Source organism: Nelumbo lutea, chromosome 6, assembly GCF_056320005.1.
Source record: "Nelumbo lutea isolate HS-2025 chromosome 6, American lotus-T2T, whole genome shotgun sequence".
Taxonomy (NCBI): Eukaryota; Viridiplantae; Streptophyta; class Magnoliopsida; order Proteales; family Nelumbonaceae; genus Nelumbo; species Nelumbo lutea.
The window spans coordinates 36,785,242-36,857,330 of NC_142689.1; the positions used below are offsets into that span (position 1 = coordinate 36,785,242).

General features: G+C 39.3%; 2 protein-coding genes across 10 annotated transcripts; one reads left to right on the forward strand and one right to left on the reverse strand.

Moving 5' to 3' along the window:
* The first annotated feature begins 8,412 nt into the window (after positions 1-8,412).
* LOC148848568 (Stress responsive alpha-beta barrel domain protein) lies at positions 8,413-19,122 on the forward strand. Of its 6 annotated transcripts, none has more exons than XR_016101171.1 (11): positions 8,513-8,796; positions 8,883-9,009; positions 9,964-10,091; positions 12,604-12,743; positions 12,879-12,947; positions 13,254-13,392; positions 13,644-13,706; positions 13,818-13,861; positions 14,424-14,531; positions 15,313-15,427; positions 18,676-19,122. XR_016101171.1 is itself a non-coding variant. In XM_088951685.1 (10 exons), exons 1-9 carry the CDS (start codon positions 8,643-8,645, stop codon positions 14,508-14,510), a joined length of 951 nt encoding a protein of 316 aa, XP_088807811.1. In that variant the 5' UTR covers positions 8,482-8,642; the 3' UTR covers positions 14,511-14,531; positions 15,313-15,678. The 6 variants fall into 6 exon arrangements, 4 of the variants coding, with proteins under 4 accessions (XP_088807810.1, XP_088807811.1, XP_088807812.1 ...); XR_016101170.1 differs by having other exon boundaries at positions 8,515-8,796; positions 8,883-9,093; XM_088951685.1 differs by lacking the exon at positions 18,676-19,122 and having other exon boundaries at positions 8,482-8,796; positions 15,313-15,678.
* Positions 19,123-31,374: 12,252 nt separating this feature from the next.
* LOC148848569 (membrane steroid-binding protein 1-like) lies at positions 31,375-35,712 on the reverse strand. Of its 4 annotated transcripts, none has more exons than XM_088951688.1 (4): positions 35,552-35,712; positions 35,353-35,402; positions 34,936-35,222; positions 31,375-32,042 (listed from the first exon to the last, which is right to left on the reverse strand). In XM_088951688.1, exons 1-4 carry the CDS (start codon positions 35,568-35,570, stop codon positions 31,667-31,669), a joined length of 732 nt encoding a protein of 243 aa, XP_088807814.1. In that variant the 5' UTR covers positions 35,571-35,712; the 3' UTR covers positions 31,375-31,666. The 4 variants fall into 4 exon arrangements, with proteins under 4 accessions (XP_088807814.1, XP_088807816.1, XP_088807815.1 ...); XM_088951690.1 differs by having other exon boundaries at positions 34,936-35,235; positions 35,552-35,700; XM_088951689.1 differs by having other exon boundaries at positions 34,936-35,235; positions 35,522-35,568.
* Positions 35,713-72,089: the final 36,377 nt, after the last annotated feature.

The following is a 72,089-nucleotide window of genomic DNA, read 5'->3' on the forward strand; positions in this document are numbered from 1 at the left end:
AGTGAAACTCTTTGGAAAATCCAAGGGAAGAAGCCTAGCAAGAAGGAAATTTCGGCCCAGCCCATTTTTAGCCCAAATAACAGCCTAGAGTGTAGCCCACATGAGCTCAAAAGCAAGCTAAGTTGTAGCCCAAATAGCAGCCCAAAGGGAGCTAGGGGCGGCAACTGTAGGAGTTTCTTGAAGAGAATGAGGGAGCACTCTAGAAGATTCATGAGGGGTGTAATACACCCCATTCTAGAGGCTTCAAGAAGGGGCAAGAGCCCCTTTGAAAAACTATATAAGGAGGCCTCTAGGAGGGGAGAAAGTGTTCAATTGCTTGAGAGGAAGGCTCTCCCACTCTTAGAGGTTCGGCCACCTTGAGAGAAGAGAAGAGAAGAAGGCTAGGCACAAGGAAGAAGAAGAAGAAGGGCTGGAGGAAGTTCAAGACAAGCAAGCTAGAAGAGAAGGTGAGTTCAAATTGAGGGTTTGTGATTCAAAGATCTTTTGTAATAAATCATTTATAGTTTCATTCTCTTTTGATTTGAATTCAATTTCTTTGTATATTTTTTTTCTTCTTTCTCCTTGTTTCCATTCTTCCTTGATGTATTTCAGCTTGTAAAATTTCAGTTCAGCAATCTAATTCTTTTTGATTCATTCAAATGGTCATGTATTGTACTTGAAGTTTCTTGAATAAGGGTGTGATTGTAGATTAATTCGGCCAACTAACCTTCAAAACTCAGATCTAAATTCTCAGATATGAGATTGCAAGATCTGAATTGCTTGAAAGAGAATTCAGATCTGCAATTTTCAGATTGGGCGAATTAATCTACAGCTTGGAATTCCTAGAGTGCTTGAGAGAGACTCTAGGAATTCAGATCTACTATTCAAGAACTGAATTGAATGCAAGGTTAGAGATAACTTGCACAATTCAGTTGGTGATCAATTCAGATTTGAATTGATGCCTTAGAAGTGTTTGAAGAAATGCATGCATGGGGATTAGATTCTTGCTAGAGATAGAAAAACCGTCACTCATGCATAAGATGAACATGCGCTTGAGAGAGGCTGTTCATGACCTTGGGGTTTCACCAAACCAAGGCTCAATCATGATTCATTCGAATGATCCAAATTGATAGATTGCTGAATTCTGAGATTGACATTTACTGCTTACTCTTCTAACCTGAATTGAAGGCAATTGGGCCAATGATTTAGATAGATTTTAATTTAGGATTTCTTAGCTTTCATTAGAGTTTTGATTTATTTGTTGATCAGATAAGAAGTGATCAATTTAGTATTGGTAATTGTTTCCTAAATCCTTGTGGGAACGATACTTCACTCTCTACTTTATTACTTGAACGGCTAGTGCACTTGCTAGTGTCACAATGAGCAACACATCAATATACCATTCAATGTTGTAGCATATTAATCTTCAACAACACCAAAACCTTTAAATTCATGGGTATTGTGCTTGATTTCTTGGATCTTCCTTTGTTGGATAAAGGTTGATGATGGCGTAGAAACACATTGAAACAAAAACAACTACTCAACGTAGCTTCTACTTGATAACATGTAGTATTCTAACTTTTTATACCATTTAAGCACAAAGAAACTTACTAAAGATGTTGTACACTTAAATACACCATTAGTACTCTCAATGTGTTTGTTATCATCAAAACATATAAGATCAACAATCTTCCCCTTTTTTATGTTGAAAAACCATTAATAAAAATAAAAATAAAATAATAAAGTTTGATATGAGAGTACTATTCTCCTATGCCATGTTACATGAGACAATTGAGCACAATGATGCACATAACAAATTTAGCTTAGTTAACAAGACAAATGAATATGGCTTTCAATTAAGAACATATATGCAAATAATTATCCATACTCCACAAGCAATGCCTATTCAACTAGATAAATACTAATGAGCACAAGAATATATGATATTTTTCTATATAACTCCTCTTAAGTTGTAGCATATACATATCTTTGGAGGTAGAGCTAAAATATCTCATTTTTTCATTCATTTGGGAGATCAGATGACAGTCTCCTTTTTACATTAAGAAGATGCACTTTTGTTACTAGCATCTTTTCACATAATGAGAGTTAACACACTCAAATCTAGGGATGGCAATTTTTCCCATTTCCCCGATCCCAATAGGGACCTACCTCAAATGGGGCGGGGATGGGGATGATTTTCCCCCTGTAGTGATGGGATATGATATCCATCACATGGATGCCCAAAGATTGAGGAATAAGGGGGCGAATTTAAAAAATTTTTCTCTCCTTTCAACTAAGAATCGAATTCCCCATTTAGAAAATCATATTTTCAATGATCATTCTTGAACCAGAAACTAAACCAGATCTGAACCAAAAGGAGTAGGGAGGGATAATACCTGATACAGAGAAGCAGTATCTCCCAATGGAGGTGTTCACGCCCAAGGAAAGATCCAAAATCTGCTCCCACTGAAGATGGTGCAGTGCAGGGTGGAGCAGAATCAACAGTGTTCTTCCAAAAGAACTTGACCCTTCGCAAGAATCAACTAGACGACTTGTGAATACAACTCCCACTAATATTTTCTCCAAAATATTGGTATCAAGATCAAATCTTAATTTCTCCCAATAACTAGAGATTGAACTGCTGTAGACGGCGGTTGTAGGAAGGAGGCGGCAAGAGAGTATTTGCAGGGTGCAGAATTCTCTCTTCTAATAATCTCAGCTCTGAAGACAAGGATCTCTGGATTGCATTGCATGTCTAAAGGCTGCCACCCCCTCTTCCTTTTATAGACTTAAAGGGATCAACTCCTAATCCCATTAGGAGTTGCTAACCCAAATCATATTTGGATTAGAAGTCCCTTTAAGTGATAAGGGATAACCCTTATCTTATATGCAGATTAGATCAGCCATCTCCTAATCTAATTAGGAGGTTTCCAGATCTAAATCTTGGACTCTCTAAGTGGATAGGGTTTGGGTCCAATCCTATCAGCTGATCCATCTCAGAATTCATCCCTTAAGTGACTAATCAAATTAGCCCAGTTCGAAATGGGCTTAAGGCCCATTTAAGGTTATATATTCATTTAGCCTTCTAAACTGCTGCCCAGTTGGGCTTCCTTGAATGGCGTGGGACCCAAACATTGATCTACACATCAGCCACATGGGTTCAGCCCAGCCTTTGTTACAAGGCCTAGCCGAATACACTGTTATGGACAGTGCACCCCTTGAAAACCCATCAGATGGACTCTATGGGCCCAACACTTACCCTAAGTGGTCCCTGGGCCAAGCCACCTTGTAACACCCAAGGATTGTGGGCAGATGCAAGATTAGCCCATCAGGTATCATCCTCAATGGTCTTACACTCAACCTCTCAACCCATAATGATCATACACTGACCGACAAGAGATGACCTCTCCCTCGGCTGCAAGTAACAGTGTTGCACTCTCTCTTCTATGGATCCCGGGAATTAAAACCTTTTGCAAATCATTTAGAAACCATAATATATATACTTTTATATCTCATATAAAATATATTTTGCAAAAACAAATCTCAACGATTGAAATCGGCTACCGGCAGTCTTGGTTTCCATCAGTGAGAGTGCATCCCCGATCATTACCTTTGTCCGACAAAGGGGCTGATCCTGTCACTATGATCACCCACTGAGATGAATTCTCAGACTGTCCCAACATACCCAAGTTTTGACCCCCGCTAAGGATCTCACTAATTGGTACATCAAAGACAACCCAATCCAACACCTAGTGCAGTATCATAATCGAGTTTCGGGGTCGGGTGTAACTTTCCAGTTTTGCTCATCAATCTCCAAGGTCCAGGGCAATACTGGAAATCTGGTCCAGTTCAAAAATTCAATTAATCCTACACTATATGTGCCTGGGGTCTCACCCCAGCAGCTGAGACAAGCCACTCCAACCGACTTGGTGGCACCACAGTGTCAGCCTTGTCAGGATAGGTCTCCCCAGACCGACCCACTAGTTGTGAACATTCTAAACTAACACGAGTCTCATTAAGTGTCCAGTTTAAGGGTATTACACAGAAACATACCAAGGGAACATGAATCAAATATGCACTTTTATTCATTTACAATAAACTCATAAAGTACATCATCTTAATTGAAGCTAAGGGCATACAAAACTGTCTAACATGTAGGGATGAAAAGAGCATTCCTTACTTCGCAATGACCCCTATCCCCATGGGTATATATGTATATATGTATGTATGTATGTTAATATTTTTAAAAATATTTGAATCTTTTTTAATAGGATTGTAAATTTTAACATTTTTTATTTTTAATTTTTTAAAAAAAATAGAAAACAAAAACTCACTTCTTCTTGGTGCATAGTATAAACAGTTCGTAGCCTTTGAATTTAGTGAGATTCTCCTTTTTTTTCTTCCTCAAAAGGTTCTAAGTAATATTCTTTTTCTATATCCTTTTATTTACTTGAGGATTCATGTAGCCTATGTACAACTATTTCCCAATGATCATAGTCTTGGGATATGAGATATATTCTCATTTAGACTTTTAGTAATTGTAGTCTTTTCCATTAAATGATGGAAGTCTGGAGAAAGATTAACCTTTATGGTGATAATGAATTGGGTGGCCATTGTTCACAAAGTTGTTAAGCATGTGGGTAGGTGAACCTGCTCTGATACCACTTGTTGGGACCGATGGCCTTATCCAAGAGGAGGTGAATTAGGTAAAGCTCTAAAACTATGATTATGCTTGAATTCAATTCAAGCTCATAGATTATTAAACAATCAAGGTCAACACCCTTCCACTTAAATTAAATCTAAGCCTTTTTCATAAATAATATTCAACTAAAGTTTAAAGAATTAGTTGGTTAGGTTCTGTAATTAATCAAGATGGTAAACTTGAATCAACCAAACTTTCAAACTAGTGAAGAACCTATGTCTACAAAATTGATAAACAATACAGTAGCAGTAGCAGGAGATGTAGGGGTTAGCAGTCAACAAGAAAGCACAATAGTAAATATGAAGACTGCTAATAAGAATATAGCATCTGATAAAGAATTAAATAGTTAAAGAACTATAACCTGCTATTAAGTTAGTTCTTCTACATTTAATACATAATAAGGTCAGTAAATGTAAATAATTATATAAATGTAAAGGAATAGCTGAAATGTAAAGTTGCTCAAATGTAAAGGGTAGTTGTACCTAGTGGTGTGTGCTTTGTAGCTAAAGAGAGAGGACTAACCACAAACAAGTAGTAGCGAAGTGGACCTGCTATAAGATAGATGAGATATGGACCAGCTATCACAACACTCAAAACTGACTATAGAAATGTAAATAGACGATAAATTTAAATAGCAATAACAATAAATGTAAAGGCAATGAATAATGTTTGTAATGCTAGTGCAATTGATAGAGTTAGTAAAGTTAGAGCTCAAACTACACTAGCCTTCATTATATCTTGCAAACATAAAAATAAGACAAAGAAAATAAAGTGCAAGTCTACAAGGTCTCAAGGTTTTAAGTATTAAAGTTGAGACAAATTAGCATAAGAGGAATAAACTACACAAATTTTAAAAGTAAAGAAACAAAAACATGAAGGCACAGATATTTTTATAGATATTCGACCAACCCTACCTACATCCTACCTTAGAACACAACTGAGGATTTTCCATTAACCGATTGGACTTCCCAGAAATCAAACAAGCCTTTACAACCAATAGGACTTTACGGGTGCATACAATACCTTTCCAGTTGGACTTATACTAGGTGCCAACAAGATCTAAACCAGTAGAGCTTTCGGGTGCATGCAAGACCTTATAGTTGGGCTTAATAGAGTTGCCAACAAGACCTTAATGGTGTTCAACAAGTTGAACACCTATCTACTCAAAGACCTTCCATTATAACATAGGAGTAGGTTAATAAAGCAAGAGCAATCGCTTAATAGGTAGATATAAATAACTACAACACAAAACAATTCAGTTGCTAGAGTATTTACAGATGCTCAACTTAGGGAGGAGAATCCCAATAAGATGAGTGAGAAAGAACTCAAGGTTTTGACAAAGTTCACTCCTAAACCAGATGAAAATCAAGTATCTTCTCCAGAAAGACTCTAGCTCTAGCTTGCTCTCTTTAAAAAACAATTATATACAATATGTACATTTGAAAGCACAAGTTTTTTGCTAGGTCGTTTCAAAACTTGGCTTTTGCTTTCTTGTGTTTGAATTAATGTTTAGAACCTCTATTTATAGAGGATTAATAACAAGAAACCATTTTTTATCCATTGGAGGGATTTTACCTCTTTAGTAAATGATTCAAATTTCCTCCAACTCATTAGAAGGCTTTATAGATTTAGTAGTATCCTTTCAAGTCTTCAAATGGTTAAACTTCTTGGTGGTAGGTGATTGCACTATTTTAATAGTTGACTACAACACAAAGGGAGAAATCTTTTTTCTCTTTTTTGTTGACTGGTTCAATTGACTAGTGAGCCTAAGTTGGCACATCTTCTCAATCTGGGCACTTACATGGCTCAGTTGTCACAATTAGTTGATATATCTTTCTGGGTAGTCAGCGCATTCTCAAAATCCTAGCAATGCAACCCTCAAATGTTATAATTAGTCAATACATATTTTTGGGCAATTAACACATCTTCATAGTCAAGGAAAATTTGCATAACAGATAACCCTTAATACTTAGAAACCTTGGTACATTTTGCCTAAAGGTTTGGAAACTTTTCCTTTGGATTTTAAAGATGTTTCTCTAACTTTTAACATGATTAAGCTTAGGAAAGACAATGTTGTTGAGCATCCATGAAGTGCACAATACAATTGATTTACATCAAGATTATAGAAAAGATAAAAGCCAATAAATACAACTTGATGTATAATTTGACTCCTTTATGGGTTTTGCAGAAAATCGATCTTTAGCAGCTCCAAATCCTTTAAGTTCATGGAGCTTCCTTTGTTGGAGAAAGATTGATGCTGGTGTAGAAACACATTGAAGCACAAGTAGCTAATAAACACAACTTCCACTTGATCGCATGTGGCATTGCAGTTTTTTACATCATTTAAACATAGAGAAACTTACTAAAGATGTTGCACACTTAAATACACTATTAATACTCTTAGTGTGTTTGTTATCGTCAAAACACATAGGGTCAACAGATTCTCCATTTATTGGGACTGTTTAGTCTTATACATAGAAATTTCCAAAGTAGTGTTGTGAGATGCATTGCAAGGGGTACAAGGAAAAAATGTCTTCATCATTTTTTATTCATTAAAATGAAAGATGGCCTTGTTTGAATCACCAACCATGCACTAAAAATCCCTCTTCATATCAACGTCCATTGGTTTAGAGACTTAACAATCATGATTTGGTGCAGCTAAACATATGGTAGCATAGTTCTTAGGTAGTCAGAAATAGAATAAGTTCATAAAACCCATAAATATCGAGTGCATCATTTATTCCCATGTAATAGATTTAATTAACTAATGGGCTCAAATGATTTATTTTCACAACTTTCAGTTTAGGTCGATCCACATTGCATTAATTTCTAGTGTGGCTTACTCAAAGCCATTCAAAGTTCAACCACATTTGACTTCATTAAAAGGATGGTTTTTCCTTTAGTTCTTAGTTTAATGACACAATAATGGTGAGTTCCTCATGAATTATGAGTAAGTACTTCTTAGGTCACTGAATTGGAATTCATCATGCAACTTTCCTTAATTTATTAGAAAAGGGTCCCATAGTAAAAGATAAAAGCAAATGGACTTGGTAGCTAGCCAAAGAAAGCACGTATAGTTTCTTCTTTGTTGGCAATTGTAGAAAATCATTGCTAGAGAAGGGCATATAATAGAGCCTATTGGAAGAGTTAAAAATCATATTAGACATGGATGAATCAAATTTAGTGGTTGATTGAATTTAAAAAATTTTTCTAACCCAACCCGAGAACCGATTTTCCAAAGATTTTGAAATATGAAATTTCAAGATCAGTCTTGAATTGACCCAGACCAAATTTGAAGCACATTTAAAACTGATTATACCTAAACAGCCAAGGCAATGCATTTGATAGCCTTCAGATTGGAATTTTGGAACAGGTGATGGGACTCTCTAGCTATTAAAAATTTCAAATAGAATGGGGACTTATTGCTCGTTTGCTTCTATACTCCTATGCTTTGAGATTGAGATATTACATCAATCACTACTAGAACTAAGTAGGCTTGCGCATGCAAGATGTGTCCAAAGGCTAACTATTTGTTTCAAGAAACCATTTCCCTAACTTTTTCACATTTTCTGGGTTTTTAAGTATTTTTTGAATTTTCATTTAGTTTGGACCGGGTTGGACTCAGTCCAATCTATTTGCATTTCAAATAGACTGGATCCAATCCAGTTTGTATAGATTTGGATTGAATTTGGTCCAGTCCATTTATAAATGGACCAACGTTGGGTCGGATTGGACTGGACCAAATCCAGTCCGATTGACACCAGTCTTGAGTCTTGAGTAGGAGGATGATGTTGTAATTTACGATATCTGAGATTGAGGCCAATTCGTCCTCGTTACATGTTGGTTATTTCTTGGTCCACCCATTCTCAGCTTCTCTTTGCCACACAACACATCTCCCGCTTCAAGCATTTCTGAAGCGACGCCCGTTCAGGGGCTTCTGAAGATTGTTTTCTGCTAGACGATGCCCGTTCAGGCGCACATTGTCGGCCCCTGGGGCATTCCTTCCATTACTCGTTTCCACGAAACCCTAATCTCCGTTCACTTCTTTCCTTCTATTCCTTTCGAATTTTCTTCTTCACCGTTTCTTCACTGCTCTGCAAAGAGATCCTTCAATGGTGAGCTTGCTTGAGCACGAAAATTTATTATTTCATTGATAAAATTAAAAATTCTGCATTTGTTTTTTATTTGGTCAAATTTCTAGTTTTGAAGTCAAAAGGAATTCCGAGAAATTGTTCCCGTTGGGAGAATCGTTTGAGAGTTGATTTTTCTGCTTCTGAAGAACCGTTTTCCGGCACTGGTTCAGAGAACTCCGCTTCCACGAGGAAAAGGTGCTATCTTTGGTTTATTTGTTTTTCACCCTCGCAACATGGAACTCTGTATTTGAAATTGCATTCCGCTTCCACGAGGAAAAGGTGCTATCTTTGGTTTATTTGTTTTTCACCCTCGCAACATGGAACTCTGTATTTGAAATTGCATCCCCACATTGTAAGAACAGATTTCTAGATAAATTGGTGGATTCCTCTGAACTTAAAAACGGATGCTTTCTTTCTTTCTTCAACAAGACATTGAATACTCACTTGAATCCAGAGCAGATTTCACATTACAAGTAAACTATGTAATTGTAGTTGATGATAGCACTTACATGGAATAACAGAGAACATGGAAATGCCATAACGTCCCATGTTGTGTATAGTGAATCCGAATTGAATGCCACTTCTTGATTTTTTTTCTCTTTATTTCCATTTTGCTTTCTGTTAATTTTCAATGCACCACAAAGAAAAAAACAAAAAAAGAAGAAAAAAGAAAAAAGGATTTACCTAGTATGGCTCCACTATTGATCGCCGCCTTTACTCTGCTTTAACTCATTGATGGGTATCTGTTCTTTTCCTTTTCTTTGTCCATTTTTTCTTCTTTCCTTTCATTACATGAGCCATTGACGTGGGCATAATTCACCGGTTTGTGTAAGTTTGATTCTTGCGGGTATTGCTTTGTCTACTATGTATTGGAAACTTCAATTCCAAGTTTAAATGTATTAACATCTAATCCATTCATAAGTAGAACAACAGGAAATATATTAGATTGTTGGCATATATTTACATATCAAGTTACAATTTCCTGTTTACCAAAAAAAAAAAGTTACAATTACAATTTCCTGAATTAGAACATCCATTTAGTTTTCTAATAAGGTTTTAAGCAATGACTATTCATATTTTTTTCTTACTCAATATAAATACTAGATTTGCAAGTGAAAGATGGGTGTCTTATCATTCTATTTATTGCAGAAAAGTTGTAGAACACGTTTCTCTGCTGAAAGCAAAAGGGGACTTATCTAATGAAGAAGAAAAAGATATGCTAGACTATCTTTATACATCTCAGTATCAAATGAGAGGAATTGTGGCAATATCTCTAGGTGAGTCTTGTTTATGGGGCTTGTTATTTGGATTTACAAAAGCTATAAACCATTCTTTTTATCCTTTGCTATTTATTTATTCATTATATATTTGTTTAAGAGCCATTCTAGGAAGCTAGGAATTAGAAGCTCAGTTTTATTGCCTCATGATAGTCTTGAATTTCATCAATGGTGTTAAGTGTTATGGGCCCGCGAATAGGATCTCGTCACGGGTCGGTCCACGGGGAAAACCTCCTGTTTTCCCTTGTTCATCCCTGTTCTTGATGAACCTATATTGGCCGCCCTAATGGTGATTTGTCCAAGAGATCACCAACTCTCCTTACTCTCTTCTTGACTGAATATTCGATGCCTTTATTCACTAATAGTGGCTCCTTAAATAGGAGATTACAAGAGTCCTGTTCTTAGGGAGACTCCTTGCTGAATAGGGAGACCTCCAGCTTTATCTTGATAAGATAAGACTGATAAGATAAGATAAGTCTCTTCTCTTAATCCTAATCTAATAAGATAAGTCTCTCTTAATCCTAATCTGATAAGATAAGTCTCTCTTAATCCTAATCTGATAAGATAAGGCAACCTAATAAGATAAGATAATCTAATCTACTAACTTAATAAGATATGATAAGAATAACAAGATAGTCTAATCTAATCTGCCGAATGATTAAGACTGTTGCTGCCGAATTGGACAGGATGACAACACCGGATCATTGCTGCTGCTGCTCCCAATGCGTGTCCACATCATTAAGTGACTAGCATGTTTAGCTAATTAGCTTACAGATTCCATGCCCTTTTATCTGTATTTTAATGTTAGTTGCTTATGTTGGCTGAAACATGAAACGCAGTCAACAGTCAACACTATTACCTAATGATAATGAGAGCTACATAATATTTTAATTAGCAGAGATCTATTACATATTTGGTATAAAGGTCATGCATATATTACATACATGTAATCTATGTTAGTAATAAACATATAACCTATTTGAGTATGTGACAATATTTTGGAATATCTAATAGTATTATTGTTTACAATATATTAGTTTTTCTTCTTAGGAAATAAACAAGGCCAGTTGTTCAGAATTCTGGCATGAGATGATATTACCTTTGAAAAGGTATTATGGTAACAAAGGATTGATTGTATTAAATCCCTTTGTTAGTTGGATATAGGGTTGCAAATGGATCAGCCAATCAGGTATGGTACAAGTTGTTATAATCCCACACCTGACCTTAATGAACTTTTCCCCAATAAAACCCAGTATGCCCTGTTAAAGAGGTGAGGTGAGACAAGGTGAGATAGAAAGCTGGGCAGAGGGAGGAGGCAGGGTTATGAGTAGGTCAGTAGGTGAGAAAAAAGAAAAGAGGGAAAAAAAAAGAATGATGGTGCAGCTTCTATCTTTCCTCTCACATACACACACACAGAGCTGATCTGCTAAAAGAATGCAGTAAATTCCCGTACCACTGAAATTGTGAAATAATTGCAGAACAAAAGAAAGGTTTGCAAGAATGTAAATCATTAACTCCATCTAGAAAACACTTTAGAGACTGATCAGGTCTCGAGCCAAGTTCTTGACCTGCAATGTGAATCTTAGACTATAGACCCCCTGGCTTTGAATATCTGCAGAACTGCAGAACAAAAGAAAGATTTGCAAGAATGAAAATCATTAACCCCATCTAGAAAACACTTTAGAGACTGATCAATTCTTGATCCAGGGTCTTGACCTGCAATGTGAATCTTAGATTATTGACCCCCTGGCTTTAAAAATCTGCATAACTGCAGCTCTCTGAGGTAAGGTCAGTGAACCTCATGTGTACCCTACTCTGTCCCCACCCTGAGTCAGAAAAAAAAAAGAAAGAAAAGAAAAGTAAAATGACGAAAAAAACCTGGCTTTAAGGGGTCAAGAAATAAGAAATGTATTTGTGCTGTCTGAACATCTTGCTGAATCAGTTCGCCATCTCTTAATATATTGCAGCTTCTTAGTTTAGGTATGGATTCATCTCATAGAGCTACTTGGCAACAATTACTATTGGGTGAAATAGCCTGTTCAGTTTATTTTTGGCTTGTGAGGGGTTTGCAAAACAAGGTGATATCATATTAAACCTGATATGTGCAGTATGTTAAGTATATGGAGAGAAAAAACTTATAAAAAATGTATATATAGAGAAAGAAATTTTGGAATTTTTGAAGAAAAGCAATGTGAGAAGTTTTTAAGTCATCAGAAAAGTGGAATGTACAATCTTTTCTTAGGCATACAAGCTAGTAGATTTTGGTTATTTGAATATACCTTCTAGTTCTTAGTTAGGGGAGTTGATTATAGCTATACATCAGCTCAAAGTCAATATTTGTATCTACTTGTATGGGCCCCCCTCAACATTTTACCATTGATGCAATTTTACTTTAATTATATCTCCCTAAAAAGGAGCTTTAAAGTAGAAATCCTTGGTATTCGTTACAATTTTTAGGTATTACAGTTTCTACATACACTTAAATTTTTTAAATCCTTGTTTGTTTGTGTAGGCCGTACCTCTGATCAGAACCCTGATGGTTACACCCATGCTGTATACATGCGCTTCCAAAGAAGGGAAGACCTTGCAAAGTTCTATAATCATTCTTTCTACTTGGGAGTTTTAAAGGACCATGTGGTTCCTTACTGTCATGTATGCCACATGTAAACACCAACAAGCCAGTTCCTTATATGTCATTTCTTTTTAGTTTTATCACAGAAGCACCTTTATCATACCACATTAATTGGAGACAACTGATTGTACTTATAGTTGGTGGATGTTTTTTAGGGGTTGATTTCTGTGGATTATGAATCTGAAGTAGAAGATGATATCTTGCCTATATTTCGCAAGGGAGAGGTTAGGTTCATTAAACCCACAGAGTTCATCTGAGTTATCGATTCAATATTAATTCAGTAGGAAATTGAAATGATCCAGTGGATTCTTCTGTTGGTTTCACAATTGAAATTATCTTGTCGACTTGTTGCTGGTTTCACAATTTAAGGTAATTTTGTTCTTTGAACGTTTTAGTCAGCTCTGGATCAATAAGAGCATTCATTGGTCATCCCACCTAATGAAAATTTACTTATTATGACTTAATTTTCTTTTTTCTAGTATTAAGTTCTGATGATTCTTAAACTGATGTGAGTTAACTTTGGGGTACAGGAGTTCAATTACGGGGTGGAGTTTGTGCTTCTGCTTTCAGTTATTGAGAGTGCAAATGGTGGAAGTATAGAGGATGCATTGGCTACTTTTGCAAAGTTGACCATGGACTTCCCCTCATTGATTGTACAGTCCACTCAAGGTGTGCTTGAAATAAAAAGATAAATAAATAAAAAGAAACGTTTTTGGTCTTGAGCATGATTGCTTGCTTATTCACAAACATAGTCCAACTGTAAAGAAAATGTTTCTTAATTGTATTGCCTTGATATCAAGAGTCTGAGATTAAGACAACCCTTTAATATGTGATTCTTTTCTCTTCAAGTTATGTGTCAATTGGTCACATGTGACATGTCATATTTTGTATTTAGTTTCACATTCATGTTCAATTTTCAGGGACAAATTTCAATTCTACTGATAACGAATATACACATTGCATAGTAATTCGCTTTCGGTCAAGTAAGTTTTCCTTTATGACTAGTAGCAACTGCTTCTCCCCTCACACAAACAGAAGAAAAAAACAAAGAAATAAAACTGATAAAACAACTAACTTTTGGTCTGTTCTTGCAGTTGAAGCCTTCCAGATATTTGTAGGTGGCTCAGAGTACAAAGATGTAAGGAACTAAGGACCTAATCCTTTGAACGAGCATAGCTTTGTACTTAAAGATTTTGTTATTATTCATAAGAAAAATTAATATTCTATTATTATTGATTATTTGAGCCACAAAAATACTGCATGAACTGTGTTATATACATGCATGGTTACATTCTTTTGTGTATGCCCTAACATATTCAGGCAGCCATTAGATTATGAACTGGGGATTAGAAACATGGTTTTCTGTTGCCATTTTTAGTACCAATGCTAGTTGCTTCTTTATAGTTTCTAGTAATCTTTGGAAAATGAACTTGTGCATTCTTTCATCCATGTAGCTACTCTTTCAGATGTGGAGTGGCTTTATTCACCATAATGGATTAATGTTCAGCTTGATAGTGACATTCAGGCTTCAGTTCATTCTTGTATTAGGGGTGATACTTGTAGCCTAGAGGCAGGATAGTAGTTTGGTGGATTTTAGGGTTTTTTTTAAGTAGTTTTCTTTTTTTTTTTTTGTGTGTGTGTGTGTGTGTGTGTGTGTTTATAGACTCTTGTTGCTTGTTGTTTGATTGATCCATATGCAGATTTGGAGATCAAAGTTCCAGCCGATAACCCAGAAAAGTCTGTCAGTTCATTTTACGGTGGATCCTGTTGGCACCGAAATTATGTAGTACAGCTCCTTTGGGTTGATGGTTTGTTCCCTCACTCGTTTATGTAAATTATATATGAAGTGAAAGAAATAGATAGGAATTGCTGGAGCAAGCAGTATTATGAGTGGCATTGTGCTGAACTGCTTGGGTTTGATACAATCACTGTATCTTTCTATATCTATATGTATTTAGCATCCATTCATCCTAGACTGATGTTTATTTCCTGTTATGTCATAATCTCTCTCTCTCTCTCTACCATGTGCCTTATGTGCGTATGCACATGTTCAAATCTGTGTCTGTCTCGGGGAATGTGGAAGAGACCATTTGTATACAGCGAAATGAGATAAATAAGGCTATTTATAAATAAAAGAGTACAAAACGGTCTTCCTGCGTACACGATACTTTCTGATTAGAGAACATGTCAAAAAAATTTGAGTTCCTATTTACATAAGTACTTCACATCTTCAAATTTACTCTTGACCTCCAGAGTTCATAAAAAAGAAACATATCCTTCCAACTGTGCTCCTTCATCTTGCCTGAAAGCTTCCAAACAAGTTGCTGTGTGTCTGCAAAAACTAGGACTTTCTTAAAGCCTCTATTTATAGTTTCCTTTAAGCCTTCCTTTACTGTTTCATAACTGTTGTAAACCTGACATGGTGAAGCTGCAGCATAAGTAAATCTGTCAATTTCTTCGATCTATCAACAAGAAGAGATTCTAATTTGTTTGATTGTACATATTTTAAGACTTCCATGAACAAGAACCAGCATAAACTCACGTGTGTACATGTGGTTATTGGTATTGGGGCCACTCATGATACGGCAGATCAGCCTCATATGTGGGGACCCACAACTACAGACCTTACGCGGTGTATCATGAATGGTGCGGTCTTATAAAGACAACTGCAGACTACCGGAATTCTAAGACGGGAAGAAAGAAGGTACGGCAGATTCTCAGGAAAAAAAAAAAATCTGTGTGTTAGGTAGTTACTTTCTATTCGTTTTTCTCATTGGTTTCATTTTGAATTAGTTAGGGATCTCTTGCTACTGTTCTTTTATTTTATTTTATTGTTTGTTTCATGGGGCTATGCAACCATAGTTTCAAGATCGATACATCCTGAATTCCTGATGCGCAAGAACAGGCGTATCGGTGTGTTTATTTTAATTTTTTTTCTAAATTACATCAGAATCTGAAGCACATCTTATTTGAGATTCCGGACATCAGTTATATCGTATCCAAATTTTAAACCTCCCAGGCAACAGAAATAACCAATCCCTATAGCTATGGCAATGGAATTTGATCCTAATACTCCGCTACAAGCAACAGATAACCTACCAACTGGGCCACCATCAGTTGGTGATCTTGCTACTGTAGTTCTCAAAGTATTTCAATCTCCTCCATGTTACCGATGCCACCGGGTGTTGTTCTGAACCACATGATTCACATCATTTAATCTCTTTCAAATCAAATCGAATTGCATTGTTTGACCAACCAAAATTAGTACAATTATTTGCACAATTTTATATAATTGAAGTCAATCTACATAAACTATTCTGTCCAATTTTAAATTTCTGAAATCCAACGTTTGTCCCCAGCAAACTAGCTTCCCTAATAAATAACCTGTAGATGGTAGGGATTCCATTTCAACATCGAAGTTAAATCCAACAAGTTATTTCCTCTTGTGTCTGAGATTTGACCTTGCAAGCCACTTCAATTGTTAATTATAGCTCTTGTTTATCTTATAGGTCGGTGATTAAACCTAATTTAATTGGCCATCTGTCCTATCAGTTCATCGGTGTTGGGCCGGCAACTCTTCTTTTCTCCAATTTATGGCATTGTCACCTTCTAAACTTTTCTTTTCTACATATGATTGTACAATTCAAATAAAGTAATAAACTAAGTCTGCAAATCTTCACTGGTTGGATTCCCTTGCTCTTGGTGAAACTCAACCCAGATCCTGCCGGAAACCGGCCACACTGTATAGTTAATTAGTTGCATACTTTGTGCACATCCTTGACATTGAATTGTTTGCATTAATCTGTGCTTGATATATATCTTTATCATCCAATCAAGTCCTACAGTCGTTCATGGAGGGAAAAACAACAAAAGAACTTATATCTCTTTGTAAACTTTATCTATTATACATCACTGGTGGAAGGAAAAAAAAAATCTATGACTAACTTTCAAGTATAAAACTGAAAAAAAAAAAACTCTAGTTTTGGAATTTAAACAAGAAAATTAGCATGGTTTGATCATTCCAGCCATCCAGTCCAATCAATTGTGAAGTGGGTTGGGTCCTCCTGGCACAACTCGATCAGAAGCCCCAAAAAATGGATCAGCCTTGGAGTTGCTGAGATTTGGAGAAGGTGGAACCGCAGAGAAACGCCATGAAGCCTGGGTTGAAACTTCAGTTCTTGACCTTGGGCCAGCTTCTAATTTGCTGGTTGCTCTGTGGATGTAGTGGGAACTCGATAGCTGGGGAAAGGTTAGTATGACTAAGAGAAACAAAAATGGGACTAGAGAATAAAGAAATCTCATGATGTGAAGAAGAACAAGAAGAAGAGGAAGGAGTAGAAAAGTTGAATTGAGTTGATCACAAAGGCAGGCAGGTGGGGGAGCTCTCTATTAATATGGGGTCAGGCAACCTGTGGCAAAGGAAGATAGAGCCAAATTTTTATAATTAATTAATTACCTCAAATTGACTAAAATGCCCATAAATATCTTTAGTTTTGCACTGACCCTCTTTATTATTATCAATGGCTGCCCAAAATACCCTCTAAAGTCTAAACTAATTAATGAATATTTTCCTCTATGTCCCAAAATTATTTGAGGGTCCCTCTTCAATCTTCATTCTGGGCGCAAGACAGTATTACATCCTGTTTCTTTATGCTTTCAACGTGCGGCAGATGAATTGGAAGGGCAAGATAGGTCAACCTGTTTGTTAATACCAACTCATTTGTACGTGGAAAATTGAAGTCATGTAACATTTCGCCACATGATTAAAAGGACCATTTTTACCATGCTGTTCACTGAAAATGTGTTATATGGGTAGACGTGGACAAGAGTAAAAGAAGAAGATATGATCACAATATTATATGGGTAGACATGGGCAGAGTTCTTGTCAGCAGGACTCTTGTATGGGGTCGTCTACATGAATCCTGATTCACCTTTCAATGTCATATCCATCATTAAATTATTAAATTATGAGTGTGATGACATTATTTCAATATTGATTATAATTTATATAGATGCCTATTTATGAAAAAATATAGTAGAAAAATCTCTATCCCATCAGTTACCTTTTATGATCTTCTGATTTATGTTACCCAAATACGACAAAAACATAACTAACATGGTATTAGATATGAAATTTACACTACAAAATATCTAGATATCTTAGCTTTTGAAAGCATATTCAATTTTGAGGTAAAAAGACATGGTTATCATATTGATCAGACAGCTGAAACCTTTTTAATTTAGAGAGAATGATGGTTTAGTCCAAGGTCAAAATTTTTAGGCCCAAAATACAGTTGGAGTAGGTTCTAGCTCAAAACTAATGCCAATTTACAGGTTGACATTGATGTATAAAATAGAGATTTTTGACATTTTGAATGTTTACAAATCTACAGTGGAATTCAGAAATTTGCATTGAGCCTATCTGTACTTTTTCGTTTAATTTATGGATTTTCTGATTTTGTCAAGTTTAATATGCTGAAAGGTCCTGGCCAATATCTAGTGAAACAAATAGAAATTGGGGTGGGAGTATCAATGTATCAAAGTGGGATATTGACCCATTCGTATGAAGAGAGCCCAATTCAGTAGGTGGAAGAGATGAAGCAATAAGAGCTCTTTCTCAATTTTAATTTTAGTTTAGTGATGAAGGGCTAAAGCTAAACCCCCCAAGTGGAGGTTGTGAACTTGTCAAGGGCATTTATGTATTAATAGAAAAGATGGTTGGAGTTGACTCTTGATCTGTTTGATGCTTTTCTACCCAATTGGCTTACATAGTTCTCCGTGCTACGTTACATAATTATTAGATGGTTAGATAAGACATGCGGTACATTTATAGACACGTGTTGCAGTAAATGTGGCACCAGGTGGCATGGGCGTTACATTTATTTCAGAAACTTGAATGATTGGATTGGATGTCTAACCAAGTAATCTATTGCTGATAATTGGGCCATGCAGGTGTTGAAAGAGAACGAAGTTTCATGGAATTTGATTGTGTCATTCAATCTTTTGGTTTCTAAGTTTTGCTTGATATGTTCTTTTGAGAAAGACACACATTCAAGGTCTAATGCCTTCATTGGCAAGCTAATCTGTCGTTTGATTTTATTCTGGATTTTATACTGAGCCATAGGCAGTTTGGCCTTGATTACTTTTTTTAGTGTACTTACTTAGTGATTGTAATAAAGAGAATAATGGTTCAGTTCAGGGTCAGAATTTATAGGCTCAAAGTACATTTGGGTAGATGCCAGTTTGGAATTGATGTCAATTTACGGGTGGATATGGGTGTAAAAAGTGTGAGTTTTTGACCATTTGAATATTTATCTCTGCAGTGGAAATCAGAAATCTGCATTGGACCTGTCTGTACTTCTTCGATTATAATATGGAGTGGCAAAATTTCCCATAAAATCAGGGCCCCACCTTGCACCGCCTCAAATGGGGCATGTTTTCCTCGATTTTAAACGATGATGGGATGGGGATAGGGGTGAGCAAGAAAAAACTGAAAAACCGAATTGATTGGTTTGGTTTCAGTTTAGTATTAAAAAATAAATAAAGGTATCGATTCGGTTTTGATTAACCAAAATAGAAAATCGATGGTTAATCGAATTGACCGGTATACATATATTTATATATATTTTATGTATATTATATATATATATATATATATATATATATTTATGTATTTCTTATAATATAGTGTTTTATTATATATTTATATATTTCTTATAATATATATTATAAATAATCAAAAATCGATGAACCGAACCAATGGTTAACCAAACGGCTTCGGTTTCAAAAATAATCCCATGGTACCGAACCGTGAGCACCCCTAGATGGGGTAAGAATGGGGAAAGTATTCTTGCCCCGAATTAGGGATAATGCGGGGATGAGGTTTGCATATAATTCTCCAAACTTGATGGTAAATTATTAAAATATTCTTAAATTTAATATTGAGTCTAAAGTATCTCCAAATTTCCCCAATTTTTTAAAATCCCACAATCCCATAATTCCATTTCTAAGATACCCCGAATTGTCATAATTCAATTCCTAAAATATCCTTAATTTTTCATAATCTTATTTGTAAAATATCCATAAATTACATTACTTTCAAGTGATTACTTTGGGATAGAAAAAAATTGGGGATTCCTTGTCCCACCCCGAATCTGCCCCACCACCAAGGATGGGGCAGGGATAGACTAGTGTATCTTAACTACGGGCAGGGACAAAAAAGAGGTGCCCCACCCTGAACCCGCCCATTGCCATTCCTAATCTTGAGATATATTTCGAGGATTTTTTTGGATGAATGAAAATTGCCATTTGCATCTTGAAAAAATATAAAAAGCAAAAAGCTATTGGATCATCAACACCACCAGTGTACGTACTTTAATCTAGCATACATGGGTGGTTGTTGTCCTTGTCCTTTGTTTCCTCGACTTTGCATCAAAGCCTACCTTGATAATTAACCAGTTAATTGTTTTATTGAGGATCTTGATCTTCATCCTCTTAATTGGTTATTTTTATGTAGAGCCCCGGTTAGTATCAAATTAGTCGTTTTCTACTATTGAGTGTTAATAGTAATTCCACTTTCCGATTTGTCGGAATTCTGCCCACAATAGGTAGATTTCTTTTTCATAGTGCATGAAAACCTCTCCTATATATATATATATTTCTTTGTGGGCACTTTTCAAATTCGGTATATATATTTCTTATTATTATTTTTATTATTTTTAGGGTAAAATATAAAAACCTCTCCTAGATTTTTAAATAATTCGACAAAAACCTCCTTTCTATAAATGACCATAACAGAAAACATTAAATAAATTAATAATTTTTCTCAAATACCTATTTTACCCTTTTACAAATTTATTTGCATCTATTTTTACTGTAATAATACCCTTCTTGGCATGTTATGTTCTTTCCTCTTCTGTCGACCTCTTTACCCCTAAAATCCACCATCTAAAGTACTTATGTTTCATGTCTTACATTTTGTTTGTGTTTTTTACATGAACCTTGATCAAAACCATGTAACCAAAAGCCAAGAGGAGAGTTATTACTGACAACGGGGATGGTGGAGAAGACATGACCACCCCTTCACAACACCAAACCCATTATTCATCTCTCTCTATTCTTCTCCTTCCTCATCACCGTCCCTATACAGCACTGAATCGCCCCCATACAGCCTGAATCTCCACCGCCAATACAACACCACTGTCACAATTACAGTTGGAATACTACTGGATTAATTTCATGTTCTCGGGGTAAAAAAAGAGCTGGATTAATTTCATGTTTTCGTTGGAATACAGCACCAAACCGTCCCCACACAGTGGTGGTTCCGATGGCGGTTCATAGCTTGGTGTTGTGTAGGGACGGTTAGGAGAGAGAAGAAGAGAGAGATCAAAACTAAAACTTAGCTAGCTTCTTGATACCTATCAAAACTAAAACCTTCTTGAGGAATCCCTCTTCAAGTTCAATGAAGCATCTTCAAACATGATTACCATGAGGGCGCCCTTACCATGAAACAATTCATGATGAAAAGAGATCGGTTTTTTCTTACAACTGCAAGTGGGGAAAAAACTATTTTTGATAAGATCTATTAGCAAAAATAGATTTCTAGAAACAATCAAATCAACAGAGATAGAAAATCATGTTAGAACCAGCCTTCCTCCTCCCAAGAGTTCATTATAATATCAAAATCATCAGTTAAAACAGAGAGATACTTGAACAGAATGATGCCCATCAATCATGAAATATACGATGAAGAAATATGAATTTTCTTTCCATGAAACCCACCCATTAGTAGGCAAAGAAAATTTGAGTTGTTAATACTCAAGAGAGCAATAAATCTGAAAAAAAAAAGAAAAACTAAAACAAAAAAAAAAAAACAAGGGTTTCTTCTTTCGGGTTCATTGAGTACTCATAGGTGAAGGCAGCAGGCAATGACCCTATCTTCCAAGTGAGAACATTTAGGCCCCATTCGCTTTTCGGTAAATTACTTACCCAGGTAAATGCAGTTATCTGGGTAAATTTTTCTTGGGAAACACTTACCCGAGTAAGTGCATTTACCCATGTTCTTTTATTTCCCTTGTAAATAAGGTAATGACCATTTTATCCATAACAATTTATTATTAAAAGGGGCATTTTTGTCCAATTCAAGTGTTGGTAACTTTCCCCCTAGGTGGAAAAGTTATTTACCCACCTAAGAGATGTGATACCCAGGAAGATAAATTTTCCATAGCCCCCACATAAATTTAAAAAAAATAACATGGGATTCTTGGTCAATGGGAACCAAAATCCCATTGGCCAACTTTGCCCCATCTCAAAATCTGAAAAAAGAACGCCCCCTTAGAAACACAAAGAGGAAAAACCGCCAAATGAAGAGAATCTCCCATTGAACTACAGGTCCTCTACGCACATGCACATACTCCTTTGCCCCAACACCCAAATCCTTAGTATTTGCCTCTACGAAAGGATCAAAGGTAGTAGAAATTTGGATGTCGAGTTCAGACATGAAACTTGGTTGTTGAAAGTGGAGGACTAAAAATGGAGCTTCTTTTATGTTCTAATCACAAATACTAAGAGCTTATCTGAATTAGGGTTTTGAAGTTGAAAAAGAAAGAGGTTGACTAGAGAGGAAAAGGAGATAACATGCCAACAGGGTGTTTTGATAAAAATATATGCAAATAAATTTGTAAAATGGCAAAATAGGTATTTGGGAAAAGTGATTAATCGATTTAACGTTTTCCGTCATGGTCATTGACAGAAAGGAGGTTTTTGTCGAATTATTTAAAAATCTAGGGGAGGTTTTTGCCAGGGGAGTTTTTTATGATTGTCAGAAACTTTAGGGGAGGTTTTTGTATTTTACCCTAATTTTTATAATCTTCACATTGAGCACAACTTGAATATGATCCAGCCATAAGGATATGTAGGGCCCGTTTTCTTTTTTGGATTTTATGAGGGAGAATGTCAGTTAATGAGATTTTGGTTCCCATTAACTAAACTATCCATGCATGTTTTTTTATCAGATTTATATGGGATCCATGGAAAATTCATTGGGAAATAAAAGAACATGAATAACTGCACTTACCCAAGTAAGTGTTTCCTTATCCGGGTAGAAACACTTACCTAAATAATTGCATTTACCTAGATAATTAACTTCGTGAAAAGTGAATGGAGCCTTCATTCGATAATATATAATATTTTTTGTTTGGTACAAAAGGAAAAGATGCACTAAGAACTCAGCGAGATAGTGCAACTCCAAAGATCTTCAAAACTCTGCCTTTCAAACTTCTTTGCAAAACTCCTCATGATTCAGATCGATGCACTCACTCGTGGTGAGTGCATGCCCAAGGTTGGTGAGGAGGTTAGCTATGTGGTTTGCCTCTCCAAATGCATGGATGAACCATCTGCTTCTTGCTATTTTCCTCTAGTCTCCACATGTCTATAATTGTGCTATTGTTAGATTTTAATCTCATTGAAGATTAAATCAAATAGGTGTTTGATTGACTAAATTACATAAAGAGCACACATATACATGCGCTTGAAAAAAAAATGGTTTTAAGTTTTTCACCAAAACCAGTGTTTTAACTTATTTTTCTCTTCTTTCAAGCCTTGTCCCACATTGGAAAAATATTAAATCTGATTTGAGCTTTTAAGTGGGAACTTGTCTATACTCTTTAGAATTGTAGAGAAGAGAGCATAGAGACTTGCTACTGTGTAATGCATGTGTGTGTGTAGCACAATGAGGGCTTTAGTGATACACTTTGCTCGCACTTCATTGTAGACAATGAGTTCAATTTCTATTTTGCAAAATTGCAAATCATAGACTACAAGTCTTGTAAAATTGCAAGTCACGCAATGGGCAAAATCGCAAATCGCATGTCATTCACGAAATCATAAAATCCAAGTTGAGATTCACGATTCACAAGTAGCGACTCAAGAAAACCACATCTGGTTTGAATCATACATAAGAATGTGTTTAGACTTTGGAGGCTGAACTGTGATTGTTGATGTTTTAAGTTAATTCAATGGTCATGATTTGATCAAGTATGATAAGAGACATTATTTAAATGTTAACGGTCACTAATTGTTAATTAACTGAAAATAATCACAAAGTTTGAACTTGTAACTGAACAAAAAGCCTCTCCGAACCAATATATTCATTCTCAAGATGACTATCTAGAATCTATAAAATGATGTAAACCAAGCCAAATTATAACATGAGTGTTTACTTCTCACTACAAATCATTCTTGTCTCTCTTAGTCTGATCTACTACCATCTCATAGAAGATTTCGTTAGGGATTCTTCAACTTTATTGGTTGTTGTTTCTCATCTAAAGCTCTGTTGTATCTTACGAACGAATTTGCCTATAACCCAATAGAAAATTCAATAAAATTGAATGGGGACAAATAACGTTTTAAAAACAGTGTCTTCAGATACGTTTCAAAGATTCTCTTCCAAATTTCCATGACCCCAAATTTCCAACACTTCTAATGATTGCTTGTGGCTTGATTCTTTTGTTGGTAGATTGGATGATAAGTTTGGATCTCGATTGTAATGGTACTCTGTCAATCTCAATATTGTCCACATTCTGTTTAGAATTTAAACCAGTTCAATGGGGTCATTCCTCTTTAGAATTTTATTGTTCCAATCCTACAAATTCTGGGCAGCGTCCCTATTTCACCATTTTTGATGTTTCTAATTGCAAAAAAAAACACCGTAAACATGAAAAAGCAATTAAAACTGTGTTTGGTTTGAAAAAAAAAAAGTAAAAAAATACCTTTACAGACCTTATATGAGTTTTCGTACCTTTCCCCATCTTGTCCTTCAAACTGAATTGTTAGAACTTGGAAATGGCTATGCATCACGTGGAAAAAAATGTGGAAAATGAATTACTTAATTTTGTTTATTATAGTCTTTGACCATTTGAACAAAGTTGGACATAATACGAATGGATTGAATGGAATTTCATCACCTAATTTGTATTTGTTGGCAAAATTTATGACACATTAAAACAAAAAATTGTGAATCAATGATAATATCACTTGTCACAATTGTCAGAGGTGAACCATGCCATATCTTTACGATGATTGGTTAAAATCTTAATGTAATGTGAAAAAAATATTCAAAAAAGAACCATAGTTGAATTTGTATTACTTGTCAAAGTGAGTCTGTGCAGAGGGTTTGAAATTTTTAATTTTATTATATAAAAATACATTTAAAAAAATACTTTAAATAAGCAATAACAACAAATTAAATCAAGGGAATTTCTTAAATCAAACATTTTGCTCAGATTTGGTCCGGTCAAATTTTCAAAGATCTTAGTAGATCCCGACCCCTATATAATATGATCTGGTCCCATCGTAAGGATTACTGATATGATCATTGGATAACCAAGTAGACTTGGTTTTTCCATTTCGTTAAATCGAAATTGAACCGATATCACTGATTAACTGGTCTGTCGGTTTTGGTTTTTGACCATTTCGATTTTTTGGTTTTTTATATTTATAATATATATTATATAAATATATATTAAAAATATATATAAAATATACATATAAATATATATACCGATCGATTTGATTAATCATCGGTTTTTTTGTAAGTTAACCGAAAATTGAACCGATTGTTCAGTTTTTCAAAAATTCCAAACCAAAACCAAACCGACTGGTTTGGTTTAACCTCATTTCTTGATTTGGTTTGGTTTTTCAGTTTTTCATGAATACCCCTAAGTAGAACACTACCCCTATAAAACATGATATGGGTTCATGTGTTTGGATCGGATGGATGATCATGAATAATACATGAAATAGAATAGGTCCACCTGGAATCTGAATATAATACATACCCTTATATTGTAGGTTTGGAACTTTAGAAGTACGAATGTCAATAGACCGATCTTGGGTTGGACCCCATATAAATCAAAATCAATTTATTGGATGGATCAATAAGATATTGAATTGGTCCATTACAGACTTAATGGTTTCAAAGCATTTATTGGATTGGATTGGACCTGTTCCATCTCTAATATATGTATATTGGATTGGGTTGGATTGAACCAATATTTGGTCTATTGATAAAAGATAAGAATGCAGGTCTCAATGGATCAAGTTTGGATTGGAAGCAATGTAATGTATAACCAATTTGAACAGATTGGACGGTCCAGACATTGAATTGAACCAACAAAATGGTCCAAAGTATTCATTGGATTGGACCAAATTCAGTCCAATTAACATTCCTACTGTTTAGCTAATTGACAAACTGTATTCTTACTGTTTATTTATTGTTTTAAAGTACCCCTATTATTTTTGACAATTGTCTAAAACCTTCTTACCATTAACACTGCTAATGGAATGATTAAAAATACTATTTTACCTATTATTTTCTTTGGAATATTTACAATGAAAAGGAAAAAGAGGAGAGAGAAAGAGGGAGTGTGGAATTTGGACTTTGATCTGCAACCGGGAATGATGGATGCACTTGAAAAGATCTAACGGTCTATAGTCATGGACGTCTTGGGTTCACCCTTGGAAGCAATCGAATAACAAAGCAGAAAGAGAGAGAAATCAGAGTTCTCTAACCGGTGGCCTTTTTGGTTCGAATAACAAAGCTCTCTTTTTCCTTTGTTTTTTGGCGCCAAAATCACCGCCGCCACTGCAACTTCCGACAGCGGTGGCGAGCCGGCGATCTTCTCCTCACCCCCCCCCCCCCGCCCTTCACCTCTGCTTTTGGATCTGGATCTACCAAAATCACCGTCACCACTGCAACTTCCAAAAGCGGTGAGATAATCTTCTTCCTCCACCCCCCTTCCCCTCTTCGTTTTCCCTCTCCATTTCCCTTCTTCGTATCTCAGGAGCTCGTCGGAAAAACAGCCCAGCTAAGATTTATTAATATAAACAAATCTTAAGTACAAATGATCTCAATTGAATTGCAATCAAACACAGCCTTAGATTCCAACACTCTGATGCAGCTGTTAGTATTCATTTAGTTATGAAGTTTTAGGAGACCATTTTGCCTCTCCTTTATTTTTGATTAGATATACTTTTTTCGATGAATATTGATTGATTAGAATCAACAATGGACAGTCTAGTCCTTTCAACTCTCCTTCCTCCTTTTAAACAAGTGAAATGATAAAAAGAAAAAAGATTTAAAAAAAATCAAAATTTGGGCAAAATGGTTTCATAAAAGTTGATAAATGATCGAATGCTAGAGTGTTCGAATTGGAAAGTATAAAGTAGTCCTCTATCACATGAAAATTTGGAGTCCTAAGTATCTCTACCCCATAGAGTATAGGGTAGTTCTCTGTATTAAGGGAGTATTCCACGAAAAGGTTAGTTTTGTTTTTGAGTAAATAAAAAAACAATTGTCACATCAGCAAAATTATATTGTTTTTTTGGTGATGTAGCTGTTGTTTATGTTCGAATGGCCTTCTAAGAGATTAGTATTACTAATAGACAAAAGAGTTGAATTCTTAGGGATTTTCTTTTCGTGGTTCAAAAGAAGGGTGGTTGTGCTCCTAAACCATACCACATTTTTTTTTTTTTTTTGAAAATGAAAATATTGGATTTGAACCATCATAGGCATTCTAATGTGGTAGTGGTTGTGTTTTGAATCATATAGAACCACTACTATCATTCTGTTTGTGGTTCATCTTTTGGATTCAAACATTATTAGTTTTTCTATGTGACTCACATGTGTAGAAGTAATTCATGTACTATCCTTCAATTTTGATCTTACTACTATTTGTTTACATATTTGCTTATCATATGTGAATAATAATATATAGTATGCTAAATGTAACAAATATATATAATTATATATGTTTTCACGTGTATAAAATATATAGGATTAATTACTTATATATACCCTATATATTTAGAAAACTACTTAAATGTACCTAAATTTTAAAACCTACTTATACATACCTTAATATGGCCCCACATAACATAAATAGGCCATTGTTAAAGAAAACATAGAGTTATTTGATACTCCATTATATTCTTTTGTAATCCCATTTTTACCCTTCTTCTTCATTCCTCTCATTTTCTAACTAAACCAATGGAAGTGGCAGCTCTCTCGGAAAGGAGGCGGCAGCCACTATGATCAACAAGATGCAATGATGCAGATCTAGAAAGACTGATATAGAAGAAGTTAGACAACCAAATCTGACGAGAAGAAATCACAAAATGGATTCATAGACCTGGAACAAAGATGAACTCAAAATGGAAATAAAGTAGATGAACTTAGAACGAAGGAACCTGGTTTTGCTCTAATACCATCTAAAATTTTAATTGAATAAATTTAGCTATTTATTAATATAGAGGAAACACACTATAGAGTACATGAAGCTTGTTTCACATCTGGGTTTTGGATTTTGAAAATAAAGGTTGGTATGGGTTTTAAAAACGAAGGTTGCTTGATTGTTTTACATCTACGTTTTAGGTTTTGAAGACAAAGCTTGATCCATTGGTCTAAAAGGATTAGAGAGTGATGATAAGGAGAGTGTGATAAGAAGCGCAACTATCAGTCCATGTATATCCAGAAAATAGTAAAGGCGAAGGTTACGATGGTTAATGGCTTTATTGGTTCAATGCTTTGTGGAAGTGGTTCAAGAAAAAGAAAGAATATTGTTATAGTTAAGACATTTTTGTCTTTTACAATTTATCTGTTAGACTTAACTTCTAAAAGATTAACAAGGTATCTAGATAGATAGATGGGTAGATAAATAGATTTGAGAAGGCATGGTTTGGAGCAACGCTGAATTTGACATTTTCTCATATTGAAGCTTGTTTCTGCATACGAGGGCATGATGTGGCAGTGATGTGGACTTCCTATAATGGGTACCAATGCTGAAAACATATATGGAGCACTGATACCAAACAGAAGGTATTATTGTTGCTCCAGAAAAACGATGCTTCCAACTCACACATCAGCAGAGAAAATGGTGTTGTATCTGTAGCATTGATGCCAAACATATACATAAGTAATTTTATTGAAAATATTGGGAATTTTGTTGGTTATGGAATCATAGCTTGCGAGTTCTAGAACTGACAACAAAATAAAAATCCCTTTCAACCACGAAAAAAATCACCCCTTTAGATTGTGTGGAATATGAACGTCTCTATTGTATATAACCATCTTTTTCCTTATTCTCCTTTCCCAAATCTCATTTAGGCTATGTTTGGTTCCGTGGGAGTTTACTGCAAAAACGCCGCTACATAAGTGCCACATAGGCATTGGCGTTTATTGCATATGAAACCATTGTTTGGTTTCACTGTTAATCAAATAAATACTAAAAAACTGAAACGCTTTGATTTATGTGCATGGGCCATTTGAGGGAAATGTCAAAATCTTGTTTCCCCCAACGCCTAAGCATTTCTTGAAATGAAATGCTAATGTGATGCACTTTAAGCTAAGGTGAAAAGCAACTTTATGGGGTGTTACTTGGAACGCCCATAAAATATCCAGCCAAATAGAAGAAGCAAAAATCATTTAAAGCAGCATTTTTCAGATAAACATTTATCTGGCAAAAACACCCTCAATCAACACCCGCGAAACCAAACACATACTTAAGAATTAAGAGGGTTTTCTCAATCCCCCCTTGTTTTTTCCATTCTAGTGAAATAAAGGAAAAATGTAATAATTAAGAAGCATCATAGCAAGAAAAAGAGAAATATCATTAAGGTAAAATTTTTGGCAAATATCTTAAAGTACCTTTAAGTTTTAGGAAATTGACTTACTCTACCCCTCATGTTTGAAATTGCCTTAAAGCACCCCCTAAGTTTTTTGACAATTTTAAGTCTTCCCCCTCCCTTAGCATTAGTTAGCGTTCTACCACAATCTGTTCATATGTGACACAACATCATGTATATATATATTTTTTTTAATATTACTCTTTATGGTCAATTTAGCCTCCACCATTCTTCAATTTTTCAAAATAAAACTCAATTGATCCAAAATTTCAACACGTCTATTGTTACAAACCTGAAACGCCATTAATAGAGCATCCCAAAGTTTGGTTTGAGCATTTGTTGGCACCTTTTTTATCTCTTTTTTTTGTGTCTTTTCTCAGTTTGAGCATTTGCGGGCTTTATTTATAACTTTATTTTTGGTTTCAAATGTCATTTGGTGTTTTTTCTTAGTTTGAGCATTTGGTGTCTACATTTCTATAAACAGCAGGTTTATTGGAATATTTCATTTTGAAAATTAAAAAAAAATGATGGGTAAATAGCCTTTTCCATCTTTCCATTAATAGACACTAACAGAAGGGAAGGATTTAGTTAATTGTTAGACAATTTAAGGATAATTTAAGACAGTTTCTAAGTAGTAGGGGTAGAGCAAGTTAAGGGGTACTTTCAGAGATTTGTCCTAAAACTTTTCCTCTTTCTTATTACAACACAGCATGCCCTTTAACAACTTGGACTCCGGCAGTGGAAAGCCAATTTTCTTTTAACTGTTGTTTTTTACTTTCTCCCGTTCTTTTTGCAACCAAATGCGGCATTACATCATTACAGTAGCCAGAAAAATCAATATGAAAATATTAAAGATTTTGCATCTTCATTCTTTTTTAGGGTCAAAGGAGATTTACTATTGAGAAAGGCCAGAAAAGCAAAGTTCAGATTTACATGGCATCTTAAGCAGGATTCTGCGGAGGGAATTGGGACTGAGCCCAGGGAGACCGGGGAGGTTGCCACAGGGCCCAAGACATGGGCCGATCAATTAAACCACCTGGTCAAAAGATCTAGACATGTCCAGGATAGCTCTAAAGATGGGCTAGAGTAGGGCTATCAAAAGGTCGGGTCTGGGTAGAACCGGAAGGTCCGGAACCAGTCCAACAAAAGATATCAAGAAACCAGTACCGAACCAGACCCTATAGGGTCTATAATTTTAGACCCAGAATTGAACCAATTGGTTCTCAGGATGATCAAATCTAACCCGATGGACCTGATTAACTGGGTAGAACCAATTCCAAACCAATAATAATTGAAAATTTGGAACAATAAATCAGAAACTGAAACCGACTCATCGGTTCCAGATCCGTCATTTAAGATCCCATTGGGGATTCCCATTTGACTGTTTATCGTTTAACTAGGCAATGCCAATTCCATCTATTAATGAATTACTCGGTATTCAGCTTGCAAGAGACCCATGAAACCAGAAGATATGCAGAAACGTCCATGCTTGTGCTTCCTGGTTCCCTGCAAAGATCGTAAAGCAACCTCACTTTGTCCAAGGGATTCCCTCGAAGCTTATATGAGAGATGATTAAAAGAATTTTCTTAACAGCTATCCGTCAATCGCTTGCAACATGTCACACCAAGAAGGTGCTGAGATTACACCTCGACTCAAGTAAAGCTCTCATCTCCCTTCTTGACAAATTGAACACTATTCACAATCCAAGTATCCAACTATCAACCCAACCACAGATTCCATTCCAACCAAAGAAAGGAAATACAAAAATGATTGCTTGGGGAAAGTTCAGCAGAAGTTGCAACAACTCCCAGGTGAATCTGGTCTCAGATATAGATTAACTTGGGCGATATACAGAGTGGAATAGTTGCAGCTACAGACCAGATTAAGCCGTTGGTGATGCTTATGAAGGAATTTACTCTTGGAAGAGATTATTTGAGAAGATTCTACCAATAGAGTAAAAGAAAGAACCCATTTGAGAAGAGCTCGATTCAACTGATTCATAATCATCTGCATTCAAATCATGGTACTGGAGTACCAAGTTTATCATATTCTACGCCCTTATTTCACAAATATTGTGTCTAGCCTGCTTATAAGATGAGTATTTTTAACTGAACCAACACAACAACAAGTAGATTGTAGCATGTCTCTCTGCAATATTCAACTACACTAAACAGAGAACTCCATAGAGGAAATTAGATTGATGAAATACATGTCCCATACCTTTTGAATGCCGAATGCTGTAAACTTGCAAGAAAAAAACGATTTACTCTCTTTCAGCGCTATCTCCATTTTTCACCTCCTTCGGATGGACCTGATGGTGTTCCTTCACTTGATCAACCGGTGTGTTCTCCGATGGCCCATCTTCTGCAGGTTTAGCAACATCATCTTGCTTCATAGCTTCAGAGGAATCACTAGGGGAGAGTCCATCAGTTACTGGAACAGTTTTCTTAATAGTTCCAACCTTAAAATACTTGCTCATAAACTTGTATTCCCAGTCCTGTAAGGCATCTAGTTCAAAAGGACCAAGCCCTGAGATATCGCTAGTTAAATCCTTCTCTTCAAAGGACATCTTTGCTAGAGCTCTACTTGCATCCTTCCCAGCGAACAATGCATATGGTCCACCAGGTCCATAAAACATTCTGCAAGAAAGTATGGATAAACAGGTAAATTAAGTATTTACAAGATAAGACACATAAACCAGTGTTTTAAAAGTGCAAGGCAAGGCACAAAAATGCAAAAAATGCTAAAAAATAAAAAAATATATATTAAACATAAATTAATTAAAAATATAAACTTAAATTTTGAAATAAATGTTCAAAAAAACTATTGTCTAAAATTAAAATTAACCATAACATGCAAAACGTATTCAAAATGAAAGTTTAAAAATAAATCAAGCATAACAATTTTTTTGGTAATTAACACAACACGTTAACAACTCACAGAGGTAAGTGGTAACGGTGGGATTCAAATCCACATATCTGCTGGAACTGCCTAGCCAATGTACCAACTAGCCACCACTCAGTTGGTAATCAGGCATAACATATAAAACATATTCAAGCAGGTAAACTTCTCAATCTCTTTATTTTTTTCCCAATTGCATTACTTCATATAGCTAACATGATCTTAAAGCAAGGTTCTAAGTATAAATACACCTCGATACAGCGCAAGGGGTGTAATGGTACTTTGAACCTTGCACTCATGAATTTTTTTTAGTTTTTTATCAAAAATAGGTCAGGGAGTAGGTCTTAAGCCCGTCTACCCCCTGAAATAGGCCAAATTCCTCAACCCTTCTTATTTAATGTATCGGTGACCCACTGATACGATACATATTAACCGATACAGGCCAATACATGACGAAATTTTCAACCTCGGCCAAATTTCCCAACCCTTCTTATTATGCATTCTTGATTCTATGAGCCGCCTTGTGTACCAACCACCAAGCCCATCGAGGCAAACCCAAACAAGTCCATATCAGTTTTACAATTTTAATAATATAAAAAAGATTTTATAATTTTTATTGTCTTTTAAAAATATTTCTTATTAGGATGAATGAATGAACAACATTAGAAAACATTCAAAAGGCACAAACATGGGCTAAAATGTAACTTTTGAAAGTGTTGTGCCTAGGACCTAGGCAAGGTGCAAACCCTAAGGCCCCGTTTGTTTACTGGTAAATAAGAGGGGGAAAGTTGGTCAATGGGTATCTCTTTCCCATTGACCAACTTCACAATGTTCTTTTTGCATTAAGTACTAGGCCCCATGGTAAAAGAGAGCTTCATTTACCCGGGTAAGACTTGCCCATCTCCTAGGTGGATAAGTAACTTTCCCACCTAGGGGAAAGTACTGAGCCCCATGGTAATGAGACAAGTTTGCCCTTTTTAACAATGGCTTTTTATGCGTAAAAGGGTCAGTATATTACTTACCTAGGAATCAAAAGAACATGGGTAAGTGAACTTACCCAAGTAAGTGTTACCCAGGAAACGTTTACTTGGGTAAGTGCACTTACCAAGGTAAGTGAGAAATTTGTAAACAAACGGGGCCTAAAATGCTCCTCACTTGTGCACCTAGGCGCACCTTCTAAATCACTGGCATAAACCAGAAATTCCATCAGAGAGAGTCACTAAAATTATTGCCCTATACATAACTTTACAAGGGAACCCATAAGGAACAGCAATCTACATCTTTTCTCCGCTACTTGGTTGGGTGTACTAGCTATATTGTATATTCTATAATTTCAATTGCATGCTTTCTTGAACTATCTCCATAACAATGGAGTTTGGGAAACAAATTGTCAAGTGAAGGGACCATTCCAATCTAAAGCAAAATACATGGGACTAAATCGAGGATAGAAGGGTAGAAGCAATACAAAAAGAGAGAACACAAGAAAATGAAAACCAAACAGACCACAGAAATGGGGAAATCTGAGTAAACTCTGATCCTAATGAGTAAATGAACACTACATGTCAGAGAACCTTGCAATTTAGCTATAAGATTGCTCCAGACATGCATGAGGCTTGGTTATTCAACTCAAATGTTCAGGCAAAACAAACAAAACTACCACAAAAGCAAATTTAGTTCCAACTTAATGATAGAAGACACTGATCGCTGAAACAGACAATTTCTGCATATTATTGAAGTCTTAGAATTCATGCCTTTGAGACAAAAACAACTTTTATTTAATTTTTAAATAAGCAATTAGGCAATACAACTATAACAGAGCAGGATACAAAAAATTTTAAGAAACAAATTTTATCCAACTATAATAATCGAGTCACACCAAAAAGCATGGAGTAAAACCAAACCCAGACCGTACGTAGAAAAGAGGAAGACAGGCCCTGCTTGCAAAATTAACATCACGGTTCAATCTTTCAGACACATAAGATCTACGAAGTACCAAATTATATATGCACAGAATAATCTGAACCCAGAAGTAAGATTAATGCATAAGAAGATGAATTCTTAGGCAGATAATCGAACTAAGCAATCCATATAACTAAAGGAACCCATATCGTCATAATAGTAGCGAAAAATGGAGATAGCAATTAAGTGCGAGGGAAGAGGAACAATCAGACCATGAACACGCAAACCCACTTACTCCCATTATCCCAGGCATAAAGGACTGAAAAGTAGAAGAAAAGACCAGAGCGACACCATAAAAACCAACGATCAGGAATCAGAAATGAGAAGCAGACCTAGAGAACTGGATTTCGGACAGAAGAAAAGCACTTAACCAAAAGCCTTAGTGTTCATATTTCAGCAGCCAACCACCCCAGGGTAAAGCTACGATGGGCGGAATCCAATTAAAAGTAGATGAAGAGGGTTCATAGAATCAGTAAGAGGAAAACCAAAACCAGGCAAAATAAAGACCATTCGTTATAAAACATATAAAAACTCCCAAAATTAGCAGTAGATTAAAAAAATAAACATGAAGTAGCGAAAGTAAAACCAGCTCCAGCAGAAGCTTGTTACCCAAACAGTCAAATCCAAAACTCGTATGAACTGGAAGAAAGGAGAGAAAGTATAAGTAGACACCTGCTCTGCGTTACATCATAGATCTGTCCCTTGATGGCCATCAGCAAGGGTTTGTTAGGGTCCGATCCATCATATGCCCTCAATTCCTCTTCAGTGATTTCCCCAAGTTGAACAGGAGGAGAAGGCTCCATTTGTTCTTGGAAATCCCTCGACCTCGGAGGCTCCGAAGGCACAAAGAAGCCAGAAATTGCATAGTAGAAGGCGAAAGCCAAGGCCACCACCGTGAAAAAGGTAGCGGGAGAGAGTCCTGTATACGCAGTGATCGCCTCTTTCAACGTCTCCCAAAGCTGCAAAGCCATACTTTTCAATAAAAAGTACGCTGATGAGAAGCAGAAGCAGAAGAAATAAAAGCACAAGAAGCAAGCAGCAGAGAAAACTGGGGGAGATAGAACTAAAAAGTGGGATAAGAAAAGTCACCTTCTCTAGTTTTCTTCCCGAATTTAACCTCCCGTCGCCCCGACTATTCCCTACGCACAAAATCAGTGAATTAGGACAAGATTTCCGATTAACATTTTCGCTATAAATTGCTGAAATTTGCATGAAGTTTGTAACCATTGCACAGTTTAGAAAGAGTACAAATACATACAAAATAATAAATAAGACTACAAATACATACTCCTTCCAAAATGAGCCATTGCAACTTGCAAGTAGATTAAAAAAAATTGAAAATGACGCTCAAACCCACTTAAGAAATTTTAAACCCTAGAAAAAGCAGTATGTTAAATGGAGAGTCGCTACAATCCTCCCATATTTCAAAATTTCTGTGAACCCCACCTCTTCCACTCGATAATCATTTCATGTCATCTTCTACAATATTTTTGGACAAAATTACCCCCAAATATTTCGATTCATATCTCCACACTCATTACCTCAGTTCAAACGTTACGCTTTCAAAAAAAAGTTGGAACGTTAGACCCATCAAATTTGAACAGATTGGATGGACCAATAAGACATTGGATTGAACCAATCTGGACTAAAATATTTATTAGATTGGATCGGAAGATCGACTTCCGTCACTGTAAGGCCCATTCGAACAGTGTTTTATTTCATCTAGAGATATTCTCAGTGCAAGGCTATCATGGTTGTTTGAATGGACTTTGCAGTGACTGAATCCCATTTCTTGGATTGGACCTAGTCCATCTGTAACAAATTTATATTTATATTGGATTGGGTTGGATTAAGCCAATATCTGGTCCGTTGATATAAGATAAGAATGCATGCATCAATGGACTAGGTTCGGGTTGAAATCAATCTAAATCAAAATGAATTTGAACAGATTGGACGGTCCAAACATTAAATTGGACTGATCCAAATTGGTCCAAAACATTCATTGGATTGAATTGGACCTGGTCCATTCATAATAGACTCACATTGAACTGGTTCGGATTGGAACAAATCTAGTCTACTTGACACCCCTAATTCCCTCCATTTTGAAGTTAATTGATGGACTACGCTAACAACCGCCTTCACTGTTTTGTGTATTTATCCCAAGAATAAGAGGCAACTAAGAGTTTATGAGAATGCTTCAATAGATCCCCTTGTTCTACACCATTGTCAATGGCCTGCTAATTCGTCGTTTTCAGTGTTTCTTAGAGGCAAGAGAGAGAGAGAGTCCTTGTATTCAAGAGGAGGAAGTCGCGGTTGTCCTTGGAAATCTAGGGCTCTTATTAGGTAAGTTGTTTCATTCGTTTTGCTAGAATTCTTTCTTTTTCTTTTTTTTTTTTTTTTTGTAAATCCAGAGAGGGCTACACAAGATGGGATAACACGTTCCCACAGCACACTAGAACAAATAAAAGCAAGAGGCCAAGGAAACTTACACAGGTTCAACAAAACACAACCATCAATCGCCAATTGGCCAACCGTATTTCTACCGAGAACAAGAGGAAAAAGAGAGACAAAATTCGTCCTTAAGGCATCTTCATCTTGATATAGTATGTTTTTTCCATTGGCAAAGTTTTTTTGGTTTTGTTTTATGAGTTTGAATGATTAATCATTTCTCTTTCTTCTTTTTAATTTGAACTTCAAAACTTCTTGGTTTGCTAATTGAGAATGCATGCTTAATCAATCTCTTGTTCCACCATTCGAAGCCAGATTTTTCTAACAACAGTGATGTTGCTCGGCTCATTTGAACTCCCACATTCATCCACTACCTCTGAGAACTGACGCTGCGCAATTTGGACACTCCTACCTGGCAATCGACTGGCTCCTACCTGGTGATGGACGGTACCTGAAAAGAATATGGTGAAGGATTCTCGGGGGACTTGCCCGGTGGGAATACTCCGATGCTTAAGTAAGAACACCTAAAAAAGCGGTAAGGAATGTGAAAAGGGCTAAGAGTATGGGTAGCGCTAGATCAATGAAAGTTCGAGTTTAACTCCAGATCAATTCAAGATGCAAGATACATTTTCCCTTTCGACTGTGGGGTTCTTAAATATGGGCATTCTTTTCAAATCGGGGGTAACCGCCACTGGACCTCTGTCATAGCCGTTATTTGTTAGGGCTGCGCAGGTAACCGTTGCAGAGTACTACCCAATCAGATGAGTGACACGTCCCGGAAAAGACAAACGTGCCATCACTTGTCGAGAGACGTGGGTGCAGTTTGTCGGGCTGGCAGGGACTGCACCATCAGTCAGGAGACATGGTGCAGTCTGACGGGTACGGCCTTGTCAGATAGAAGCTGCCTTGCAGCGAGCTATCCCGTAGTGAGCTACTTTGTAGTGAGCTATCCTATTACAAGCTGCCTTGTAGCGAGCTCCTAGAGGCACTTCGAGGTGATTCCACCTGCGGTTGCCTTTGGGGCAGTTCTCCTGCCTAAGTATTGGAGCGAGCTGGGATAGTCTTGTCTTGGAGTATTCCCTTTCAGCATATTGGGGTTCTCGAGCTCATGCTGTAGCGAGCTCATTCCTTGGTGAGTTGTAATATAGCGAGCTGTCCTGCGAGGACCTTAATGAGCTCGCTACTCAGTCGTAGCCAGGCTGTCATGCTGAGTTGTTGCTTATACTAAGTCATGTTCACATGTGACCTTCTCAGGAGGTCGGGTTAAATCCCCCTCCACCAATTGCCCCCCACTCCTCGAGCTAAGGATTCTATTCTAGCGCGAGGAGTTCATGGACTGTGACGGGTGGATTCGACCCAAAATTAAAACTTGGTTGACTGATTGCATTAAATACACATGCGAAAGTCAGGGGATTCCCGGGTTTTTCGAATGCCAAAAAATGTGCCAAAATAGCACTCAGTTCCAGAAGTCATATAGCCAGTATTACCTTAATCATGGAAGACGTGCAGTCAGCTTGACTGCGAACCATCAAATTTGTCTTAAGCTAGGCCATTGGCTTTGTCGGCACAATGGCTATAAATAGGAGGGCCCCATACCTCATTTCCTTTATGCTAACTTGCCTTGCTTTCGGACTCTGACGTCGCGCTTTCACCTAGCTGCTCGAGCTCTTCTTCCTATTCACACCATCTTTTCGGTTCAGCTTTCCCTGGTGAGTCATATCACTTTGTCAGTATGTCTAGGTACTCGTACGTATTGCCCCGGGGCGGTAATCAAGATGACGCTCCCTCAAGCTTGGGGGCAGGCTCTGGAAGCTCGGGAGGCCTCTGGCGAGATGGCTTCCACCTCCTGGGGCAGAGAGCCAAATAGCTTTGGTCCTTCCTCTATGTCGATGGAGAGGCATATGACCTTGGTTCTTCAATTTAACCTCCCTAGAAACCTTATCTATAGTCTCCCATCCAGTGACTACCCATGGGAACACGATCCCGATGAAATCGTAATCTTCCAGGAGCAGTTCATCGCTAGCCTTCGTCTTCCTCTGCATCCTCTGATAGTGGAGGTTTTGAACCACTTCAACGTTACTATTGACCAACTTCACCCCAACTCGATCCAAAATGTAGTTGGGACTATTTCTTTATTTTATGAGTACTATCTTCCCCTTAACCTTGACATCTCCACTATTCTTTCTATCAAGAATGCTTCCCCCAGAGTGCCCCCAGAAAGGCGTTCCTATTATTTTTCTCCCCGTCGCGGCTTCAAGCTCTTACACAAGCTTCCAAATAGGATCCCGACCTAGAAGTGGGACTATTTTTGTAGTTCGCAATCCCGAAGGATGGCCCTTCCCAACCCACTGGAGGGCCGCCGTCCAGGATTCGGGTGTTGACTTGGATCCCAAAGTTCGAGAAATGCTGCAATCATGGGCAGCAGTTGGCTTCCATTGGTCAGACTATTTGGCCGAGGATAAGCTCACGCAGGCCGGCCTAAGCCCTAGTAGGTTGCCTTATAGGTCGGTCGCGTAGAGCCTTGTAATTTTTTTTTTACTGGACTAATGCCTTGTGAGAGCGTTGAGTTCTGGTGTAGACGCACGCCATCTTCTGTCCAGCAACCAGAAGCACAGGGCAAAGAGGTCGTGCCCCGACCGAGCTTCCACTTCTGAGAGCGTTGAGTTCGAGGTTGTGATCCAGCCTTCGTTTCTCCACTACCTAAGGTCCCACCAGCCCCATTCGAGGGAGTAGCCACGAAAGGTGGCACAAAAGAGCATGAAGTCCCGACGCAAGGGCAATTCCCTCCGTTCGAGTAGTCGCACCCCTTTGCCTTCCTGCGGTTCCCTACTGGGAACTGGGAGAGTGTCACCGACTTCACCGTGGCTTCATAAAGGAGTCAGAAGGCAGTCTCCCATGAGGAGGTTGCTAGTTGGGGAGGGATGGACCCCAAACAACTCGCCAGGCTATGCTCCACCCACTGCATGGCGCTAAGTGGCTTTTTTCCTCCTTCTCTTTCTCTTCTCTTCTTTTCTCTTTTCTGATCTCGATCTTTTGTTGGTAGTTGAACTCTGCCATCCATGCCATGGCCCTCTAGACCAACATTCACTCTGGTGATGCTCTCACTCAAAGGTCAATCGTGTAGAAGCTCCAGGGCGAGCTCGACCAAGCCCGAGGTGGAGTCCTTCAGGCTCGAAAGGGGAGCGAGGCCCAGGAACTGCTCATTCGGGACTAGGAGGCACAGATTGCCCGACTATCCAAGAAGAGTGCTCACTACCGGGAGGAGTCATCGAAGGTGGCAATGGAGAGGGAGCTTCTTCGCAAGTAGGTCCGAGACTTGGAGTCCACGCTTCAAGATCAGACTCAGAACTTCGACACCATGGTGGAGGCTAAGCGAGCTAAGGCGGTGTGGGACTTCAAGGACTCCCATGAGTACCACAACCTCCAGGAGGAGTATGGCTCGAGCTTCTTCTGCTCCGGATTTAAGCTCTGCTGCTGGTTGGTCCAGAAGAAGTTCTTCGGGTTCAACCTCGATGGCATAATAATGAAGGGTCTGGATCCGGAGACGGCGGACCTAGCGGAGGAGGAGGAGTCTGACTCTCCGGAGGATGACTAGGATGTGGAGGCGATGAATCCCTGAGGCTGGCTGCTGCTCTTCTGTTTTCTTTTTCTGAATGGATTCTGGTGGTTCCCGGGTGTTAGAACCCGGTTTTAAATTTCTCTTTTTTGGTGAACTCTCTTGGGCGGTTGGGCCCTACTTTTTATTTGTGTTGGACTTTTTTCGGGCTGTTAAGCCCAATTTTTTGTTTATAGAAATTGAATGTTTTACCTTTTTCTACTAAGCATGGTGTGCTCTTTACTTTCTATCGAAGCGACCTTATCACTCAAGCTGTTAGAGCTACATACCCGAAGTAGGATCTTTCGATAGTTGTTACCCCAAGTTGTTCCTTGGTGCTTGAGGTAGTTTTATAGTATACCCTGAAGTGGTTACCATATATGCCCGAACTGTATGCTCACTGGTTGTCCCTTATTGGGTTTAACTAGTATACCGAGGCAGGCTACACTCCATAGGGTTCATGCCCTAGCTACCTATGCTTTCAGTATTAATACTTAGCCTTTGCCGATGAAACAAGTACATCTTGTATAGCGCCGAGGTCTCCGTTATCTCGGCATTTTAGCCCTTAGGCTAAGGTAGTGACTTGTAGCCCACTCTTAGAGTTCGCCTATGCCATAGAGGCGACTAGGTCTTCTCGTGGCGAGGTCTTTGTTAGCTCGGCATTTTGGCCCTTAGGCTCTGAGAGTGACTCACGGTCTACTTAGTTGCTTGCACATGCCATAGAGGCGACTGAGCCTTATCACACCGAGGTCTATGTTAGCTCGGCATTTTGGCCCTTAGGCTCTAAGAGTGACTCGTGGTCTATTCAGTAGCTATAGGTAATATTGTCTTAAGTTGACAATATTCCATGCCTGAGGTATTTGTTTCCCTTCTAGGGTTTCGAGCTCATATGTTCCTTCCCCGAGCACCCGCTTTACTCGGTAGGGTCCTTCCCAATTTGGCCCGAGCATACCAACACCGGGCTCAGGTACCATAACTTTACGAAGGACCAGGTCACCGAGTGGAGGTTCCGCTTCTTGACCCTGGAAGTTATAGTACCAAGCTACTCTCTGTTGGTAGGCCGCGGTCCTAATGTATGCGAGGTCCCATACTTTGTCAAGCAGGTCGAGGCTGGTACGTAACTCGTCTTCATTTTCCTTATCATCATACGCTTCTAGTCGTAGCGAGGGAACCTCGATCTTGGCAAGGATGACTGCTTCAGTGTTGTAGGAGAGGTTGAAGGGGGTTTCGCCTGTGGTGGTCTTCACTGTGGCCCGATAAGCCCATAAAACACTAGATAGCTCGTCTGCCCATAGTCCTTTAGCTCGGTCTAGCTGTGCCTTCAATCCGTGGAGGATAGCTCTGTTTGTGACTTCCGCTTGACCATTTGCTTGAGGGTGTGCAATTGAAGTAAAGTTCTGTCGAATCCCCATATCTTGGCACCTGTTCTGGAATTTAATGTCCTTGAACTACTTACTGTTATCAGAAATCAGTACCCGAGGTAATCTGAAGCGGCACACTATATTTTTCCAAAAGAAGTTATGTACGTTCTGAGCTGTGATTGTTACGAGAGGTTCAACTTCTACCCACTTAGTGAAGTAATCAACTACTACCATTAAGAACCTCTTCTAGCCTGTTGCTGGTGGAAACGGTCTGAGTTTATCGATCCCCCACTGTGAGAAAGGCCACGGGCTTGTGAGATACTTCAGATCGGTGGTAGGTTGATGGTGGATATTGGTGTGGTTCTAGCACTTGTCACACTTTCTAATGAGCTCGATCGTGTTTGCTTTCATTGTTGGTCAATAGTACCCCTGTCGTAGTGTTTTTTGGGCAAGGGCCCTGCCCCCCAAGTGTCCGTCACACAGGCCCTCATGAGTGTCGCGGAGCACGAGCTCAGCTTCGGAAGGTCGCAGGCAGCGCAGGTAGGGGAGCACGTAAGATCTTCAGTACAGCCATTCATCTATCATGACGTATTTGGCCACCTGATGCTCTACCTTTCTGGTGACATTGCGGTCTGCAGGGAGAGTCCCATGTAGCAGGAAGCTCGCGAGCGGATCAATCCAGCTCCGCTCTACTTGAACGATAGGAGAGACCTCCTCTGCCCCCCCCTCGAGAATGTTAGGCCGAGGCAGGTTCTCTATGTACACAGTTCTCATGGTATTATCACTAGTGCTGACTAACCGGGACAGAGCATCGGCCTCAGCGTTCTCAGATCTTGGGATTTGCTTGATGAAGTGTTATTGGAAGTTGAGTAGAGTCTCTCTTACTTTGGCCAAGTAGGCAATCATAGTTGATTTGCGAGCTTCATATTCGCCTACGACTTGATTGACCACGAGCTGGGAATCGCTACAAATGACGATATGCTTGGCTTTCACTTCTTTGGCTAGAGCTAGCTCGGCTATTAATGCCTCATACTCTGCCTCATTGTTGGATGCCGCGAACTCGAAGCATAGTGCATACTCCAGTTTTGTGCCGCTTGGGCCGTACAGAATGATTCTGGCTCCGCTACCCTATTGGTTTGAGGAGCCATCTACGTGAAGGATTCAGGGCTCCTCACGATGCTCGAGCTAAACTGGCCCGGGAGCTTCGGGCTCGCCCGAGCTGGAGGCCTCGTGCTCGGCCGGCCTGAGGACTTCGGAGTTGAAAGTGCATTCCACGACAAAGTCAGCTAAGGCTTGGGGCTTGATAGCAGTTCACGGTTTGTAATGGAGGTCGTACTCGCTGAGTTCAATGGCCCACTTCGCCAGTCTACCAAAAACCTTGGGCTTGAGTAAAGCCTCAAAGATTTGTTGGTGAGGACGATGACAGTGTGAGCTTGGAAGTATGGACGGAGCTTCCGGGCTACGATAACTAGTGCATAGGCCAACTTTTCTATCTCTGGATATCTCGTCTATGCTCCTTGCAATACTTTACTAACATAGTAAATAGGTCGTTGGACCCAATCTACCTCTTTTATTTCTACCGAGCTGACCACCTCGTCACTTGCCGAGAGGTACGACTCTAAAACATCGCCTTCCTCGGGCCGGGTTAAGACCGGTATGTTAGTGAGGTACTTTTTAAACTCAGCAACTCATGCCCTGAGGTCGCGTCCACCAGACGGTCGATCCTGGGAAGTGGGAAGTAGTCCTTTGGGTAGGATCAGTTCAGGTTGGTGTAGTCGGCACACATGCGCCATTTACCGTTAGCCTTTTTTACCAGAACGGGGTTGGCCACTAGCTCGAGTAATGGACTTCCCTAATGAAATCGGCTGTGAAGAGCTTCCCGACCTCTTCGTCAACTACCCTCCATCGCTCTGGGGCTAGGTTGCATTTCTTCTGTCTAACGCGCCTAACTACAGGATTGGTATTAAGCTTATGAGTTATGATGCTAGGGTATATATCGGGCATTTCTGTCGTGGACCATGCAAAAACATCTGAGTTTTCAAGTAAGAAGTGTACCAGTTTAGATCGCGGAGGCTCCTCAATGAAAGCTCTGATCTGAAGTATCCGGGTTGGGTCCTCCGTCAATGTCGGGATGGAGACGGTCTCTTCCGTGGGCGCAGCTCACTCCTCGCACTACTTCGTAGGTCGCTCTAGCTTGAGGTCATCGACCATCTTGGCTTTCCCTTTGAGGGCGGTGATGTAGCATTTGCGAGACTCAAGCTGATCACCTCGCGCTATCCCGGTTCTGAAGTCCATGGGAAAATTCATGGCCAAATAGTAAGTAGAGACCACAACTCATAAGGCATGGGTGATCGGCCGACCTACTGTGGCATTGTACTGGGAGGGGGTTGTGACCACTAAGAAGTCATTGTTGAACTCACTACGCTAGGCCAAGTGCCAACTTCCACAAGTTCCAGAAAAACATCATATTTGCGCAAATCGGGTAGAACACCTTCTGTCCATTTGCGCAGGTTCAAATTTGATACAATTTGGTTCAAGACTTGAATGATGGCTCTGATACCACTGAAGGGATGAGAGGTCCATCGTATGGACGCCCAAATCTTGCAGAATAAGGTGGGCGAATTTCAAAAATTTCTCTCCCTTCAACTGGGAATCACATTCTCTATTTTAGAAAAATCATATTTTTCAACGATCAACCTTGAACCTTGAATAGAACCAGATCTGAATAAAACAGTAGGAGAGGATTATACCTGATACAAAGAAACAATATCTCCCAATGAAGGTGTTCATGCCCAAGGAATGATCCAAAGACTTCTCCCATGGAAGATGGCACAGTGTAGGATGGAGCAGAATCAGCAGTGTTCTCTCCAAGAACCTAATCCTTCGCAAGAAATAGATGGATGGCACGTGAGCACATCTTCCTATCAGTCCTTTCACAAGGAACTGATGTCAAGATCGAATCTTGATTTCTCCCACTGAACTGGAGGTCGAACTGACAGGTGAGGCGGCGGCAAGAGAGAGTTTTCGCAGATGGGCTGAATTGTCTCTACTGTGATTTCACCTTTGAAGATAAGTGAAGGACTTGTGTTGTGTATGTAAAGGCTGCCAACCCCTCCTCCTTTTATAGCCTTAAAGGAATCAGCTCCTAATCCCATTAGGAGTTGCTGATCCAAATCATATTTGGACCAGACTTCCCTTTAAGTGATAAGGGTAAACCCTTATCTTATCTGCAGATTGGATCAGCCTTCTCCAAATATCATTAGGAGGTTTCCAGATCTAAATCACATTTAGATCTAGACACTCTAAGTTGATAGGGTTAAGACCCAACCCTATCTGCTAATCCAATCTCAGAATTCGCCCCTTATTTGACTGATTAAATTAGCCCAGTTCGAAATGGGCTTTAGGCCCATTAAGGTTATGTGCTCACTTAGCCTTCCTAACTTCTGCCCAATTGGGGTTCCTTGTATGGCGTGGGACCCAAACATTGATCTACACATCAGCCACATGGGTTCAGCCTAGCCTTTGTTACAAAGCCTGGCCAAATACACTGTTATGGGCAGTAAACCCCTGAAAACTATCACATGGGCTCTATGGGCCCAACACTTACCCTTTAGTGGTCCCTGGGCCAAGCCACCTTGTAACACCCAGGGACTGTGGGCAGATGCAAGATTAGCCCATCAGGTATTACCCTCAATGGTCTTACACTTAACCTCTCAGCCCATATTGATCAAACACTGCCCGACAAGAGAGGACCTCTCCCTCGGCTGCAAGGAATAGTGTTGCATTCTCTTCTTATATAGATCTCATGAATTAAAACATTTTGCAAACATTTTGAAAACCATAATATATATACTTTTATATATGAAATATATTTTGCAAAACAAATCTCAATGATTGAAATCGGTTGCCAGCAGTCTTGGTTCCATCCGAGAGAGTGCATCCCCGATCATTACCTTTGTCTGACAAAGGGGCTGATCTTATCAATATGATCACACACTCAGATGAATTCTTAGACTGTCCCAACATACCCAGGTTTTGACCCTCGCTAAGAATCTCACTGATTGGTACATCAAAGATAGCCCAATCCGACACCTAGTGTAATATCATAATCGAGTCTAGTGGTCAGGTGTAACTTTCTAGTTTTGCCCATTAATCTCCAAGGTCCAGCGCAATACTAGAAATCTGGTCTGGTTCAAAGATTCAATTAATCGTACACTGCATGTTCCCTGGGTCTCACCCTGGCGGCTGAGACAGGCTACCCCAACCGACTTAGTGGCACATCAGTGTCAACCTTATCAGGATAGATCTCCTCAGACCGACCCACTGGCTATGAACATTCTAAACTAACACGAGTCTCATTAGGTGTCCAGTTTAAGGGTATTACACAGAAACACACCATAGGAACATTAATCAAATATGTACTTTATTCATTTACAAAAAACTCATAATGTACATCATTCTGATTGAAGCTAAAGGCATACAAAAACTGTCTAACATCTCCCACTTGCACTTAGGTCCAATCTGGTACAAACCGGAGTCCCATGCTTTCCACATGTTTCTCAAACACTTTTTGTGATAGTGGCTTCGTCAATGAGTCTGCTACATTTTCTGCTAATGCTACCTTCTAAATCAGGATGCCCCCTCTGCCAACAATCTCCCGCAATTCGTGGTACTTCCTCTCGATGTGCTTTGACTTCGAGTGGGCTCGTGGCTCCTTAGCCTGAGCAATTGCTCCATTTTTGTCACACAACAATAGGATGGGTGATGTGCTAGATGGAACTACTCCCAACTTGTGAATGAACTTCTTCATCCACATGGCTTCTTTGGCAGCCTCGCTTGTGGCAATGTATTCGGCTTCGATCGTGGAGTCTGCAATGGACCCCTGTTTGTTGCTTTTCCAGCAAACAACACAGGATCCTATCATGAAAACATATCCAGATGTAGACTTTCTATCGTTTGGATCTGACTAGAAATCGACATCAGTATACCCCTGGATCTGTAGTGAGCTACCATCGAATACCCTTGGATCAGTATACCCCTGGATCTGCCCTGGGTTGGCTAGGAATCTGTTTACCACACTCATTGCCTGAGCAATGTTAGGATGAGTGCACAACATGACAAACATGATGCTCCCTACGGCTGAGGCATAGGAAACGTCTTTCATGCCCTTAATCTCTTTAGAGGTCTTGGGAGACATCTTCTTGGAGAGAGTGACTCCGTGCCTGAAAGGAACATTTCCTTTCTCAGAGTTCTCCATGTTGTATCTCTTGACTATTTTGTCAATGTAAGCAGATTGGGATAATACTATTATCCACTTCGATCTATCTCTATAGAGTTGAAGACCCAGTATATAGGAGGCTTCCCTAAGATCTTTCATTGAGAATTGCTGTGAAAGCCATACTTTCACCATAGTTAACATTCCTACATCATTCCCAATGAGTAGAATGTCATCTACATACAGAACCAAGAAAGTAACCTTATCTTCACTGGTCTTCTTGTAAACACAGGGCTCATCCGGATTCTGCTTGAAGTCAAATGATTTGACAACAGAGTCAAAATGGATGTTCCAACTCCTAGAAGCTTGCTTAAGTCCATAAATGGATCTATTAAGTTTACATACCTTGTGTTCCTGACCTGCAGCAATGAAACCTTGTGGCTGCTGCATATAGATATCTTCTGTAAGATCTCCATTCAGGAGTGTAGTTTTGACATTCATTTGCCAAATCTCATAATCATGGTATGCTGCTACAACTACCAGGATCCTAATGGATTTAAGCATGGCCATAGGTGAAAAGGTTATCTCAAAATCGATGCCCTCTTTCTGAGTGTACCCATTCGCCACCAGACGAGCTTTGAAGGTCTCAACCCTACCATCGGGGCCCTTCTTCCTCTTGTAAATCCACTTGCAACGAATTGCTTTTACCCCGGAGGGCAGATCTACTAGAGTCCAGACTTCATTGGTCTCCATTGAGTCCATCTCTGCTCTCATGGCCTCCATCCACTTCTAGGAATCTATGTCCAACATAGCTTCCGCATAAGTCACGAGATCCTCCTCACTAGTCAAGGTTTCCACCAGGTAACTATCCTGGTCATAACCATAACGGACTGGTGGCCTGGATACCTGAGTGGATCTTCTAAGTTGGTCACTACCTGGAACATTTGGGACGTCTCCCACTGCTCCTGAGTTCTCTTCATCAAGAACGACTTCCTAACGATGGGTGTCCAGGATGTAATCGGTTTCCAAGAATTGTGCATTTTGGCTGCAGAACACTTTCTGCTCACTTGGGTCATAGAACAAATAACCCACAAAGCCTTTTGGGTAGCCTATGAATAGGCAACGACTGGTATTGGATTCCAACTTGTCTGCACTCGTTCTTTTAATGTGTGCTGGACAACCTCAAATCTTCAAGTGTCTAACACTTGGTCCAAAGTTCATATGGAGTGTTCAGAACCGATTTGGTTGGAACCTGATTCAGCACGTAAATCACAGTCTCTAATGCGTAACCCCAAAAGGATGTGGGTAACTCTGAGTGTATGAGAAGTGACCAGACCATATCCAATAAGGTTCTATTCCTCCTCTCTGAAACACCGTTAAGTTGTGGTATAGCAGGAGGAGCCAATTGTGATACTATCCCATTGTTCTTTAAGTAGTCCCTAAATTCGTCAGAGAGATACTCACCACCTTGATCTGATTGAAGGGCTTTAATTCTCTCCCTAACTGTTTCTCAACCTCTTATCTGTACTCCTAGAACTTTTCAAAGGATTCAAACTTATGTCTCATTAGGTACACATAACCATATTGTGAAAAATCATCTGTAAAGGTGATGAAATACATGTGTTGATTGCGTGTCCTAACACTCAGGGGACCACATACATCAATATGTATAAGATCAAGTGTGCAAGTACATGTTTTAGGCTTATTGTTAAATGGTTGTTTCGTCATCTTGCCTTGTAGGCAAGGCTCACAAGTGGGAAGATCTTCTACAGTTAGAAAATCCAAAGGACCATCATTTACCAACCTTATGATTCGGTCAACACCAATATGGCCAAGTCAGTAATGCCACAGGCATGTGGGATTAACTGTATCACGGACTCTTTTCTTGGGGATTTCAGCCAACGTAGTTTCAGTTATGTTAGTTTCTAGAGAAGGATGTAGAACATAGAGACCATTCTCTAGTTCCCCATATGCCATAAATCTGTTGTTTATTTTAATAGTAATCGTATTACTAAGGAAGACAGAATAATCATCCGCATAGTTTTGAAACAGAAATCAAATTTCTTCTTAAATTTTGTACATAAAGGCAATCTTTCAGTACAATTGTTCATTCTCTAAAAATTAACTCCACAGTTCATATGGCCGTGGCTGCAACACTTGGAGAAGTCCCCAAGTAGAGTGTAACTTCTCATTCATTCAGCCTTCTGATTACCTTGAACCCCTGCAGTGAGTTACACGCATGAGTTGAAGCCCCGGAGTCAATACACCAGGACACAGAAACTACCAATAAATTGGTTTCTATAACACAAGATTCAAAATTACCTTTCTTGGATTCCAGGTAGGTAGGACTGTTCATTTTCCAATGGCTGGTCTTCTTGCAGAACTGACATGCATCTGATGCTTTGTCTTTTTTCTACTTCTTACCCTTAGTGGCTTTCTTCTAAAACTTCTTTGCCTTCCTCTTTCTCTTGCCTGTCTTGCTAGTTTCAACAAGCATAGCTACAAACTCATCCTTTTTAATCAGTTCTTCTACTCGTTGCAACATATTGTTGAGCTTTTGTAAGTTGACATTCAGCTTATTCATGTTATAATTCATGATGAACGGATTAAAGGAAGGAGGCAAATAATTAAGGATGGCATCTATCTGGGTCGCAAGGTCCAGCCTGGATCCAAGAGCTTCAAGCTCATTGATGTAGCCCATCATCCGAAGACAATGGTCATGAACTTGTTTCCCTTTGAACATTTGAGCGGTCATGAACTATTTCAAGACCTTTTGTCGTGTAGAATGATTCTGCTCTTTATACATCGTATTGAGACTGTCCAAAATGTCCTTGGCAAGTTCGATCTGATCGAACTGCCTCTGTATTGGATTGTCTAAGGAGGCAATGATGTAACACCGGGCAAGGGAGTTTTTCTCCTCCCAATCTTGATAGTCTCTCATTCGAGCCTCAAAAGCCTTATCACCCGGACGCTCCGGGGTAGGATTTTTAGCCACTTTGTCTAGCTTTTCAGAAGTTAGGAACAACATAAGGTTCCTATACCAGTTGGCATAGTTCGGGCCCTTCAGCTTGGTGTCATTAAGAAGCTTTGCAAATTGTCCATTTGCCATTTTCTGATAAAAGAACAAACATCAGTGCACAACCTAATTTGATTCATGTTCATTACATAGATATGGTTTTTAATCTACGTTCCATTCTCATTTATTCATCTTTGAGATTTCTCTCCCATCTCAGTGATGGAGAATATGAGTTGTCTCTAAAAATGTGGGAAATCACACTGGGTGCATGAAGCCAACTGTTTCAGCTGCATAACCCCACCACCTTTCTGTGAAGGATTGTATCCACTCATCATATGAGCTTTCCCTTTGGCCTCTACCAAACAAGGTTCAGAGCCGTTTTCAGGTAAATCTTTCTATCCAGTGAGTGCTTACCCATCATATTCATGAACGCCAAGGTACTGTGAGAGAGTTCCCATTTTCTGGTGAAGCCCCTCCCACATCAGTCTATGACGCCCCTATCAACTTATGAAACACTCAGACAAGCCCAACAGCAAATGGATAGCCCATTTTCTGGTGTGTTTCCTCATTACTGAATGACCCATCCTCATGCTAATGATGGAAGGCCTTTAGAGAGTTCATCATATGAATCTCCCTATCACATGCACTCATATTAGCTGGAGGGAATAGTAATTATGCCCTAGTTTGATCTAGGTCAAACCAAAAGTGGCTCCCACTAACTTTCATAAAGCCAGATTCTGGTGGGCCCAAATAGGCTAGGGTTCCGTACGTATCCCTCCATGAGGGGTGGGGCCCACCATTGAGGGAGGTTATCCAATGACCAAAAGGGACACCATGGCAATGATGTGCATTCAGCCATGGGCGCGCAAGAGCCACTGTCGAAAATTGCATGGACCAAGTTCTTATGGTTCATGCTCGAAGCACATCACACATCCATACATCACATGCAATGATAAATTGATCCAATCAATTAAATATCTGTAAAGCCCATTTGAAGCCCATTTTTAATCCACAATATTAACCATTAATATTATCTAGGTATATGGGTTGAATTAGGGTTGATCAGTTCGGCCCATATAGCTGAATACGCGAAGTGGGCTTTAGCAGTTTTAACAACTTAAAATTGGGCCTTTACAAGTTGGGCTGAATTAAACATTTAATTAATTATCAATCCTCGGGCCCATTAGTGGGAAAAATAGGGCTGATTATCAGCCTTGATCGAACCCTAGATTCGGTCTAACTAGTTTGGACCAATCTGGTTCAAATGGGTCTAGGGTTTTATCTTTAATTAAAGATTTAATTCATGAATTAATCTAAAATTAATTACTGATAAAAGAACAGGCAAGAATCAGTCAAATAGGCTGCTCGCACAGTCCATCCTGCAAAACAGAGGTTAGATCACAGGTTGCAGTTTCATAAACTGCAAATCGCAGATAGCGATTCTCCCATCTACGAAATCTCCTTCTCTGCGCCGCCAACTTCGATCCAAAATAAAATAAATAGAAAACCTAATTTCTATTAGTAATTACATCAGATCGAATGCCTATACATTTAGTCTAAAAAAATTACTTTATAGACCAAATGTAATAAAATAATCAAGAAACTACAAAATCGCAGGTTCCCTACGCCAATCAAGATTTCGATCTCCATGTGTACGAACAGCCCATAAATCAAGAAAATTATAAAGAATAGTTCTAAATAATAATCATATTTATAAAAATTAATTTTAGATTAATTGCCCATTAACTGGAAACAAATTTTCCAGAAAAACATCATATCTACGCAAATCGGGTGGAACACCTTCTACCCATTTGCGCAGGTTCAGATTTGATCCAATTTGGTTCAAGACATGAACCATGGCTCTGATACCACTGAAGGGATGAGAGGTCCATCGTATGGACACCCAAATCTTGCAGAATAAGGTGGGCAAATTTCAAAAATTTCTCTCCCTTCAACTAGGAATCGCATTTCCTATATTAGAAAAATCATATTTTTCAAAGATCAATCTTGAACCATGAACCGAACCAGATCTGAAAAAAAAAATAGTAGAAGAGGATTATACCTGATACAAAGAAATAATATCTCCCAACGAAGGTGTTCACGCCCAAGGAAGGATCCAAAGACTGCTCCCACTGAAGATGGCGCAGTGTAGGATGGAGCAGAATCAACAGTGTTCTCTCCAAGAACCTAATCCTTCGCAAGAAATAGATGGATGGCACGTGAGCAGATCTTCCTATCAGTCCTTTCACAAGGAACTGATGGCACGTGAATCACATTCAGATCTAGACTCTCTAAGTGGATAGAGTTAAGACCCAATCCTATCTGCTAATCCAATCTCTGAATTTGCCCCTTATTTGACTGATTAAATTAGCCCAGTTCGAAATGGGCTTTAGGCCCATTAAGGTTATGTGCTCACTTAGCCTTCCTAACTGCTGCCCAGTTGGGCTTCCTTGTATGGCATGGGACCCAAACATTGATCTACACATCAACCACATGGGTTCAGCCCAACCTTTGTTACAAGGCGTGGCCGGTTACACTATTATGAGCAATAAACCCGTAAAACCCATCACATGGGCTCTATGGGCCCAACACTTACCCTAAGTGGTCCCTAGGCCAAGCCACCTTGTAACACGCAGGGACTGTGGGCAGATGCAAGATTAGCCCATCAGGTATTACCCTCAATGGTCTTATACTTAAACTCTCAACCCATAATGATCAAACACTGCCCGACAAGAGATGACCTCTCCCTCGGCTGCAAGGAATAGTGTTGCACACTATTCTTATATGGATCCCGGGAATTAAAACCTTTTGCAAACATTTTGGAAACCATAATATATATACTTTTATATCTCATATAAAATATATTTTATAAAACAAATCTCAATGATTGAAATCGGTTGCCAACAGTCTTGGTTTTCATCAGAGAGAGTGCATCCCCGATCAGAGAGAGTGCGTCCCCTATCGGTAACACGGAGGCCAGCAGCGCCATTACAAGGCCCACTCAACAACGAAGGCGCCGGCGAATTCGCTGAACCGCCACCCGTGTCTTGTCAGAGCTCAGAGGCAAAGAGACGAGCTCGGACGAGGTAGGAGCTATCCCGAACTTCAGTTCGCGAAGCGGCCCTCGAATAACGGAACCCCCAAAGAGACCAAAAACCGAAGAACCAATCTTCTTCACGGAGGACGACGCGCGAGGGGTCCGCTACCCCCATGATGACGCGCTTGTCATTAAACTAAGGATCAGCGACTTCGAGGTCAGACGCGTACTCGTAGATTCGGGCAGCTCAACGGACATCCTCTTTAAATCAGCATTTGATCAGCTACAGTTACAGAGGAGCGAGCTGAAGCCCGCGAACACTCCCCTAGTGGGTTTCAGCGGAGAGGAAGTCAGGCCCCTCGAAAAAATAACAGTACCTGTGGAAGTCGGCACATGGCCTTCTGTGGTCAGACTCAACCATGATTTCCTGGTGGTCGCGACCCCCTCCCCATACAATGCCATAATAGGGCGGCCGATCACGCATATCCTACGGGCGGTGGTCTCCACCTAGTATTTGGCCATGAAGTTCCCTATGGACTTCGGTGTGGGGGTAGCGCGGGATGACCATCTCGAGTCCCACAAGTGTTATGTTGCTGCCCTGAAGGGAAAAAACAAGGCGGTCGACGACCTCGAATTGGAGCGGCCTGCGGAGCAAGGTGAGGAACGAGCTTCGCCCACAGAGGAAACGGTCGCAATCCCGACTACGGCTACGGACCCAGCTCGCACACTTCAGATCGGAGCTTCCGTCGAGGAACCCCTACGAACCGAACTGATGAGTTTTTTACTTCAAAATTTAGATATTTTCACCTGGTCTACGGCTGACATGCCCGGCATTAGCCCCGGCCTGATAACTCACAAACTTAATACTAACCCTGTAGTTAGACCCGTTAGACAAAAGAAATGCAACTTAGCCCCAAAACGCTGGAGGGCGGTCCACGAGGAGGTCGAGAAGATCCTCGCAACAAACTTTATAAGGGAAGTCCATTACCCGAGCTGGGTGGCCAACCCGGTGTTGGTAAAAAAGGCAAACAGCAAGTGGCGCATGTGCGTCGACTACATCGACCTGAACCGAGCTTGCCCGAAAGATTGCTTCCCCCTCCCCAGAATTGACCGCCTAGTGGATGCGACCTCGGGAAATGAGTTGCTAAGCTTCCTGGACGCCTACTCGGGCTACAACCAAATCCAGATGAACCCATCCGATGAGGAAAAAACCAGCTTCATAACCGAGTTCGGCCTATATTTCTACAAGGTCATGCCCTTCGGATTAAAAAATGCCGGGGCGACTTTCCAAAGACTTGTAAATAGGCTGTTTCGGCCCCTGATTGGCACGAAGATAGAATGCTATGTAGACGACATAGTCGTCAAGACTCAGTTTCCACAAGAATTAATACAAGACTTAGATTCTGTCTTCCAAATCCTGCGTCAGTTTAGCATGAAATTGAACCCCAACAAATGTATCTTCGGCATCACCTCGAGCAAATTCCTAGGGTACATTGTCAATCGGCGCGGTATTGAGGCCAACCCGGACAAGATAAAAGCCATTGTCAATCAAAGGCTAAACGGTCGCATAGCCACTCTAAGCCGCTTCATGTCCAAATTGGCAGACCACTGCCTACCTTTCTTCAAAGCAATCAAAGGCAAAGGGTTCGAGTGGACCCAGGACTGCCAGCTCATGTTTGACGAGCTAAAAGGTTACCTCGCTAGTGTGCCAACCTTAGCCCGGCCCGAGGAGGGCGAGGTCTTAGAACTATACCTCTCGGCAAGCGATGAGGTGATTAGTTCGGTACTAATAAAAGAAACAGACTGGGTCCAGCGACCCATCTATTATGTTAGTAAAATTTTGCAGGGAGCAGAGACAAGGTTCCCGCAGATAGAAAAGCTAGCATACACACTAGTGACAGCAGCTCGGAAACTCCGCCCATACTTCCAGGCTCACACTGTCATCGTCCTGACTAACAAACCTCTGAGACAAGTTTTACTCAAACCCGAGGTTTCCGGTCGACTAACGAAATGGGCCATCGAACTCAGCGAGTACGACCTCCAGTACAAACCAAGAACTACTATTAAGGCCCAAGCTTTGGCAGATTTTATCGCCGAGTGCACTTTCAGCCATGAAGCCCCACAGGTCGAGCCCGAGGTCCCCAGTTCGGGCAAACCCGGAGCTCCCGAGCCAATAGAGTCTGAACCTCGTGAAGTAGCAGCTAGTGTGGCATCTCTCCTGGTCAGGCGAAATGCGAACTGGGATGAGGAGCCCTGGATCCTTCACGTGGATGGTTCCTCGAACCAGCAAGGCAGCGGAGCTGGAATAGTCTTATGCAGCCCGGGTGCCACAAAATTAGAATACGCACTACGCTTTGAGTTCGCGGCATCCAACAACGAGGCCGAGTACGAAGCACTGATAGTTAGGCTGGACCTAGCGCGAAAGGTAAAGGCAAAACACTTGGTCATCTGCAGCAATTCCTAGCTAGTGGTCAACCAAGTTACGGGCGAGTATGAATCACGCAAGCTCTCCACGATCCCATATTTGGCGAAAGTAAAAGAAGCCCTGCTCAACTTCCAGTCACACTTCATCAGGCAAATCCCGAGGTCAGAGAACACTGAGGCCGACGCTCTATCCCGGTTAGCCGGCACAAGTCACAACAACATGAGAATTGTTTACATAGAGGACTTACCTCGGCCTAGTATTCTCAGGGGGACAGAGGAGGTCGCTCCCGTCTTGGAAGTAGAGCCGAGCTGGATCGACCCACTCACGAGCTTCTTGATAGACGGAACCCTCCCTGCAGAACGCAATGCGGCCAAGAGGGTGCAGCGCCAGGCAGCCAAATACGTCATAATAGATGAACGGTTATACCGACGGTCGTACACGCTCCCCTACTTGCGTTGCCTCCGACACTCATGAAGGCCTATGCGGCGGACACTTGGGGAGCAGAGCACTCGCCCAAAAAGCACTTCGACAAGGATACTACTAGCCAACGATGAAGGCAGAAGCTGTCGAGCTCGTCAGAAAATGCGACAAGTGTCAGAAGCACGCCAATATCCACCATCAACCTGCCTCCGACCTCAAATACCTCACCAGCCCGTGGCCCTTTGCACAATGGGGCATCGACCTCCTAGGGCCATTCCCACCAGCAACAGGTGGAAGAAAATTCCTAGTTGTTGCAATAGATTACTTTATGAAGTGGATAGAAGCCAAACCTCTAGCAACTGTTACAGCTCAAAACATACAGAACTTCATTTGGAAGAACATAGTATGTTGCTTCGGGTTACCTCGGGTACTAACCTTGACCTATTGGACGAGGTAAGGGACCTCGCGCACATCCGAATAACGGCATACCAGCAGTAGGTAGCTCGCTACTACAATACCAAAGTAAAGCAACGAAGCTTCTGAGTCGGCGACCTGGTCCTTCGTAAGATTATGGTGCCCGAACCTGGCGTGGGCAAACTTGGACCAAATTGGGAAGGGCCCTATAAAGTAAAAAGAGCACTCGGGGGGGGCATACGAACTCAAAACCTTGGAAGGCAAACAAGTACCTCGAGCGTGGAACATCATGAACTTAAGGCGATACTACCTATAAACCGCCAAGCGAAGTGGAAGAAATCAGGTCCTATGTGCCACAATGCAGAGCCAAGAGGAACCTCAGCGTAAACAAGCAAAGAGGTCGAGCATATTATCAGCTCGGCAAAAAATCAGTTCGTTGCAAAAAACCTTCGCGGCAAAACAGGTCGCGAAAGTATAATAGCCCGGAAAAGAAAGTGGCATATTCAGTTCGACAAAGAATCAGTTCGGGGAAAAGGAACACTTGGGCAAAAAGATTATCTATTCCGTTGCAAGAAACAGGAGTACATTGGCCATCAGAAGGGACTTACAAAAAAAAAAAAGGTTGTTACATGCCCAGAGCTACTTCTTCGCCATCAAAAGGCACTTCAACAACACCCGAAGGCCCTGCCTCTCCTTCAGAGTCTGGCTCGCCATTGGCAGCATTGGCCATCTCCTGAGTTATACGCGAAGTGGATATGACACTAACATCGAGGTCGGGGTACGTATTCCGGATCATCCACCTGCTCAGTTTGAACCCCCTCCTGTAAGAATCCACCATCAGATCGTCAAAACGCGGAGAGGCAATGTAGTCTTCAACGGCCTTCTTCTTGGCATCTTCAATGTCTTGGGAAAAAATCTGTGTTCTCTCCCTGATGTCCTCCTGAAGATATTTGACTTGATGCTGCAAATCCAACTTCAAGTCTGCCATATGCTTGACAACTACCCCCATGGCCTCAGCGTCACACTGAGACCTTGCCTGCCTGTCCATCGCGACGCGAGCAGCCTCTTCGGCAGCATAAGCGGCCGCCTCAGCAGCCCGGGTATTCACCTCTGTAGCACAGAAAGCTTCTTCAGCAGCATGAGCGGCAGCCTCAGCAGCTCGCGCATGTCGCAAGCTCCTCTCCACTAGGGCCGCTAAGGCATGAATTGAAGAATTCACCTACCAAAAGAAACAAGTGAGCAATAATAGCAAAAGCGACAGAAAATGAAAAAGGCAGACGGAATCTAACTTACCAACATAGCATGTGTTACGGCGCAGCAGGCGACCTTATTCAAAGAAAGATCGGTCCACGCTGCGATCTCCTCAGGGAAAGTAGCCTCCCTACTCTTCTGAAGAGCGTAGTTCGGCGTCAACACGCTCCTAAACTCCCCTTGAGCTCCCGAACCCGAGGGCCCAGCCCGCGTATGAGCGGACCTAGAGTGAGCAGGAGCACTTGAGTACGCAGGAGCGCCTGTATGAGTGGTCTCAGCGTAAGGTGCCACGGCAGTTTTATGCATCGGTGGAGTCACCTCGGGCTCCCTGGGCAGATCCTCCGGTGTGTGGTCTGGAACTTGGGGCTCCTCATCTAGGGGCAGCTCGGTACGAGTTCGCTTGGCGACCCGCTTCCTCCTCTTCATACCTTGGAACAGATGCCCCCCACGAGTTCTCTCCGCATCCATCACACCTGCAAAAACGAGTTTGACATCAGAAAAAATGAAAGAACAAAGCAAGAAAGAAACAGCATAGCTAGAAACCCACCTGAACTCAGGCCAGCCGCAATAAGCTTGGCCTCCGTTAAGTAGTGATGGCACTTTAAACCTTGCCGTGCCCATTGTCGGAGGCCCTTCACCGTCTCTTTATCGAGAGTAACACCTGAATCAAGAGCGGCCTCACCCCACTCGGTCTGAAAGGGCCATCCTTGTGCACTTCGCACACCGAAGTAGTCTCGCTTCCATGCCAGGACCTTATTAGGAAGATCGTGTAGAAGCTTAAAACCCTGGCGAGGAGAAAGGTAATGTGCCCGTCTTCCCCCAGGAAGAAAACCCGCCTATCTCTTGAGCATCAAGATGGAGGAGAATATCTCTAAGTCCAAGGGGAAATTCTGCTCGCAAAAAAGGGAAACTGTCCCCACCAGGTTCCGAATAGAGTTCGGATGAAGTTGGCCAATGGTGATACCAAAGTGGTTTATGACTTCAACGAGAAGGGGGTGGAAAGGAAGTCGGAACCCCGCAGCGAGCTGCTCTCGAAAAATCACGATCTCATCAGGACCGTGTTCCCAAGGAAAGCTACCCGAAGGAATAAAATATGTATACCCCCCAGGAAGGTTGTAAGGCATAAGTATGGATTGAAGCCCCTCAGGCGTCATGGTCGAGGGACCAAACCTGTCTAGCATCCGACCTGGGCGAGAGGTAGACGCCAAACTGCCCGAAGCTGCTCGGCCTACTGGTTCATAGTCATCGAGTTCCACCTCAGGATCATTGAGGCAGTCGGGGGACACGGCTCGGTTGGTAGAACCTACGTCGGCCCTACTTAAAGAGTCGTCTAAGCTATCAAAGCTAGACATTGAGGAAAAGGTGGATTCAGGAAGGTACTCACCGGAAGAAAGTTTTGAAGGCTCCGGAGACGGGAACAAGCCAAAGAACCTTGAAGGCTATGTAACCAGCCTTGACGCGAGCTGAAAAAAACTTGGACACGGGCTGAAAAGTTGGACGCGAGCTCAGTAGACAAACCATAGAAGTGACAAATCGACTGGGGTCCCCCACTATTTATAGCTACAGTAACCAAGAATCGACCGTGCAGATCAAAGACGATCCGACGGTCATCACAATTATGCGACACATGGCAGAAACAACAGCTCGGCAAAAGGGCCAAGCCTAAGGCGTGAACAAGGGGACACCAGCGGACCGAACTCCCTACGGGGGCCCGAACTCACCCTTGGCCCAAAACCAGAGTAATCCAAACTGGCCAACCTTGTAACAGCTCGGGATATACCTCGCCGAACTGGCTGACCTTGTAACAGCTCGGGATATACCTCGTCGAACTGGCCAACCTTGTAACAGCTTGGGATATACCTCGCCGAACTGGCCAACCTTGTAACAGCTCGGGATATACTTCATCGAACTGGCCAACCTTGTAACAGCTCGGGATATACCTCGCCGAGCTGGCCAACCTTGTAACAGCTCGGGATATACCTCGCCAAACTGGCCAACCTTGTAACAGTTCGGGATACACCTCGCCGAATTGACCTGCCCTATAGATACCTCCGAACTCAAGACTTCGCCTCGCTCACCACTCCGCATCACCTTCTGGGCACCAAAACCAAACAAGTCGTACCATGCCTGACACTGAGGAAGTCCGTGCCCGAGGGCACCGCACCTGACTGACTTGGGATCTGACGCTTGGCGGCCGCACTCTAAACGGCCACCTGCCACCGCCACTGACACCGCCATCCCCAGTTAGAGAGACGGTTAGGCAGTGATGGTTCTATCCCAACAGAAAGGACGATGACCGAATTGACAAGCGCAAGGGTAATCATACCCGACCTAACAAGGGCCTCGGAGCGAGTGCGCAAAGTGATTATAAGAGCCCCCTGCCCCCAACAAACAAGGTATGCAAACTTTGTGCTATCTGGTGTTATCTTGCTTTTGAAGGATTCTAACTTGAACTTTGGAGCCGCTACCCAGTTCAGAAGCAAGGTCGTTGACAGTTAAGACCGGCCGGATCGCGCTTCATCAGTATTCTTAGTGCTGTCCAAAATGCTTTCAATCTTGAGCTCCATGTATTTTGTTGCTGGCACTTAATGGAGAATTTGAAGACATTCATGTTACACCTTCACCTCTCAAAGCCATTAAGAGAAATAATAAAATAAATGGTAAATAAGCTATGTATGCATGAACAATTCTAAGGTTTAAATTTTTGTTTCAGAATTTATCGACTTTGATCCAAGATGTTGCAAACTGGATTAAACATAGTAACCCAAGTCACAGGGAAAATTCTATGTTTCTTGGAAAGAGTATGGTCAAATAAATAATATTGAAAGCTCGTGACCAACCAATCATGACATTGATTGATATGATTCATGTAAAGTTGATGGAGCTTTTTTGGAGATGGCATTGCAAGACACTTGAATGTAATATAATTTTGGAGCCACAAATAGAAGAAAATTTGAAGATGTTATTAAATACTGGTGCTAAATTTCACATAAATAGAGCGTCCATTTATCAGTTTGAATTAGTTTCCAAGGAGAAAAAAATTATAATGCGATTGGATAGAAAGACATGCACATGTTTAGCGTGGCAAACATGCATGGACTACACTTAGTATTGTCGAGTGGAACATATACGACTTTGTGGATGAATGCTACTTCACTAGTACACAAAGTCTTATATATTCAAAACCAATACATGCGATGGCAATTGACAATACGCCAAGGGCCTGTCTCCAAAAGTAAAAGGCTAAAGGAAATTTGCCACCAATGAAGACCTATGTCCACCTAAAACCAAGCATCCACTTGATCATCCTAGGACCAAGAGAATTGAGTCCCAAGCAATTAGAAAAAGGAAAGTCCATTGCCATTGTTATTGGTCATTTACTCTTTCTTGTTGCTTTCTTCATTTTACATGAGTACTTTTTACTTTTCCAATTTTTCTTGCTTAAAAGTTAATTGTGTTATGATTTAGGTGTTTGTATTTGGATTAAAATTCTGGATTGACTAATGACAATGATAGGTAAGCATACCCTTCTTGTTGTAGAACCCACACATTACCCTCAAATTGCCACTATCTAGTGCCAGTAATGTGAGCTTGTGGCAAAGATATATAAAAGTCACACTACAAGAAGATATGAAGGGTTGAAATAAGGAATTAGTACTCATTGGAAAATAAACATGTGCCAGACAAGAAAAACCTAAGAAGATAGAAAAATTGCCATGCTTGCAGTGAAGGCTCTATGCAAGGAAGATTTCAATGAGTCATATACTTGAATATTCTTCTCACACACGTCAGTGATGACATGTTGCCAATGCAAGCTAAAATAAGTTAGGATAAAAATCTTATCATACTTACCACTATTTAAGTGTTCAAACCATTTAATTAGTTTTTTTTTTACCTTTTCTGATTAGCATAATCTTGCATTATAAGTAGTGATGTTAATTTATTCTTTAGTTGGGCAGCTTTTAATAAATCACAATGATAGATAAGACAAGGACAAATATATACTAATGTCGGCATATAATTAAAAAAAAATACTTTTTATAATGCCTCGACTGTAGCGTCGCATAAATATCTATGACCTATGGAATACCATAGATGGAATTGTTTTTAAACAATTGACACACATATATGGTATGGATAAGATCAAGAAATAATTTTACCATATTTACCTCTTCGCACAACCATTCTTCCATATCAAACAAAGTTCTAAGATGAATCTTCCTCAAGTGCGAAGAGTAAGTTTTCCATACATATGTGTCATTGCAATTACAACACAAGTAAAGAAATGGGTGGATGAAACAAATAGGAAAAATGCTACAAAAATATTACTCTTTGTTGTTACTGTATAAGAACTTCTCAATCACTTCAAGTTCCATTAAAACAAAGTGTTGTTCGTATGGTTAAGACCTTCATAGTAATGGACCATTGATTCTCTACATTAGAAAATTTGAATAGAAAGATCCAACCACTAATCAAGGCGTTGTGGCAAGTATAAGTATCATAATACAAATATCAATATCGATATGTTTAAAGTATAAACAAGGTCTTGTATCACATGCTTTGGGCATTGTTGCCCTAGCCATTATTGTAAATTCCTTAGCAACTCGCTCACTTAGGGTTAAGGCACCAAAGGAAAATAACACAAGATGACTAGGTTGTCTTTCACCCTTACTTCTAAGTTGATAAGACTTCAAATTCACACTAGGTGCAGCAATGACCTCACATGATAGGCTAATGTTTTTAGTGACTAAGTTATTTGAGGAATTGGGACACACATCATCAATGGAAAATCTAACACAAGCTCAATTTCAAGCCCTATATCCATGTTACCATCTAAACTCAGGTGGCCATTTACATGCAGACCATCTTCATTAACTTCTATAATTACACCATTAAAAGGTAGAAAATCTCGTAGTCACAAATTTTCTTCCTGAACCTATCTCATCTCTTATTCTAATTGATCATATTATTTTTTTCATTAATATGTACTCATTGGCATGCATCCTTATATCTTGAAACTATGTGAACTCTACACATTGTAAGCATATTGACTACATTGATGAAGCAATAATAATAATAATAATAGCCATGAATCTTTGGAGCATAGTTTAATAATGTCAAAAGTTTATAATAAACAAAACATTTATGTCCACCCACCATTGTTGTTGTCTGGATCACATTATCCTCTTGCCCTCTGAATATATATATATATATATATATATTATTTTTATTTTTATTTTGTTAATTGAAATAAACCACCCTCTTCCTAGAGGCAAAAACGAATTAAAGTCTGAAAAGTGAAAACCCTAACTCTCTTGCTCTACTCTGGTGTCAGTCCTCCTCCTCCCTCACTAGTTCGTTGCTAACGTCGGTCGATCGTCATTCTCCCTTCAGCCTTCATCAGTTTGTCCTTCATTCTCCCTACTCGACTACTCCCTCTCCCTTCTCAATTATCTCTCAGACTCTCTGTCTCTTTCTGATATATCATCTCCGCCAAGTGACAAGTGCCAAAGCTTCAGTGCCTTTGGGATTGTGCAGCCAAGGCCACCTTTAGTTGCTTCATTAGTTCAGGCGATAGATGCAAAGGCAAGTAGGCATTATCAACCAGTCCAGCATCGACTAATCGGCCACAACTCCACCCTCTTCCGTCCAACTGTCTAAGTTCGATTTTAGCTTTTAGGTTTTTTTTTTTTTTTTTTTTGCATAAATATTAGTGTGTTTGTTCTTTTTTTTTTTTTGTACTATTGCTTGTTAAATGTTGATTGAATGTTGATTTAATAGTGTACTTTTCATTTTTTCGGACCATTACCGAATGAGTGTTGACTAATAGTGTAGTTTATAACTCTATTTTTTTTATTTTTTCCAAACTATTGATTCGAGCTAACAAATAACTTGGACTTGTCCTTTAAGAAGAAATGGCAGCCTCTAACCCAAATTAGTGCAATAGATATAACTTGGTCTATATCACATTTAGTAGTATATTGTCTTTGTTATTCTCGTGGTTTCATTCAATATTGTATGCATGTTAGGAGAGCTCTAGTGGTCATACACTTGTAGTTTGAATTAACCAAACAAAATTTGTTTTTGACTGTTAGAAATTTACCCATAATATTGTTTTGGATTGTTAGAAATTTAGAATAAATGAATGTTTATTATTATTTTTTTGCATAAACAATGGACTATTTTTCATTGTTTGAGACTGCTAGAATGAATGGATTTTTTTTCATAAACAATAGTCAATTTTTCATTTTTTTGAACCACTGAATGAGTGATTTTTTTTTGCATAAACAGTAGTCTATTTTTCATTTTTTCAGATTGTTAAAACTTAGAATGCATGAATGATTGAATGTTTTATTTTTTTTTGGAATATATAGTAGCCTATTTTTGGATTTTTTGCATAAATAACATATATGATTCTTGATTTAACATGGAGATCATATTATTCATGATTTTATGTTTTAATAAATTAATTACATTTCAATTTTGGAGAGGCTTAAAACATAGAACTCAATTGCTAATTTTTCTAGTTAGAGAAGCTTCAAATTTGTGGCATATCCTATGTGAAAACACATCTCTTGTCTTCTTTGATTCTTTTGTCTTTCAATTTCATTGCATTTGATTATTTTTTTAATCAAACATGTGACTTTTTTATTTATTAGACGTCAAGTATAGGTGATAATGATACAATGCTAGAGAGTCAAAGTATCAATCCTCTAGTTAGAATCACGAGCATAAATCCATTTCCTGCACCTTCAAATATTGTTGGTAATTCATCTAACCCAATTATTGCAGAGATTGATTCAAAAGTTTGTACCAATTCTTCTAGAAAAAAAATCTTGGGTGTGGGATCATTTTACTAAGCTTGATTGTAAGGACAAAAGTGAACAAAGGGCAGATCTGCAAGTGGTTAAGTAATCACTTATCTAGATGTAAACAGTATTCTCTACAGAAGGGAGCACCACACCATCACTTGTGCCTTACAAGTTTGATCAAGACAAATGTAGAATGAAAGTTACTACAATGATTATTGTAGATGACCTGAATTACCTTTAAAGCATGTAGAATGAGAGGGGTTTCATGGCTTCTATGGTAAGATGCAACCGAGATTTGTAGTTCATTGTCTTTATGCAGATGATAAGAAAGTGTTGAAACAACTTTTTAAAAAGTTTGTATAAAGTGTTGAAACAACGCATATATGTTAAAACTAGGTGGAATTCTACTTACGTAACAACAATTCTTTATCTAAAAGAAGTAGCCTTTAAACAATCTATTGTATGGTGGAATTATTAGGGGGAGTCAACTTAAAGAATTAATAAAATATATTTATTTTTCCAATTTTGTTCTTACTTTTTAATAAAAATGAAGTATGCAACACATGCCATTTCGTTTTTCAGATTAGCTAATGAATCTACTTGCTTGGCCTTCCATTGTGATTTTATATTCCCCCATTTAAATAATTAAGGAAGAGCTACTCAATTTGATGGAGTTACTAAGGAGGTGTGTTCAAACAACCAAGTCTGCACAACATTAAAACTATGTCAATAAGTATTACTCCATATTCATTGTTACATTTAAAAAAAAAATCTATACATATTCAATTTTAACCTACCAATAAAGCAATGCTAAAACCAAATAAATTCCAAGTAAATGTACCTTCTACAACATGCTTTCTTCGACAAGAGCTAGAGGTACCTATATCTAGCTCACGAATCATATATGAGTGGATGCACATGCCCCAAGAATAGTCACCTATATGCTCCAAATCATCTACATATTCAGCCTAATTTGGACTTATTCGGGCACCACTCCTTGGGAACAAAATTGATCAAAAAATATACAATAGTATCAATTTAACTACATTAAGTAAAGCTTCATTTAAATCTTCCTTTAAAAGCTTGTGTAATTTATGCTCTACCATGAATAAGTCTACATGTAATACTTTGTTATTAGACTTTTTAAACAATCTTAAAAATATTTCCAAATTTGGACTTTTTGGGACTAATTCCATCGACTTTTCCACAAGACAATCCAATTATTGCAAAATTGTTGCATGTGAATGGTATTGACTTACCACCCAATTGAAAACAATGGTTTTTACAATTCCAAGAATGAGTAAGCCATCAAGAACTATAGTCTCCATTATGATATGGGGCAACCCAAGAAAATGCCCAAATGGAGTTGCAACAAGTACATATTTGTGTTCAATTCGTAGATCAAGGCTCACTATAAGTTATTGTAAGCATTTGACTGAACATCTTGATCCAAATGATTTCTGAGACATTATTATTCACTAACAACCTACAAGAAAATACAAACTAATTATGAGATTCATGTGCAACAATTTCCATTTCAATTTTATGCATCATTGTAAAAAACAAATAAGTAGTACAATAATAATATAAACGAAGATGTAAATAATTTATGATAATAAAAATAACAATTCATGGGGATAACCCATACACCATTGTTGTGTTTATAAAAGAGGATTAAGGCAAGGAAATCCTTACTCCCCTTTCTTGTTCACCTTGGTGGTTGAGGTCCTGAGTCAACAAATCTTTAAGGTTGATCAAGAAGGTTTGTTTAGAGGCTGGAGAATTGGTATGGATAAGGTTGTGGTGACTCACTTTCAGCTTGCAAATGACATAATTATCTTTTGTGAAGATTGTGAAGAACCCGCCTTAAAAAACTTGAAAGCTATAGTAGATGAATACCAATGGGTGTCAAAATTGAAGGTTAATTTGGGTAAGAGTTGTGTGGTAGGAATCAACTAGGAAGAGCATGCTGTCCAATCCTTAATAGATATACCAAGTTGTGAGGTGGACCCTAGAATATCTTGGTATGCCTTTGGGGGGAAGTCCAAAGTCTATGAACTTTTGGAAACCAATTGTAGAAATATTCACTAAAAACTAGCCATGTGGAAGAGAAGTTACATTAAAATGGGGGGGGGGTAAAATCACTTTGATAAGGTCCACCTAGCAAATTTGCGTACCTACTTCCTTTCCACCTTTAGGATCCCAGCAAAAGACCTTTTCTGAGAACCAATAAAGGAAAAAAAAATACCACTTGGTAAAATGGGAACATGCATGTAAACCTAAGGATTAAGGAGTGTTAGGCATTAGAAATGTGTTGAAAAGCAATACAACTCTTCTAGACAAATGGTTGTGGGGGTTTCTTTAAGAGAAAGATAAACTTTGGGACATGGTCATTGTAAGCATTCGTGGTGTAAAGGATAATGGATGGGATGCAAATCTAGCTTCAAATGCATATTCAAGCTCCCCTTGGAAAGCTAGCATTGAGGTATTGCCCACTTTCCTTAATTACATTTGTTTTGATATTTGAAATGGGAATAGAGTGTTATTTTGGGAAGACCTTCGGCTTGGGGATCAGCCCCTTAAGATGCTTTTTGTAAACCTCTATTCCTTGTCAAACTTTAAGGCTAAACTTGTTGCTAAGTTTGGTTTGTCCTCAGAAAGTAGGATAATTGGGATATTGGCTTCAAGAGAGGTGTGAAAGATTCTGAGTACAATTCCATCCTTCATCTACTTTCACTTTTGGAAAAGGTCTACTTGGATCGATATGCTTCAGATTAAAGAATTTGGCATCCAACCCTTAATGGTATGCTCATGTATGCATTGTTTTTTAACCAATTTACCCATTTTGACTCTGAAAGAGTGACTTTTGCTGTGAAAGAAGTGTGGTGTAAACCAATCCCTCCTAAAGTTCAAGTTCTTTGTTGGGAGGTGTTTTTAGGCAAGGTAAACACATGAGATGTGCTACATAAAAGAAGGCCAAATAAGTGCCTCACTCCCTATGTGTGCATCCTGTGCAAAGCTTGTTGTGAAACCCTTCCTCACTTACTTGTAGCGTGTTCTTTTGTTTCTTATATTTGGGAATACTTCTGCTATCTCTTTGGTTGAAAATGGGATCCACCATAGGGCCTAGTGATTTGTTCAACTCAAATTTCCTAAGGCAATAGAAAAAGAGGGGAATATGTATGTGGAAGGTGGTAAGGGCATTTGTGGTATGATCCATATGGGAAGAAAGAAACCAAAGGATATTCAATGAGAAATTTAAGTCAATGAAGTGATTGAAGTCATAAAGATTTGAACTGCACATTGGGTAAAAACATTGGACCTCTTTAGAAACATATCTACAGACAATATACTAAGGAATTGGAGGGAAGTGGCACAATCATAAATGCAGAGAGAAAGGGAAAAAATGAGCTAGAAACCACTGGAGCAAAACAAGCTGAAGCTAAACTTTGATGACAACTCCTTTGGCAATCAGAGGAGGGCTAGGATAGGGGGTTATCCAAAATCATTAAGGAGAAGTTGTAGAAATTAATGTTCTCTGGAAAAAATAGCTTCGAGGACTAAATTCAGGCTGAAACTCAATCTCTCCTACAAGGTCAGAAACTAGCCGAGCAGTTGGGAGTAAGAGATCTGGAAATTGAAGGGGATTCACTATTAGTTATAAATTTGGAAAAACAATTTGACTTAGTATCGTGGAATCTTTGGTTTATCTTCAGCAAAAATTCTCACTAATAAGAAAGTTTAGTTCTAGCTTCGATTGGGTCAAAGGGAAGCAAATAGTATGACGGATGCTGTAGCAAAAATAGTGATCTAATAGACCCACTTTATTTTGGGCATTTTTCTAATATGTTGTAACTAGGTCATGAAAAAATTACTTGCATTGTATTTTAAAAGTAATTTTAATTAATAAAAGGTTTTTATTTACTCATAAAAAAAATATAGTTGGCAACCTCGAATGCAATGTAAATTCTCAATAAAGCAGAAACTAGAAAAATTGAATTGTTATTGATAATTCCATGATTTTTTTCTTTTTTTTTCTATTTTCTTTTTACTACTCAGAAAAAGTTACTTTTCTACAATGGGTATATCTTTGTTGTAACTTAATGAAGTTGATCCTTGGATGTGAGATTAATGGCTATACACCTATGTTACTAATTATATAGTTCAATTATAGGATACAATGTTTGATTTGATGTTAACCCAACTTTGAACAGGTGTGTATATATAATGGCCACCCCTTGGTGGAAATGTTGCAACCAAGGTTGATGTTACCACAACTAGACCAATAGTATTCACTGTAAGGTAGCCACAACCCCACTATATATAATTCAAACAATGGAAGTCATTTTCTCTATTTCTTTCTCCAAGCATATAAAGATATTGTCTACAAATTAATATTCAAATGAAAAGGGGTCATTTCTTGATGTAATGGTAAAACCTAAGGCTACGTTGACATATTCCATTTTAAAGTGGAAAGTGATGCCTGTCACTTTGGAGACGTGTCACTCGCCCGGGTAAGGAGTATGTCACAACAGCCACCTGTGCCTACGTCTCTCAGTAGGTGGAGGCATGCCTGTCACTTTGGAGACGTGTCACTCGCCCGGGTAAGGAGTATGTCACAACAGCCTGAAGGGTTGAGAGATCCATCACATGGACGCCCAAACATTGCAGAATAAGGGGCGAATTTCAAAAATTTTTCTCTCCCTTCAACTGGGAATCACATTCCCTATTTAGAAAATCGCATTCCATTTTAATATTCAAAAATGAACGGGGTCTGAGTTAGTAGGAAAGATGAGAGTTAATGGTGACTTAATGAGAAGAATTAAAAGTCTTAAAGGTGATTGGCACTAGAAAGTAGGAAAGTAGGAAAGTGCTACGTTGACATATTCCATTTTAATATATAGATATAGATTATCTCTGGTCCCAACACTCCTTGCGACCACTAATGACACTAACAAATTAGTAGTGGAAATAAATTAAAAAAGAAAAACAGTTGAATTCTTTTTTTTTTTATTGGAATGTACATGTTTCATTGGAATGTACATCTCCCCTATTTTCACCATTGTCCATTAGATCAAAGGAGTTTTGCCCTTAATGAAGTTGCTCTGCAGCCTTAACCAGTCAAAGTCCATGACTAGGGGTGCAATTGAGTAGAGTCGAGCTGAATTTCTATATGTCTTGGCTCGATTTGAATAAAATGCTAATAAGCTCAAGTTCAAGTTTAGTTCGAATTCTATTTTCTGACCCGATCTCAGCTCAATTAAATATTTGATAAGCTTAAATTTGGCTCAAAAGCTTGAAAATGAATATATTTTTATCTTTTATATATGTATATATGTATGTATATATTAGTTGAGCCAGGTCCACGAACTTTTAAACCAAACTTTTTATTAGCCAAATTCCAAACCAAATAATTAATCAAACTTACCTCAAAATTGAAACTTGATTAGAATCAAACGGTAAACAAGCTTATTCTAACTCGATCCATTGCAATTCTATCCATAACCGACAAAATATTCATTGAGAACTTTCCTTCAACTGTCTTTTTCTTTTTTATCTCTCCAAATTAAATACAACCACTTAGGGCCCGTTTGGTGTATCTTTTTGGAAAGATCTTCTGATAGGTCTAACATGCAAAAGACGCATTGAGTTTTTGCATGAAGATCTAAGTATCCCGAAGCATGTTTGGCAGATGCATGTCTTTCTGCACGAAATTAAAACACAAAAGACGCGAGAAGGTTCATTTGAAGCTTCCCAAAACCAACCTAAAATGGGATTTTTCTTTTCGGCGTTCTGTCTTTTGATGGCTAGATTTTCTATTCCCCAAACGGAAATAGACAAAAAATCGATATTTGTGGCTTGTAAACAGCTGAAAAACCATACAAAAAAGGCACGCAAAAGAATCCCTTATATTGATATCCGCCATGGCAATGGTTTCGTCTCAAGTCTCATCCATCAAACAAGCGTCCAAATAAAACTTTTCCAACAAATTTTAACACGATCTATGTCCCGCACATCGCGGATATGATGGGTCCAAGTCTGATGATGAGATTTTTCTTACACAAATGAGTTGGAACAGCACTGGGACAGAATATTACTTGTTATTCCAGGAAGTTTGCTGATTGCATATAAATAAATAAATAAATCCTAATTTTTTCTAAAAGGAAAACTGAAACCTAATAATTTTAAGAATAATTTCTAGTTATGTATTTCAATAATTAAGTCAATATCAAGAATTTCTACAAGTAATTCGAATTAGTATTTAAGAATTCTATTTTCTACCAACAAAAAAAATCGTAAAGGAGCAACAAACCCTAATTAGACTACCCACAAAAGATTGGAACTTTAAAGTTTGCAACTTCAAGTAGCAGTGAAGGAGTTTTCGTTTTTTTACTAGTTTTAAACCTGATCTTAAAAATACTAGCAGGTGCCTTATTTGGGAAAACAGAGCATTCTATATGATTTTTGGTTTTAACTGAATGGTAAAACCGTAAAAGGAATGTCCAGTTTTCTGAACTGAAGGTTTTTTTTTTTTTTTCCTTTTTCTACCTGAAAAGTGAAGACCGAAGGCTGAAGCTTTTGGGTCCCAAGAGTATATATATTTTTGGGTAAATTTCTTAAACTATCTTTATAGTTTAGTTAATTGGCTAAATGTATTCTTACTGTTTAAAAATTGACTAATACTATCCTTATTATTTCTAACAATTAACTAACTCTACCATTCAGATATATATTTTTTAAAACCCAATTTTACCCTCCACCTCTCTCTCCCCTTCTTTTTCCTATTCAAGCTCTTCTTCTTGCAATGACCGTACACACTCTCTCTCCTCTCGCCGTCAGAAACCTTATTGCAGCGGCAGCAGTATTCCTAAGCTCATAACACTTCTAGTGTTCAGGCACCGCAAAAACAACGAACTCGGGATCTCCATTATTTCCAACCTACTGCAACCTCAAAGTAAGTTTGTGAAGGTCCTTTGTACCTTGTCTCTAGGGTCATTCTTCTCCTTGCCTTCGAGTTTCAACTGAGACCACCATGATGACAGGGACATGTGCGGAGCAGAGACCATTGGTATCTTTTCTTGCTACCGGTGTAGTATTCTTGGGAAGACATGGATACCCTTGACTGAAAATCGGTGGGAACCAACGGCGAGGGAGAAGGAAATCGAGAGAGATGGAGTTGAGATATTCGATTTTTTTGTCATTGTGGAGTTGCAGTAAAAGATTGCCATTAATGAGGTAGTTCATTAATGGAGTTGCAGTGATTAATGGGGTATTTGATGTTAACGAAGCTGCTGCTGTTGTTGTTGGTTGTCTCTAAGTAAAGACTATTTGTTGGATTTAGGCATCTCCAAATGGCTGACCGCCATTATGAAGTGATAAAGGGTGATTTGGTCCGACCTCATAGTCTGGGGACACGTGTACGTGACCTGGCCCAATGAACAACTCAGCCTGACAGTACGACCGCGACTCGATGGGAGAGACACACCGAGTCCAACGCTGGCCACTCGGCAAGTTAAGCGACTGGCCGGGGACTGACACTTGGCCAATTTTTTTACTCCCACCAAGTGTGGAAGGTCCTGAGCTATCCCAAGAGCTCAAACTCCCCCTAAGGGGCCCGGAGCTCTTCCCTCCCAAGGAGGAAGCACCTCGGTTCTTGGCTAAGTACCCTGAGCACCTCAGGGCAGCTTCGCTCCCAGTGCAGGCACCTCGACACCTCGGTACCAGGACAAACCTGCCCCAGGCAGTCCGGTGCGCGGTAACCTGATAGGCTATGGGGAGCCTTGTGTAACATCCACACCTGCCAGACCAGGTGGCAGGGCTCTGACCCCTTG

Excerpts from the sequence above, each read along its gene's own strand:
- LOC148848568 (XM_088951683.1), top strand. The coding sequence starts at position 8,643 with ATGCCCGTTCAGGCGCACATTGTCGGCCCCTGGGGCATTCCTTCCATT. Across the intron at positions 8,797-8,882 it reads TGCAAAGAGATCCTTCAATG|TTTTGAAGTCAAAAGGAATT; the intron begins GTGAGCTTGCTT and ends TCAAATTTCTAG. Across the intron at positions 12,744-12,878 it reads ATGTGGTTCCTTACTGTCAT|GGGTTGATTTCTGTGGATTA; the intron begins GTATGCCACATG and ends GATGTTTTTTAG.
- LOC148848569 (XM_088951687.1), bottom strand. The coding sequence starts at position 35,490 with ATGGTTACAAACTTCATGCAAATTTCAGCAATTTATAGCGAAAATGTT. Across the intron at positions 35,223-35,352 it reads CGGGAAGAAAACTAGAGAAG|CTTTGGGAGACGTTGAAAGA; the intron begins GTGACTTTTCTT and ends ATGGCTTTGCAG. Across the intron at positions 32,043-34,935 it reads TATGATGTAACGCAGAGCAG|AATGTTTTATGGACCTGGTG; the intron begins GTGTCTACTTAT and ends ACTTTCTTGCAG.